Source organism: Helicoverpa armigera, chromosome 7, assembly GCF_030705265.1.
Source record: "Helicoverpa armigera isolate CAAS_96S chromosome 7, ASM3070526v1, whole genome shotgun sequence".
In the NCBI taxonomy this organism is placed as follows: Eukaryota; Metazoa; Arthropoda; class Insecta; order Lepidoptera; family Noctuidae; genus Helicoverpa; species Helicoverpa armigera.
The window spans coordinates 10,189,813-10,260,084 of NC_087126.1; the positions used below are offsets into that span (position 1 = coordinate 10,189,813).

The following is a 70,272-nucleotide window of genomic DNA, read 5'->3' on the forward strand; positions in this document are numbered from 1 at the left end:
AAATTGAAAAAGACACGCTTTTAAATAAAGAGGACAAAATAAATTGAGCACAGCCATAAATAAAATTTTGACTAACACATTTAATCAAAGCGTCCCAAATTCACTGTCCGCCAGACATTTTGCATAATAAATAAAAACAATGTTACTGCAACCACTTCGTGTACGAAAAACCGAGGAAAAATACACGGGGAATATGATAAAAAACATTATAAACCGACTTGGCAACTGGACCCAGTTTTTTTGCTAGCCAATTGACACGGTTCGCGAAAGTGGGATTGTCGGCCAAGCGTAGGCCGACACCACAACATGAAATTTAAAAATACATTTATCTATGACACTAGTCGTTTTCCCGCGGTTTTACCCGTGTCCCGTAGGAACTACTGCCCGTACTGGGATAAAATTTAGATTATGTTACTCGGGAAGAGTGCAGCTTTGTAATAGTGAAAGAATTTTTCAAATCGATTTAGTAGTTTCAAAGCCTTTAGGGTACAAACAAACAGAAAAACATAAAAATGATACCTCTTTTTATATTAGCATAGATTACGATAGACTGTCACGTATTGTCTGATGTATGGAGAATAACTCTTCGTTGGATTACTGTTTCAATTACGACTTTAAGAGATTTTTTTGCTATTGTTTGAGTAAAAATTTGTAGGTCATTCCGGCTGAATTATTGAATGTATCTTTGTAGTTTCTGCACAATTTGTTTTGTTTCGGAAAATATATTTACGCTGTCTTGTGAAAAAGGAGATGCATAGTAAGTCAAAACAATAACATTATATTAGAAAAAGGCTAGCCAGATTATGGTAATCATTCCTTTATCATGATTTTTCTTTCTACCTTTCGAGACTCAGGTACAAAAACACAATCACAACCATCCCATATGATAGGATGTTTTGCAAAAATCTAAAAGTTATCCGATAACGGATTCGATTTCCATCGAGAGTACATGCAGGGTACAAATAGGGTCCATGTGAACCTTCCCTGCATACAAACCGTTGGATTTTGGACCCCCAACTCGAAGTGAGTTGAGGTAATGACCTCCTGAATGTATGTTTGCAGATTTTTTTGGCAGGATTTTTGCTGTTCTGTTTTGAATGTTAGATTTTGACTGGATTTGGTAGTGATTTGCTGTTGTTTTTGTTCTTTTGTTATTATGAGAAACCTGCAAAGTTTTAGTGGGCTGAAAGTATGTTTGGACTCGTGAATCGGTATGGGGATGAATGTAGTACGCACATTATAAAGATCAGGTATTCAGCCGGTGTCAGACCATCTGAAAACTTTGATTGGAATTACGTTTTTCTTGTCAGCCGACTTTTTAGTCTTCAGTGTGCTCTTACAATTATGTAGGTACTTATGAGTGTTAAAAAAATAAATTCCCTCTTACTTTAACTATCGTTCTGTTATTTGAGACAAACTAAAAATATGTCGTTAACCTAAATAGAAAACGTCCAGATAGACGTTTTCTTCATAACTGAGAGTTGCCAAAGGCCTCTTCATTCATGGATTTGTGAAACACAAGAAACGAATTTGAATTTCTTAAAATATGACGTTTAAACTAAAGGGAAACGCTAACACTTGATATAACGATTTCTTAGCTCAAAAAGATCACTTTTATCCTAACCCATATTATTAATGCAAAGTAACTTGTATGTCAGTTGAATAGTCACACCAAAACTACTGAATCGATTCAAATGACCGTTGGTACACAGAGAGTCTAGAGACTGAGCGAGGCTGAGGATATAGGATACTTACTACTCGGTTGCAGAAAGTAGTTCTCCGGAGACGTGAGTAGCCGCAGGAAAAAATATTTCACATAATTCTTCCAATTTAAATTTCAAAGTTTAATAAAAGAAAATAAAGTGGTTGGTTTCTTATCCAGTATTTAACCAGTCCTTAGTCTTAAGAGCGTGTACGCTCGGCGCGCGATGTCAACTTTAGGTAATTCAACGCAAAAAACCGCGCAGACTAGCGTCGCGGCTGTGTGCGTGCCTATCATACTTCACGTATAGTCACACAAACCATTTTGATCCTTTCGAGTGAAATTGGTAGAACAAAAAATATATTATTTAGTAAATAGTTAATAGCGGGAAAATAGTGTAAGTCTATGGATGTCTAAAATATAAAAGCATGAAAATAAGTCGTTAATACTTACACTCTTTTGCAAAAAAATCGGGCACCTATGAAAACCTTGGTTTTGAGGACTTTCTGTATATTACATACAATTTTCAACAGTACTAAATAGTCGACTGATGATTAATGACAATGTTAAGAGTTTCTGTATTTTAACCGACTGCCTCGTTGGTCTAGCTGTCGCAAGTGCGGCTGCTGAGCACGAGGTCTCGGGTTCGATTCCCGAGTCGGGCCGAAATCGCTTTGTGGGTTTTAGAAGACTTTCACAAAGCAGCCCGGAGCCTGGAAGTTGGTGATTGATACACCCGTGCATCGGAGAGCACGTAAATGTCGGTCCTGCGCCTGATCTCTCTCCGGTCGTGTCGGATTTGCCGTCCCATCGGGTTATGAGAGTGAAGGAATAGGGAGTGCACCTGTGTCTGCGCAAATGCTTGTGCACTATAATATGTCCTGCGCAATTGGCTGATCTCCTTAAATGAGAACAGCCGCCGTAGCCGATAATCGGCTAGGAGGACATCATCATCATCATTTTAACCGATTTCAAAAAAAAAAGGAGGAGGTTTCAATTAGATTGTTTTGTGATTGTTCTCAATTTGATTGTTCTCGATTTCTCAAAGACGCCTGGACCGATTTGAAAAATTGATTGTTTATATGAATGGTCCAGTCCATCCAGACCGAAAAATTGTGGTCAAATAACAACAATTGCCGGAAAGCCAAATATTGGTGAAGAGCTTGGGTTTACCATCTATACATATAATAAAATGATAGGAAAGTCAAAACTGTACATTGAATATTTTTTTAAAAGAATACTTGGGGGGTGATCTATTATCGATTCTGAACCCAAATATATAGTTTTTAGAATTTTTGTCTGTATGTCTGTTTGTCTGTTTGTCTGTATGTTTGGTCTCACTGAACTCAAAAAGTACTGCATAGATTTAAATCAAATTTTGCATGAATATTACCTGGGAGCCGGTTCAACATATAGGATATATATTATCACGCTATCACCTACGGGGGATGAGCAATGAACGATAATTTCTGTTAACGTTTCTGTAACAGCGGGTGCAATAATGACACATATTTGAATGTTGAACTTTGTAAGTTTATCGGCCTATTATCAATCTTTACATAGAAAATAACGCTTTTATAAGTAACTTGAGCAAAAAACTGAATTTAAAGAAGTGATATCCTAAAATTATAGATGAAGAAAATCATGCAGAAACAGATGTGCCATAAAACTGGTAGTAGGTAAAATATCAATGAAAACAGACTTCACTTTGTCATGGTATGTTCTTACTTTCAAGAAAAAATTATATGACAACTTGTGTATTTCGCTACTCTAAAATCAGTACAAGAAATATCAGCGCATCATCAGGGACATTTTTATAATTCTTTCACCATTAGAAAGCTACATTATCTGCGAGTAACATAGGGTATATTTGATCCCGGTGCGGGCAGTAGTTCCCATGGGAAGCGGCACCCACGTCCCGAAGAAATTATGAACTTCCCCATAAAAAGTCTACATATGTTGTTCTGACATAATATAAGCTATACCTCTCATAAACATGAATATTCATTCATTTCATCCAATAACAAACATGCATCACACTGAAAGTGCATTGCGAGTCTAAGATTTTATTATTATAAAAATAACATTGTAATTAATATTCAAACATCCTTAAAAATAAGTTCCTGGTTTTGATATATTACATTATTTTGAATTCACTTACATATAAATAGAAGGTCCTTATTAATATACTTTTTGAGTAATAAAGAATGTAGGCAAAATACGACCGAAAACATTGTGTTACTTCTAAAATTAACATCAATGGGAATAACTACCTGTCACAATACGTCAACAAGATGTCAACAGAAGACAAGAGTTCGTTCGTTCTGAAAACGTACAAATTACGCGTCGCAGGCCAGAGACATACTTGCTTTCAACTTCTGATCACAAATCATCGAGCTAAGAATTATATCACAAATACACCGTTCACAATTACGAACAGTCACAGTCAGACCCACGGACTGAGTCTAAAAAAACACCTTTTATATAGCTACGTTTATATCATTTATATTATTCAGTTACAAAGACAGAATTACTATCAAACGTGTTTTCGCTAAACGTTCTATTAGTTTTTGCAAACATACATTCCCAACTCTGATCTCATGGAGGTGGCGCCCGGGTGTCACCACTGTGCGGACTGTGCGACCTATCGCACCCGGCCCCGGTTTAAACCATGATCTGGAGCGAGAAGAAATGGGATGACAAAGAATGAGGCGGCGGAGCGACTGAAAATTCCCAACTCTCATCCCAGCCACTGCGGTAAGACACCACGAAAGCCGGATGTCGAGAGACGACTCCCGGCCACCGTAGGCGTGAGCGATTAGTTTTGAGTGGGTCATCGACCTTCCGGCTTCTGGGAGATCCGTTATTTCACGCGCCCCTCGAGGAGATTCAGCAAACCCCTGTGAGGCCCACTAGGGCCAAACCCTGACACTCCCTCACACTGCTCAAACTGATGGCTGAGAATTACGTAACTTTCCAGGATGCCATGCAACGTGTTTCAAATGCCCAGGCCTTTGGGAGCTTGGTAATCCTTTTCTCCACCTTAACTTGAGTTTTGTGGTACATGAACAAATGAGAATAGTAATGAATTAGGTCATCTTCATCACGTATTTACCAACTCTTAATGTTCATCATGCACACCCGCTTCTCTAACTTTATTGAAGGATCACTAAAATTGTTTCAGTTAGTTTAACTACGCTACTATAGCCCGTTGTCAAACCTTTTAATATCAATTCTGTAGAAGTGTGAATATCGAATGTGTAGTATATCGATTTTCCGTTTGTGCATTGCACAAAAACCAACGTTATGATTTTCGAGAAGTCAAAAGAGTCGGCCGGCTAAGAATTATATTCATCGTTGGTTAATTGAATACATTTTCAGAAACCACAATAACAGTAGGAACCAAAGCGAATGATCGCTTCATAGAGCTCTGATTTTCTCGAGGCGATCAAGTCAGTTCTGGTCTGTTCGCTCATCAGATGTTTGAAAGCGGTTCGATGATAATATACTGTTGTCCTGTTTACCTACGTGTGACACATAATATGGTATTTAAAAGTCCTCCGCAAGAGAGCGCACGTTTGTGCTATTTATAAAGACGAAATTTTACCGTTGTGCAGTAGTGACGCACAGTATACACAGCACTTATGTTTCTTCTGATCTGCTGGCTCCACCAAGAAATGACAAATTGCGAGCGTACATTTTGAAAATCTTGGAAGAACTGCAGGCTTCAAGTGCCAACACACGAATTGAACTTACTCTCTCGGACGTATACTTTACCTGATCGTGAACTAATGCAAACATTTCGGTGGAATTCCAACATAACATAGTGAGTGAGTGCACAGAAAATCCCCGAAATACAAGTAGTGAAACTATGCGCTTGCCTGATGACTCAGTCATCATCCACCCAACTATTCCTCAATTGTGTGGGTGTTGGCTTCCAGTCAAACCGAATCTTTTTGAGTACCAATGTTTACTTGGAGTGCCTATCTGATCTCTTCAACTCAGTGAACTAGACACCGCGTTATCCATGGTAAGTAAAACTGTTTGACAGACTTTCTGGCTCCTGATTTGTCGCAGCTGCTGCAGAAAATGTACAAATGACAACTTTGTCAGACCTTTGTTTTATGTGAGAATTATGTAATAATTTTCCAAATCGGTTGACTAGATCCAGAGATTTCCTCAACGTCACAAACTTTACTTCTTTTGTTTAGATAAATAGTCACACACCGTCGACACCACCTTGATTGATCAACCCGTGCTGCTGCTAAGTGGTAATCCTAATTATATTGTTATGTAAATAAAAGAATACACCTACGCTACGGCATAAGTAGTATTTTGACAATTCCAAATTGCCCACGCAGACGAAGTCGCGGGCAACAGCTAGTTGCAAATAAAGTTTTAAGTTATCTATCCTATATGCTTCAAAAGTTATTCGAGATCAAAAGTCAAAATTTGGGTACATCCAAAATGAAAAAAAAAAAAATTATAGCTCGATTGGTAACAGACATCTGCAATAAGTGTTTTCTAGCCTAAGGAGTCCGCCATATTGGATTTAGACTCGCGACACATTTTTTTTCGAGTTATTCATAGCAAGCCCTTTCATTTGATACCCATATGGTAGGAATGCATTAAAAACATTTTTTTCTCCATCTTGGGTATACCGCCATATTGGATATAGAATCATACATTGTCATTAAAACTGAACATTCAAACAAAATTTCAACTCAATCGATAAAAAAAATATGCTTCAAAATTGAGCTTTAAATAAAATAGTAATGTATCAAGAGTTGTTGGTCGCGCTTGAAATGTACTCTATTCTCGGTATCCACGGCAGAGGTTATTCACCCTACGCGATGTGACGGAGCGACACGTCCTCTCTCTGTGAAGCCTTGCGGCGGTCTGGTTTGAGTTGACTCACGTGCAGCGTTTTATAGTAGTTTTTAAATGATTTATAAAAAAATAAAAACGAGAGATTAAATTATAATATAAAGTTTATGTTTTAAAGAAAGAGTTATATTACTATAGTAAATAATTGTTATATTAAATTAAGTAAGATAGATAGGTAAAAAAAGCATTTGAAATTCACAATTTTTCACATTGTTAATATATTTTTTTCTAAAAGATAGAGACCTAAATCAAAAAATGTTTTCAACTAACTATAGGCATGGGGATTTCGTCTATGAGTAAAAAAATAAATATGATTAGATTTGCCACTGTTTTCACATGAATTTAAGCTTCGAAATAGACGCTGAACGTGAATTTTATAAAACATCTGTTACGTTATAGGGGTTTTAAGTATTTAAACTACACAAATTGAAATTTATGTTCAATTAACTATATAGACAGTGAAATTACCTTGCGTTATTAAAAAATAACATAGTTATAGGATAAGTAGTTACTGAGAAACAGTGGTTTGAAAAGTACCATTTTAGGCCAGATGGCGCGCGGTTGACGTACACGCTCTTAAGCGATAGGATGGAACGTTCATTTGCTAATGATCGTTCATCTATATCTGGGTATAATTAGTCCGTATTCTAGGGTAAGAGATCTGGGATATCCTTTCGCAAACTGTCAGAGATATGTGCCATTAGCCATTAGTACCTATCTATCTACTACATACATCAATAAATAGATTAGGACTTGTATCAAATTACAGGGATATATAATATGTCAGTATCAGTAGTTTTAATTAAAATCTTACGTTGATTTGTCTGGATATAGTTGATGTATCTGGTTATATCTGGTTATGGGCAATGTATTCTTATGATCATGAGACTTTACTCTCATTTCGATAAAACATTTTCAGTATTTTGGTTAGGGCTATTTATGGCAATAAATAAAAAGTACACAAGTGGCGAAATGTGGGTGTAATAAAGACATAGCTTTTACCTACATTCCAAAATAGCTACCTTCAGCTAAATCAAGCAATAAATCACGATTACGAATGAACCACGTCACACTATCGCCAAAAATAGCCTTCAATAGAAATAGCACGTCATAAGTTCTAAAAATAAGTATAGACCCGTCTTTCACAGCCAACTTACTTGGACTAAAGAACTTAACTGTCATATCTTTGCCGTTTTATAAAAGCTATGTATGCTGACGTATTTTGTTATTTAATAATGTGGATATAAACACACACACACAATGTAACTATTGCAGATATTTGCACGATTGAATTTTATATAGCACAAAGTATAAAACCAAATAATCTTCGACCTTCCCCTGACCCGTAAATTCAGTATCATCTACATAATAACGCGGGACGAGAAACGAAAAAATCCTCCTTCAATAGAATCAGATTCGTAGAAAAAGGAATCACGAAAACTTTTATGTCACCTATTTATAGGAATCATATTGAAAATCGTCTTAAGTACAGTCAACTTCAGGTCAGTGGTAACAGTTTTATAGGAAAATCGTACTTACTACTATTAAGTTAAGGAGCATGACAGTTACCACTAATGTGCGGCTTACTGTACCTCGTTTTGACCATTCACTTGTGACTAATAGAAAATGAAGGATACGCCTTGAATGGACGTTTTTCTTGACATTCTCATAAATATTTCTTAAGATATCGCTCTGAAAGAAAATCTGTTGAATTCAGAACGGTTATTTTCTAGTGGTACACTTTAAAGAGAGGAAATAAATTACGAGATGAAATAAGTTTGAGATTTTGAAATATGTATTTTTCGCTTCTTTGGATCGAGAGTAATTTACGAGTACTAAGTGAACCTTGTTAAACATAAAAATTTAAGTAACTCTCCAATTTGGGTCTAGATCTAATTTGTAGAATTTGGTTTTTATCCTTAAACTGAACATAATTTTAACTGAGTAAACGCTGGCTTTCATAAACACACATGCACCCTGATGAAATTGACGTGATTGTTACATCAATTTCATAGAATTTTGCCAATCTCTATAAACACTGTCATCAAATTACACTAAGTAATAGAATTTCCCAAACATCCGATCCAATTCAAAGGCCATTCATTATACTGAATGCAGTCTCCAATATGTAAATTCCCAACATCATTATTGCTGTGTTATCAGCCATGGGAAGTAACCAGTGTATAGTTACCACTACGAAGTAAGGAATGAGCGGACATGCTATAGTGCAGATAGGTCAGGCACCTTCTTCTGGGTCAAATTCGTACGGCGGCCTTGACCAATACGATCAGTAACTATTGAATTAACGAAGCGTTTGGGTTCTTTGAGACATCTGTCAATGATTTTTGGTAGGTAGGTATTACAAAAATGGTCGGGTTAGCGTATAAGGGCGAAAAGAGTAACGTTATTGGCTACGCCTTCTTCTGAACCCACAATTTTTTGTAGACCAAATCACCAATCAATTACGACGAATTTTTGCCAAGTCTCAAGAAACCCGAACCATATGTTAGTTAGACTAGTACCTGTTCGTTTTGGTCGCGTTAACCGTACGTTCTTTCCGTAGAAGATAGCGCCTGACCTACCAACCTTATGGCATCTCCGCTCATCTTTCTATCTTCCGTATTCCCACGTAATGGAATACGTCATTAGTGATATAATCAATCTAATGAAAGGATATAATATATCATTTGGTAAGCTGTGTCTGACTGATTCATATACTTGATTATTATCCTCCCAGGATTAATTGGAAGTGTGGTTTCTGATGACCGATGGTTACTACAATTTTTTGATGTTAATGTATCTTAGTGATAGACAACATCTTTACTTGTTTTAAAATGATGTCAATGTAATATTTTTTAAATGGGCAATTTTCTCTTATCTTTTGTTCATCTTTACATGTCAATATAACTCTGTGTATCTGCGATGACTTCACGCTAAACTATTGAACCGATCTAAAATGATTAATACAAAGATAGTATAAGAAACGACATGGGCTATTTTTATCCAGGTGCGAAGAAGTTTCTACGGGAGATGGGTGGAACCGGTAGTTCAATAACGTGCTCTCAACTTACATTCATAGGTAGTGCTTTGTGATATAATATTACAGAAGTCCAGCTATGTAATAAGTTCTTCGCATCTGTATCAATATGTTGGTACACAATTGCCATAATTATATACTTTTATCTTCTTTTTATCTGTGAATAATAATAAAACTTAAGAATATATTAAAACTGATATATTTTTGGCTCCGTTTGTGACCGTCTCACGAAATAAATCTTTTTCTAAATCCAGTGTTGATCTCACAATATTTAATATAAATCCAGATTAAGGTCTAAATGTCAGATATCTTATTATAAAAATCGTGTCTGAAATATTTTACTTACACAATATTTCTCACTACATTTAATTTTGTGAAATTAAATATTTTATTTTGTTGTAGCCTTCTTTGTAGCCTTGATATTTATATTAATTCAAAACCTATTTCGAGTGGGTTTATGTAACTGAAATAAAATTGACGAAACCTATTCGAAGGTTCTCAAAGCGACCATAGTTCAAATTATTTTTTTTTTTTAAGAGACTGGAAGCCGACCCTAACATAGTTGGGAAAAAGGCTCGGGAGATAATGATATTTTTATTTAATTCGACTTTCAAAAGACTATTGTATAGTCGACTCAGAAATATGGTAATTATTCCAAAGAGTGAAACGGGAAAAATCAAACCTACTGAGAAAAATGGAAACATACAAATAATAAAAAAAAAAACATACAGTTTTATTGCAAAAAAGTTAAACCGATGTTCGATACTTGTTTAAATTACGTAATGGTTTAATCGGTACAAAATCAAGAGGTACCTAATTAATAGCACTCCAATTATCTTGAGCATGTTTAAATTTTCCTCTTGAAATACCTTCACCTTCAGGTGTAAAACGAGCGGATATTTTTAATTTGCATTTTGTTTTCTTCCGGGCTTTTACTCAAAGGAATTGCAACGGCATGCAAACAAAAAGATTAAATTTTTACCTTATTGAAAAATCATGTCTTCAAATTTTGTTATAATTTGTTGTGTCTTTAATCTCATATAAGATCTTTTTCTCTTTACAATTTGTCATAAGACTTAATTATTATCTCAAAATTATTTAAGTATGAGAAACCCCACTTAATAAGAAGCCTTTCTCCATAGACTACCTCTTCTAGGCCAGGTGGAGACGACACGGCTAAAACCATTGACGCAAGCAAGTTTTGAACATAAATCTATCAACAATGAATGCACAAGAACCCCAAATAAAATTGCAGCCCAAACCTTCTAGAACTCCATTTAAAAAGCGGTAGAGCTTGCCAATTACAGTCCGAATAAGTCCACCTCGAAAACTTTTAATCAATCTTTTGAACCTGCAACTTGGTGTATGTAAGTGAAAACGGATCCATATATCCACTCCCACTTCCACTTCCAAAATGGATTCCAAAAAGTTAGGCATTTAAAACTTGTTAGCAAGAACGCCTGCAACTTATTTTCACCCGTAAATCTTTTAAGCTGAAATTATGTTAAAGTTAAAGAAATTTCAATGTTTGCTGGCTACGTATTTCGCTGGATGTCGCCTTGTTGCAAACTGTGGTGCGAAAACTTTGATTTTTACGCCCCGAAATTGTTCGTGTGAATTTATGGAGTTTCGCACGGTTCGGTAGAAGTGTGAAAGGGAGTTTGAAGTTTTCTGAATTTAGAAGTCGGTTGATAAACATTTTATTTATTATTGTGGCCGGGTAGAAAGTTTTTGAACCTGCTGTTTTCGCTTAACGGTGCAAATGATTTCTTCGATGCTTGTTTTACTGAAGCTTTTTGATTGGTTTTGCAGATCTTCGGTCCCTCCATATCAAGAATATTCGTAATAACTTAAAGCGCTTGACTTGACAATACGAGGTAAACTTAGATAAAAGTATTGAATATTATCTTGAACACATTTTTCATTTACAATTCTGTAAAAGCCCTAAAATTCCCATTGTATTCAAACAAAAAACTATCAACACAGACCACTCGTCATGCTTACCCTAAATAAATCAAGCACATCCCGAACCAGAGCACGTTTTGTGCAACTTATTTGAAACTGCAAACGTCACCGAGTATAAATCATACGGCGCATTGTTTACGTCGACAGATGGCGTTGCTATATGTGTTAATATTCGAGCCGTGTCGACCTCTCGGAATGGCACAAATTAACAGTTTGCTGCGTACGTCAGAAAGGTAGATTTTGATAGCTGTCATGAATGTTTTTTTGGATAATGAAAATATAAGCACAATAATGTTATGTGCTTGCTCAGGTCACTATTAAGATAGCATAGAACATGCATTTTTGGAGTTTTGGCCTTAGCTGACTCACATGCGGCACTGCGCAGCGCTGCGGTAGGCGGTAAGGCGGATCTCATGTTGAACCACCCGACAGTTTGATTCTTCTCTTATTGAATCTCCACAATTACTCCCAAAACAGTCTAAAATGAAGCACACGGACAATTTGATTTACTTTCAATTTTTTTACCTATTTATTAAATTAATATTCCCCTTCGAACAAAATCGCATGTAACAACTAGTTTCAAAATAAACACGGCCCCACACCGCAGCGCTAATGTCAAGTGTCAAGCGCATATCTCACTCGCACGTCCGTGCGTCCGCGGCAATACGCGTCAAATGTATATCATTTTACTGTGCTGTCGTGTATGCTAATAAGTTTCGCGTTTTAATGTTTATTGTTTAATGTGTTACATTGAATGTGCTTTTTTGAAAAAAATAATGAGTTATTTAAACTAGGAAACCGGCTCTGCATAGATTGGTGGTTAAAATGGTATTTGTATAATTGAAGGTTTTTGCTACAAGCTACGGCGTAGCAAAATGCAGTGGTACGACTATCGTTTGAGACAATTTCGTCAATAGATTGCTTTGAAACTAGACTTACAGAATCCAGTCCTTACATACTTATATATAGACACCATGCATCTTTTACGTGACTTCACCAAAAATAAAAAATATAGTATCTAGACACACGGCAGTGTGTCCGCCAAGTTCGAGCAAAAAAAGCGACACACCGGCCGTGGGTTATATTACACGAACCATTTCGGGCCAAATTCGACCCCCCTATAACTCAAAATCTATTTTATTTACACATTTCAAATTTCTAGTATCTGTTGAGACCCACTCACTTATCTAAAATACAAAATTTCATTAATATACCTATTGTAGGTCTTGAGATATTGACGTCAGAAAATCGCTATTTTTACTATACACTCACTGACTGACTGATTCACTGACTCACTCATCAAAAACCTAGACCACTTCCAATGGTCGTATTGACTTGAAATTTGGCATGGAGGTAGGTCTTTATGTCAAGGTAAAGGAAAAAATCTGAAAATGGCCAAGTGTGAGTCGGTTTCAAAATAATGAAGGTGTAAAATACCCAGTGTAAACTTATACCCCTAAGGAACTAAAACGAACTAAATTTATCTATATTTATATAATATATTTTCGAATGGTCGTACCGATCTGAAATTCGTTACAAAGGTTTGTATTTAGTCAAAGTAAAAATCTGAAAACGGCCAAGTGTGAGTCACTTTCGAAAATAACGAATGTGTAACTTTGATCCACGAACATAATATATGATAACATGTCATGTCAGTCAGTTGGTAAATCTAGTCCATTTAGTTAATCTAGTTCATTTGTTTGTAAGAAGCATAGTGCATATTCAAAAATCTGAAAGATAGTATAAATTTTTTTTGACATTTCCTTAACTAACTTAATCATAAGAAAAAAATAAAATAAACAACCTTACAAAAATAAATGAAATCCCACCCAAAACAAAAATGTGAAAGGCTGCCAAGTTCGATAATATGGAAATCCTTCGCCTATAAAAGAAGTGAGATCCGAATAAGTACCAAGTTCCATACACATACCTCATTTAAAAATAGTTACTTTTTAATAATGTTACTTGGCAAGTTTTAATAGAAAATTAAATACTTGATTCATTGCATTTAGTAGGTTTATAAGAAGGTGTGTGAAAACTTGCCAAGTAACATCATTAAAAAGTAACTATTTTTAACTGAAGTATGTGTATGGAACTTGGTACTTATTCGGATCTCACTTCTTTTATAGGCGAAGGATTTCCATATTATCGAACTTGGCAGCCTTTCACATTTTTGTTTTGGGTGGGATTTATATTTACCATTTAATTAAAATAATAATAAACAAAATTCAATCTTTTTATATTTTCCTGCCATATTTTTAACAATGCTCAATCCTTCTCCGTGTGAGAGGAGGCCTGTGCCCAGCAGTGGGACGATAAATAGGCTGTAACTAACTAACTATTTTTAACAAAAAAATGCCTCCGTAAAGACACCATAAATAAACCAAAAAAAAAAAAAAACATCAAACGTTAATCCGAGCATCATTAAAACAGGTTGTAACGCAAAGGCGTTCTAATGAAGTGACTGCGGAAAGCGCGCAAAGGGCTCTCGCGGCCTCCCTTTGACTCTAGTGTGTTTTGCTTAATGCATGTAGTACTTAGACATGATAAGTTAGACATGAAACCGTGTAGGGGGAATAGAAATAGTGGGGATGTTGTTTTGGTGGCTTTTGAAGAGTATTTAACAGGCAATGAAGAAAACTTATAGGCAACTTGAGAACCCGAGAAGGTCTATACATATTTTTTTCTCTTCATCAGAACCAGATTAATCAAATCGGAACCTAATCTTCTTTATTAAATCGACTTTAGACTATTTGTGCGTACGATTTTTGGGAATAACCCTTATCGAGGGTCTCTGGCGTTAAGACTACCGCGGAAGGACACTAAATAAAATGCTATGTAATCATAGGAAAAATAATGTGTACAGCACTCCTTTATTTTATAACTTATATCTTTGAGATATCCTTCTTATGAGTAACAGAAAACATACATACATTAAACCTACGTTTTCAGGCAAGTCTTAGCCTAAATCCTGAGCCTAATTAATAAAACATAACAGAACAGCGGAGCGTTAATTAGTAAAGTAGCGTGTTTCTATGAGGAGCAACTTTTAAACATATTAATTCGGTATAATTCGCGTCTTGGTGCGTCAAACGAACCGGCTCGTGTGGGATGAGATTACACGCACGTTTTGTACAAGACAGAATATTTAGAAGTACCACTCCGTTTAACATAGGATAAGAAATATTTTGACGAAAGATTGTGCAGAAAAAAAAATATAAATATATTCTAAGGCAATGTAATCTCTAGTCGAGTTCGTCAATTCGAAATCTCGTAGATCAAGAACTATTAACTCGGGAGATAACAGTATTTTTGACACCTCTAATGTCAGATGTACTCTACAATGTATAAGAGGATGTCAAAATGGCCTCTGAGAATCAAGACTGGCTAGTACTAGCGAGTTTGAGTGAGCTATTATAAGCGTATCGAAAAGACTATGCCTTGCTCCCCAAAATCACAATAGACACCGCCACCATTTTTTATCTCATTAAAATCAAGATCTCGTTCAATTGCAAACATATTCTTCACAAAACTTCTACCCTTCTCTACACAACCACACCAACCAGAGCCAGGTGGCGTGCCGAATTAAAACGTGAACAAAAGCCTTTACACAATGAAGCAAGAATGAACGTACGAACATACGGCCTTCAGGACGTGCGTAATGAAATCTAACCGTGTGTACTGAGCTTTATACATGGAGAACAACATGACTAGCGGAGGTGCCTTAACGGACCTGTCGGAGCTGTGGGATTGTTCGAAAGAGCTACCGCAGGCCTGGTATATAAAAGGCTTAAGAAGAAACATGATGGGTTTTAGTCAGTAAGAGTCTGACTCTACCTCACGCTGCTAACCCACAGCGGGAGGGGTCATTTGATGATTTTCCATAAAAAATCTGCCACAACAGAGAAGCTGTTAAGAAAAAAGTGCTTAGAATCTCTTAAGAAAGTAGCGAGCCAATATGCGGGTGTGCGAGAGTCGAGGAACGTTACTAACTCTGCCCTTACAAGTCTTCTTTAGACCCTACCATTTTTTGTAATACCAAAAATCGTTGACAAATATCTCAAAGAACCCGAAGGAACTGGCACTTGTAACTGATCGTTTTGGTCATGCCCACCGTACGAATTTGACCTAGAAGAAGGCGACTGACCTACCTTCCTTATGGCATCTCCGCTATCTTTCCTTCCTCCGTAGTACTGAGCTTTATATTATGACGTAGTTTCGCGAAGGTATTTGAGCCCTGATTTTGTTCAGTTAAGGCTGGTTAAGGCTTTGTTAGTTAACGTTCACAGGCTTATTTGAATGCCTGTGAAATTATTTTGGAAATCCTTTTAGTTTGTCACATTTAATTATAAGGGATAATGAGGTTAGATAACTTTGGGTACTATTTATTTTTGTGTTATTGTTTAAAGTGTTTGCTGTGTTTTTTTTCTTGTATGATGAGCAACAAATAAATATGAAATTTTAGAAAAAAGTTAAAAAAAAACACAGTTCTTTCAGTTTTCGGTAGCTTATTTATAATTGCAATCAATTCTTATTGGTTTATATATTTATTGGAACTCCTAAATATTTTATGCCACAACTCAAAAAAAAAATACTTGAACGGTATACCTGAAAAAATCGTAATCTCAGCACCAGAATAAGATTTGAGCAGAATAATGAACAGGATGAGATTTAATGTCTTCACAACTTCTTCAACATTCACCTTTCATGCACTTCACTTAATCCAACAAAAAATACAAAAAGCAACATAAAATAAAACCCAAATAAACATGAAACAGTCTACACCAGATTTCCCTACAAAATATTCCCCACTTATTTACCCTTCCCCTAAATTCGGGGTAACAGACGAGATGCATAATTTTCGAGGGAGCAAATCGTCTGAAGCATTAAGCCTGTGCGCACACTCAAGACTAAAAAGTCGGCCTACTGTCGGCCCATTGGCAGGTTTTTTTTCTTTTTTAGAAAGTCGTAAATCCAATCACAGTTTTGAATATACTTGGCAGTTGCTACGGGTAGTCAGAAGCCAGTAAGTCTGACACCAGTCTAACCAAGGGGTGTTGGGTTGTTCGGGTTACTGGGTTGAGGAGGTCAGATAGGGCAGGTCCTCCTTGTAAAGCCCTGGTACACAGCTGGAACTGGTTAGATTGGAAGCCGACCCCAACATAGCTGGGAAGAAGGCTCGGTAGATAATGTAAATTCAATCAAAACTTTTAGTCAGTCTATGTATTTGACTGCAGATTAAAAAGTCGGCCCAGTGTCGGCCCATTGGCAGGTTTTTTTTTAGAAAGTCGTAAATTCAATCAAAGAGTTGAACATCCTTGGCAGTCGTTACGGCTAGTCAGAAGCCAGTAAGTCTGACACCAGTCTAACCAAGGGGTATTGGGTTGTTCGGGTTGATGAGGTCAGTAAAACACTGGTACACATGCAGCTGTGTACCAATTGGAAGCTGACCCCAACATAGTTGAGAAAAAGGCTCGGTAGATAATATAAATTCAATCAAAGTTTTTAGTCGTTCTGATATCGAACAAATACCTGATCGTTGTTACGTATGTACTTACATTCATCTTTATTATGATTTCTGAGACCAAATCAACTATCGGCCGACTAAAAGTTTGTAGTGTGTGCGTACTCGAAGTGGAGCTAAATTCGTATAAACAAAGCCACAGGTGTTCTAGCAAATTAAATACGAGGTGTATAAGACTGGCCTTTGTTTAAATTATTTGTCCTTTCATTTTAGTGTATATGCTGGAATTTTGGTGAATTAAAGGGTAACACATAAGCAGTTTAAGCTGCGATTATTGTTGATAATGTTTTTTTAGTAAGATTTAATTTTTGAAGTTGTTCATTTGGTGTTATTTTTTGTTGAAATTAGTGTGTACCTAAAATTGGTAATTAACGGTACTTCTTATTCGATTCTGTCGAAAGAATTAGCGCGTGCCTGGTACATAAAGGGCTTAAGAAGGAACATGGCGGGTTTTCGTCAGTAAGAGACTGACACTCCCTCACGCTGCACCCACAGTGGAAGGGGTAATTTGATGATTTCCCATCAAAAAGGAATCTCTGCAATTACAAAAATAATCCTATCATTATTCCATCAGCTAAATAAACATTATATAACTTTGTAATTAATCACAGCCAATATCGAACTAATAACGCTATTAAAATGTTGTGCCACTAATAGGACAATGCTATTACTAGCAATTACTGATTAATATTGGAAACGATGATAGTTGCCAACATAATGGAAAATCAAACAAGTTTATAATAGTATTTACATTCATATAATGTTACATACAATTTACAGTATTTATAAGTAATTTTATAAATGTACTGATGATAAAAAGTGGAAACTTATACTCATTACAAACACAATAACAAAAATACATACTTGTTCACTACATATAATGCTGGCTTCTATTATATGGAATTATATAGCATTATATGGAATTTCCCGCGGTTTCACAAACGTTCCGTGGGAGCTACTGCCCGCACCGGGATAAAATATAGCCTATGTTACTCGCAGATATTATAGCTTTCTAATGGTGAAGAATATTTAAAATCGGTCCAGTAGTTTTTGAGTGTATCCATTACAACCAAACAAACAAAGTTTTCCTCTTTATAATATTAGTATAGATTAAAGATAGGCATAATGAAATGGTTTAAAATAAATACAAAGGTCAAGTAAAATTAAAGCCTATTTTATGCCCTTGCAGACTAATAAAAAGTATAACGAGTTTTCGTTAACTTTTAATATAAATAAATTCCCTAGATCTACTTTTCATCTAAATTGATTTGGATAGACTTTGGTTTTATAGTGATGCAGTATTAAATAATAAATAGAGGTTTAGTTTTACCGACTGGATATTTCTATAGTATATTAAATATAAATAGAATCTTAAAGTTTATTATTAGTAAGGCTGTTTATACATTGGTGCTCAACAGGATATGAAAATTCAAAAAAGTATAAATGTATTTTTGTCTATTACATAAAAAAAATGGAAATTGTTTTGCAGTTTTGGGCAGAAAAGTATGTTTGTTTCTGAGTAGTCGAGTAGTAGTGCGAAATGTATCAAACGGTCAATCTTATCATTAAAAATTATGTTTTTTAATGACGTCAAATAGTGTAGTAGGTTAAATCTAAGAATAATTGACAGTAGCTAATATAGATGACGATAATCATGCATAAATGAGTTACATACTTATCTAAGGCAATTTTTTACAACTTACCCCACATCTTCATATCTTTCAACATACAGACAGAGACGTCTTATTACACATACATAGGTACTTATGTCTAGTGAACTAGTTCTTGTACCACTGCATCAATAATTAATAAGTTGGAGAGAGACATGGACCGACGCGGACATGTTGAGACGTTGTAGAATGTCTCGGTAGTTTCTGTGCTAATGCGTTGGTAAATAAGGTGCATTTGAGTAATGTGGACTGTACTCGAAAAGAAAATATTATATACGTCACAGTAATCTGGGTATTTTGATTAGGTAAGGCATTGACGGTCAATTTTGGTATGAAAATGAACGGTTGTTTTTTTCTCTTTCTCTGTTATTTCTTATTAAAGTATCTCTTATCACAATGTCACCCATATACTACCAACTTTCACTAAAAGTAAGCGGCCATTTACAATGCAAGCCAAAAAAAAAGTCCTATTATCATAATTCGAAATACAAATCTGAATCAAAGTATTATAAAAACAAAAACCAACTACCATAGTGGATCTGCCTAGTTTATCACCATTATGACATCAGCTTTACATTCTTGAATATCATAATTTTCGGCTCCATAGCTTTCAATATGATAATACGATCGTTGTTAAGGGCAATTTACATCAAATCGTGTGTAAACTCCTCCTGCCCGGCAGTTGGTGTCCAATGAATAGAAACTCGTGATAAGCTGATAGCAATGTTTTACGTGTATAGTGGTGGGGTAGCCCGGGATTTGTACGGGATTTTGTGATGGAAAGATATTTTAATTTCATTGTCATCATCATCATCTCCCGAGCCTTTTTCAACTTCTTGGGGTCGGCTTCCAGTCTAACCGGATTCAACTGAGTACCGTAGTAGAGTGTTAAACCTAACTTCATCACAACTAAGACTATAGGTAATTGAGTCTAATTTTGCCTTTAGGCAAAGTATAATTGGTATATTTTCTAGATAGAATAAACACTCATTGGTTCTCAGGATCTGTTTTATTACTGCAAGTTCTTTAAAGTCACTAAAAAAAATTACTTAAACCAAACATAAATTCAACCAACAAAAATAAATCCCGCATTTTACCCCAAAAATCCCGGCACCTCACATCACTAGCTTCACAAACCAAACCACTACCCACAGAGTATTTTATCGATATACTCTCATATCACAATTTATTGGAGAGTTCATTCTGAGGCAGATTAAGAGCATCCTTTACCTAGATTTTCCAGACCTGGCTATCTTTTGACCTAGATCCTTAGTTCCCGTGATCTACGTAGCATGGAGTCTACAAATTACTTTGTGAAAATCTTTTGGAATTCAGGTGGTAAATTTACTTGGAGTCGTCTTCAATCTTGAATTATTGGGGACATTTTTAGCTGTGGTTGGAGTTCTATTTTCAATATTATGGGTAAAATAAACTTTACCTTTTTGTTTTATGGCTTAAAAAGGCTTATATACTTACAGATATACAATATTTATTTTAAAATAAAAATATTAATTACACGTTTCAAAATACAAACAATAAAATCCTCCTAAGTCTGTCAAACACCATGCTGAAAATGCATCGAAATCAGTTCAGCAAAACGCGAGATAATCACGCACAAACCTCTTGTTTAAATTTTTGAAGTCGGTTAAAAAACATTATAACCACAAGTATTAAGCACAAACTACTGTACAGTAGATCTAAAATCCACATAATTCAGTTTATCATACAAAAATATATATTTAGCAAATCGCACCATTTAATAATTCATTTAGTATCAATTCAGCTACAGTACATTATATCTGTCTTGTCTGTCAACCGCAGCTAATGGAGTGGTTGATACACAATATTATAACTCTAATAGGTAACATTGTGTGGTATAAATAAATATTAGTATTTATTTGGTCACTGAATTATCGTAACTTGATACGAAACCCGTTTGAAAAGTGGTATCGTTTCTTCAGAATTTTATGGTACGATCGTACACGTAAGTCAGAAGTTTATAAATAACTTTTGCGGATATATTTAATGGAACTATGCAAGGAGTAAAATAAAATAAGTCTGACGCCAGTCAACCAAGGGGTATCGGGTTGCCCGGGTTGAGGAGGTCAGATAGGCTGCCGCTTCTTGTAAAGCACTGTTACTCAGCTGAATCCGGTTAGATTGGAAGCCGACCACAACAAAGTTGGGAAAAGGCTCGGGAGATGATGATGATGCAAGGATTAAAATCTCTTAATTTGCTTTTTTTATAATTTGAAGTTCCTGTCAAATTTTGTCTAAATTAACCAAATCTACACACAGATACATAGGTTATTGTTTGTAATAAGTAGTTGCTATAAATAGTTTTAATATGAATAATTATTATGATAAAGAAAACTATGCATCTTATTTCACCCTCTCTTAATCAGACAAACCACTCCATTTAAGACCGAATCTAATGATGTATGAAAACCAATGGTAACTGGACATCGACGCGGAAGAGATACAACGAGATTATTTACACCCAAACTTTGTCGACCGTACTATTAACGAATTAATGGTTTCCGATATTTTCCCGTAAAAATAATATTGGCTTAATTTTCTGAGTAAAAATCTGGCTTAACGTAGCGAATTTTGTGGCAATTTAACTCTGAAAATAGCATTTCCAGTTATATTTTCAATATTGTATATTCATATTGTTTTTTTTTTTTTAATTTCAGATCAATCAGATGCTGTTTATAAACGTAAGTTCTTTCCTTTTATTATTTTATTTGAATTTAATTTACAGAATAATATTAGCATTATGGTAAGACCACTCATGAATACCGATAAAAATTCAAATATTCAGTAAGAACTATCATTACCTTGTATCTATTTTAAAATCCATCACTACCACCTACTAGAACAAAAATTAGACTTTTATAAATGCGTGTTACCTCTTTTTGTCCCCCTTGTGCCTACAACATTATGCAATAATCAAATTAAAACTGAATAAAAGATTCAACAATTTTAATAACAAAGTTTCTAACAGATTCCGGTATGAACTTAGAAGTAACAATTAACATAATCACGAAACTTTTCTCAGATAATAATGTAGCTGGAATTTATAATTATTATTTTGAAATCTCTTGAGACACAAAAAGCAGTATTTTCTATATACTCGTACATAGTTAGATGAACGTCCGCTATCTCTTCGATCTCCTATTGCAAGCAGTCCATTTTCATATCAGAGTAACACCAAAAGAACTGAATTTAAAAATCGCAAAGGAACGGTAAACTATTGTTATTTGAAGTAGTTGGGTAAAAAACATTTATTGAGGACATTTCAAAATGCCTTAATTACAATTTTCCTAATTCTCCACAATTACAAAATCATTAAATATTTAAACAGAACGTAATTAACATCCTGTACGTTAACCTAACATTTTGAAACACATTACTCACTAATCCTGAATAGAAACTTCTAGACCAAAATTTACTCAGTCCTAACTCACACATCGAAACATACCACGGACTAAGGAAAGATGAGCGGAGATGCCATAATGCAGGTAGGTCAGGCGCCTTCTTCTAGGTCAAGTTCGTACGGTGGGCATGCCCAAAACGATCAGTTACGAGTGAAATAACAAAGCGTTTGGGTTCTTTGCGACCTCTGTCTACGATTTTTGGTAGGTAAAAAAAAAATGCTCGGGTCCAATGAAGGTATATAAGGGCGAAAACAGTAACGTTCCTCGTCCCCCGCAATTTGGCGCGCTACTTTCTTGGGCGATTTTCCGTTATGGCACCTCCGCTAGTCATTTAGTTCTCCATGAAACATACCCTTTGTGTACATAGGCTAATGTGGGGGTTAGTTTCATTCAACTACACGTAATTTAAGCACATCAAAGAACCTTTTGTCTTTGTGCTAAGTTCATGTAGGATGAAAGAATGAATAGTGGGCCAGGTGTTAATATTTTAACGGGTGTTATTTTTAGTTGGAGCTTATATTAACATCCCCTATTATGTAAGTGAGTATTCTGGTGAGCGTTGCATGCTAGATAAAGACTAATAACAGTACCAGCACACAGCAAACTTTGAGTCGGCAAATTAGTATGAAGATGAATGGTAGTACGCACATAACAAAGATCCGGTATTTAACCGGTATCAGACCGACTGAAAACTTTGGTTGAAATCAAGATTTTAATATTTTTTTGGCAACTATCGGGTCAGCTGTCGGCGGACTGTTTAGTCTTCAATGTACGGGTACTCTAAGCATTATTTAAAGCCGCACAAAAAAATGGATTTACCGACCAATAAATTGTTTATAAACTTCGACAAAACCCATCATCAAGCAACTAAATAAATCGGCAAAGATCTTAAAAGCCACCTCAAGAATTTCACCCTCGAGCTCCGATAACCAACAGCTGACACAAACATACACACATGCACGTGTTATCCCAATAAACGGTTCTATTTTAACCCAAAGGCTTTTAGTTAACCGTTGACTTGTTTATCTTCGGAGATAAGACGAAACTTAAGACAGGGTTAAACGAGGGTGCATCTATTTGTGTTTGTAATTAGAGAACTGTCGTCGGTAAGTTTATGGCTATTTTGTTATTGGTTTTGGTTGTAGAAGACATGGTAGGTATATTGGTTGAACTTCGGCTCTTAATGTATGATTGAAGAAAGTGTTCAAGGAATGATTGTGTACAAGATTATATAGCTGTAAATATTTTTTCCTGCAAGATAACGTCACATAGAAAAGTATAGAAGAAGACGTACTGCGTTGAGCCCAAATAAAATTGATATAAAGAGAATGGGTTATGCTGATGATTAAAAATATTCTTTAGCTGTTGTTTGGTTTCTCAGGACACAATGATAATTTATTAAATACCTATTATGCATATCTAATATCAGCATCACTAAAACTGAATAGAGTAAAAGTTAGTTTCAGCTGCGCCTTGTAGGTCTTGTAGCCTACCGAGATAAATGGGCTATCTAGTTCTGCAAGAATTTTACAATTCAGTCGTATAGTTCCATAGATTTGCACATTCAAGCCAACTCTTTAGGTTTAAAATATTAAAGTATAGACACAGAAAATGTGATTATTATCGGGTTTTTAGAACGACCTTACCCCAAGGACACTAAAACAAAATAAAAATCGTCCCCTACCCAATCAATGTAACATCAATATAAATACAGTCGCCACTTATATTCTCATTTGTTAAACTTAATCTATATAACATTAGGCTGAAAGAAATAATAAATCGTTTTCAGGCGCGGCTGCTGTAGGCAGATTGCAAAGGTTTTTGTAACGCACAATCCAAGATGTTGCGTTGACAACGTTTTGTAAATGATGTTTTTTGGGAGAATATAAAGTATGTTTTAAGTTCGTATAATATATTTTTAGAAGGCTTTACAGAATGGGATAATAATTGGCTATTTTTTGCTGGAGTTGAATAACTTTTGTTTACAAATTAAATTATTGTTTAATAGCCATTTCAAGCAGTTTCACTAGCGTGACTTGGACACTACTTGGCACCCTGATGAACTGTTGTATAATCGCTTCAGTCAGTGATTAACACTCAATCCTTCTCCGTGTGAGAGGAGGTCTGTACCCAGCAGTGGGACGATAAAATGGCTGTAACTAATCGCTTCAGTACTGCGGAGTATTTAGCTTAAAAACAAATAAATAAATAAACAAAGACAGGTAATTGTCTTTATAATTGTTCTGTTAAAAATAAATTGTTTACAAATTAAATTAGTTTATCAATTAAAAATAATTCATTAATGATAACTTAAAAAGAAAAGCGAAAACTGACAATTCGGTACTGGTTAAACTAGCTAAATGATAAAACAGTGACGCATTTTGTGTCCTTGTCGATACGTAAATAATTGCTTTTCAGTAATAATTACTTTACTTCGTTAAATATTTCCACTCCATATGTAAATATGTAATTTTATTGATCATTTCAATTATACATTTAAAGCTCTGAAACTACTGAATCGATTTGAAAAATTCTTTTACTATCGAAAAGGTACAGTCTTCCCGAGTAATGTACGTTATATCACAATACGAGCAGAAACCATGAGAAAACGGCTAGTCTATAATAATATAATAAAGAGAGATCATTTTTCCAAAAAGCTAAACTTTTTCAGAAACCGTTACATAGGCAATATTATTTATCCCGGTATGGGCAGAAGTTAATTCGAAACTGCCAGGAACAGCTAGTATTATTCAATAAGGACATTTTACTCAAAACAGCGACTAGGTACCTTAATATACCCTGCTCTTAGTATGACCACATCTCCGAAGGGGCTGACGTGTAAAAATGGATCTAATATTGATAGCCTAACACCTGATACGTGTATCGAAGCCGTGAATATGTGAGCAGGCGGTGAATAAGTGGCCTTATACGAAATTCATCGGTTACCTATATACGAACGAAATTAGCTTAGGAAATTCTGGAAGCAGTCTGATATTTGAGCTATTTATCTGCAGGTTTCTGAAAGTCTTGGGAAATAAAGGTAAAATATTTATAACCATTTTCAGGGATAAGAATTATAAAATCTGATTGTTCTAAAATTAACATCGCAAACAACTTATAAATCAAAATTATTTAGAAGCCTCTTTCTGCACCGATCGAAGTTAGCCAATATAACAATAGTCTCACGGATAATACTAAATACAGGACATGAACCTATACCTACATACATATTTGGATACCATGTTAGATAAATGATCCTAAACGAATATGTATGGAACTCGATAGAATATTGAGGAAAGACTAAATTATAGGTGCAATATTTCATTCGAAATGCGGGTGAAAACAGGGAGAGTATCTGATTAACTAAAATAACAGGATTGAGACCAAACATATACTTACTCAGTTTTAAATATGAAGAAAATCAAATCACGTGAAGACCGTGAAGACTGTTTGACCTTATTTCGTATCCTGCGGTTATATTGTCCAGTAAAATTCTCTCTCATAGAAACCTACTACGGTATACATGAACGTTATTCAAGGCATTGTATTCAAATAACATTACAGGCTGTGTAAATACCTTACAATATTCTATATAATGTTTATGAATACCTGGGGGTATTATTACAAGAACTGTGCCAAATTTTCTCAAAACGTATTGTTAAGCATAACGTTAGGGAATAAGTAAATATACACACACTAGAAATTTTTTATGAGGGAATATGACCGATATTAACATTAGCAAACAAATATTCATAAAATAACCTCCGTTTTTGAAGTCGGTTAATTATATGGCTCGCATTAAGAATATGCAACAAACCTCATCTACCTATACTTTTCCTCATTAATCTTAACTTGGTATGACAGTGATCCCATAAATCGTTCACAACTTTTATCGTTCGATCCGTGTGGCTGCTACTTAGCCATGAGCCCCTTCATTGAGAATCTTTCTCTTCTAAAAGTCCATGTAAAGATAAATAGCCACAAAACCTCTGACCCAAAAAGCACTAATTTCCTTATTCACCACAACACAACTTCTTTGTCACATAACCATTACTGCCTACTTCTTTTATAGTAGCGACCTCTATTGTCCTCAATCGCACTGACACAAAATGTATAGAACCAACAGAGGAAGTAAAGAAAGCGAAGATGCCATAAGACAGGTAGGTCAGGCGCCTACATGTAGGTCAAGCAACGTATGGTAGGCGTGATCAGTAATTACTATAACTAACGAGCGGTTCGGGTTCCTTGTCAAATCAAACCATGGAATTTCTGGTCCGTTTTTCTCCATGGGAAGCTAGTTTTGGAATGGTCAACTTATTTAAGAATCAAACTTATTTATATATTTTTGACGTTCATAAGTGCTTGTAAAGGCCTAAATGAAATAAATTATTTGACTTCGACTTCAAAACCAATCTGTCAAAGATTGGTACTGATTTTATTTCGAAAATAGATAGATAGATATTCTTTATAAGGTACACCAATTTCACATATTTGATCTTAATTAAAGCTATCTAAGTTAAAAAATAATAATGAATAAATAATGAAAATAAGGAATAAACAAATAATATTGAAAATAATGGTCGGGTTTCTCCCGCATTTTGGCAGCGCTACTTTCTTACAAGATTTTTGATTATGACATCTCCGTCAGTCATTTTGTTCTCCATGTCGCAGACACATGATGTGTAGGGACCATACGTTTGCATAAATAATGGCAGTATATGTGACCCGTAGAATGAGGGTGTTAAGTCACGAAGATATATCCTGTCTGTCATTTGTTTGGTCTTTGACGTTTGAAGGTCTCGGAAGGTTTTGTATGTTTGGGGAATTTTGTTTGTGTAGGTCAGTCTTTGTTGTATAGAAAGTAGTGTTATAAGGTGACAAAATACCTAGTTTTCATTAAGGTTACGTATTTTTTTATCTGTTTAGTGAAATTCGTTGTCATATTCCAGTCACTTAAAGTGTTCTAGCTGTGGCTTGTATTTACAGTATGTAAAACACGTTGAGGGTCTTGAAGTCACATAAAATACAGGTAGATATTTCTAGTTGATGAAAAAAGCTTCTAGAAGAATTAATTCAACGATGTTTTTTTTTTGAGATTTGTAAATGATTTCGTTTACAAAAGAGTAGGTACGTAACAGAAAATTACTTGAAAATTGGCACTACCTAAATAATAAATATAAACCATGTCTTTATCCTTCCCAAATTATTTTAGACTTAATCAAAACCCAATTTAATATTCATTACCTGTTACGTATTTATCGCGCTAACGGAAATCAGGAAGCATTAACATTATTACTAACACGTCTGCGTAAAATGGAAAATTTTCCCATAAGCGCGTGATACGTGTCAAGAAAACCTAATAACCATGCTTACTTGCGAACTTCGAGATATAAATTATTCATAATGACAAAGTTATAAATCGTGATACGGAAATCTTATCTCCTTGAGTTATAAGTGAGTGATAAAAGTGATGAATATTGATAGGATTTATTGGTGGTGAAAGTAAATACAAGGTATTAGTAGTAAATATCTTCTTTAACGTTATTATGTATGTCTCTGCAATGCATTCAAGACTATAGAGTCCAGGACTTTTGGAAGGCGAACGTGGGGCCGAAGCCAACATGCTGAAGCCCTATTGAGATAACTTTCATGATAGTAAAGGTGACACAAATGTTATTATTATTATCTAGTGTGTACCTACAGAATATGAAAAGCGGTTACACATAAAACAAAAAAGAATGATTTAATAAATTACTTTGTAAATTGTGGGTTGTATATGTTGTAATGTGATCCTTTAATAATTTTAGGGATGTTAAGGAAATGTTTGTTAATTTTTTTACGTCATATAATTTGGCTCCTCTTTTGGCCACAAAGTCACTACAACCAACTATTTCTCGAAATATCCAGTCTACAAGGGTTACAAAACAAATTGTTGACGGTACACTCGAAGTCAGATGTTTCTCGGAACCAGGCAAAGGCAAAGGTTCTCCAAAACATGTACTTTTATAGAATTCTCTAGAGAATGTGTTTGTAGGGACTCTACAAAGCACAGAGAGTTGTGTGAAGTACTATGTATGGAATAGTGAAATTCCGGTGTGACTGTGATGCACACAAATGTTTTCCTGATCTAGTTGCGGTAGCAAACAGTATCAATTTGCGTGCGAACATTTCTAAAGTATCTGGGCAATTGCAACTTTTGTGCGTGATCATTATGTTAACCGTGAACTCGGGCTGACGCGCATAGATATTTTGTTCGCGAACAATTCTGGTGGAAACTTGTCATAAAACACATTCAAAGTGGGCAATGCAGCGGGTTGGGCAATATTTTTTTCCGCCTTTTTATATAACATTATTTAATGACGGAGACTTCAAATAATTACTGACTACTAGGTCTGTATATTAAATTTACCGATTTTGCTTAGCGATTATTAAGAATTGCATGGGTCTGCCGGCCGAAGCAATAAACTTTTTAAGAATTCAGTGATTTCTTCAGTAATATCTCATCCCCTAACTGTATTTATTGCTGTAGATACCTACATACATACCTGCATAAGTACAGTTACCCAAAAAAAAGCAGTCACACGTTTCGAATCCCGAATCTACGAGCATTCGTTCGATCTCAATCGCGATAAGTGCGCCAAACGTTTTGTTGATGATTATACCTGCACGAGTTTGCTGTGTACAACTGTACATTCCTACTATTGGATAGCGAATGAGTTTAAGGTGAATGGTGAAAAAGAACTGCTAAGGTTCTTGTTTTTAAACAAATGCCTATAAATTTTATTTAGATTAGATCAGAGTATTGGCGTTTGAGCTCGACAGATAGAGCTACTTTCGTATTCATTCAGTTGTTGTAATATCAGATTTTTTACGCAGTATTGCGTTGGCGTGATAAACACAAACCATGGGAACCATGTATTTTCAAATAAAGTATTGCATTGTCATAGTCAAACTCAAATCATTTATTTCATTTAGGCCTTTACAAGCAAGAAACTCCATGGTTTGAAATTTAAATACTTAAGTTTGTTATGAAAAACTATCAAATGATTAAAATGATTATATTTCCTCCTTGTACCCAATCCGAAAAGAGATACTTTTCACCAAACAAAATCCACTTAAACTTACAGCCAACATCGATACAACTAATCTAATTACATTGGTACGTTTGTTCATTGCGCTTTGACGTAAACGCGAGTAGAACTGTTCTCAGTTGAATTCTCCACCGTTAGAAGTTTCTGTTTAGCTAAATTAACAAGGTAAATGTGATGCAAATAGATAACTATAGTAATGGGAATGGGAAATCTGTTGTGAACTTTTTCGGTTTTTATTTTAAGTTTACGACCTAATTTCTTATAGCAGTAACGAAAAAACTAGATTGGAGCTTATGAAAATAGAAATACACATTTGACATTAAATTCTACAGTAACATAATTCTTATTTCCTAACTATTACTACTACTACTCACAATTTAAATTCATCATCATCATAATTTATTACTAAACTATGTATATGCATTATTTTTTCAACCATATTAAACCTTTTTCTTATTTTCCAGATTCAATTCTTCGGTAGCAGAAACAAACGTAAGTAAACTATTTATTTATACTCTCATCTGACTTCCTCAACCAACTTACTTGGGAAACCTGATACCTACTCAAGACGTCTTTCTGGATTTTGGCTACCTCGTAACGACCGCCAAAGATGTTGAAACGACAACCACCAATATAGCGTGCCTTCCGAAACACGGAGAAACTCGTCAAAAGAAAATGCTCATCCATTGAAGCACCGACTTGACGCGTTCGGACATTGCTTACTCGTATGATGGATATATTTATATGGCTGTTATTTAGCCATTGTCTACTCCTTTATCAAAGGATACAAGAATAAATAAATATTATACTATAATATCCATAATATGACTAAAACAATACAAGTAAGAAGCCGATATCACAACGGATTCCCACCGGAGCACTCTGTCGTTTAGTTCGCGCACTTTGTGTTATTAGTTCGAAAACTTATACCAAGATACCGTTATTGTACACTACTTACTATATTTTTATGAAACTGTTAAGAACTTTGTTTATAGATAGTGACATATTATTGTGTGTTTTACTTAATATTTAAGGACAGAATAGAAGTTTGAATATGAATACTTGACTAATTTTTATATTTACGATAGTAGGTTCATAATAAGTTAGTAAGTGAGTAGAACATCAACACATGCCTAAAACCTTTTTCTACGTCCGAAAGATACTATATTAGATATAAAACTGCATAAAAGTCGTTTCCATAAAACATAAGATAAATCGCTCACAAACTTACTTACATACATAGGTACAGGTCAAACCGAGAACCTCCTTGTAACATAGTAATAATATATTAATTTATTCAAGTGAAAATGACTCATTTTGCTAGAAGATTGGTTTAAAAATATATTTAAAAAACACAAATACGTTTATTTACATCCAACTTATTTTCAATTCCGGCTACCATTGTACTCTTTGTCCCTCTTTTCATGCAACACAGTGTTTTATATTGCGACAAAACCAATTTATTTTTGTAATAAAATAAAAAAGTAATATCTTTTAATTCGTTTCCCGAAATCCACGTTTGAATCGCGTTGAATCGGATCTCCTCAAACGTAAAATTAAAAACCAAAAAGCATTGTAATGCGAATTCTTTGTGGTGTAAATGAGTTCACGAACCACATTTCTGAATTAAAGCTGGTTTCGGGTTTAGATGGGGATAGTCCATATTTTTTTTATTTTGACCAAGTAGAAAGGAGAATTCTCATTTTTTTACCACTATAAAAAAATATACGCACCCCCAATCTAATGAGAAGGAACATATCGTTCACAATAAAGTTTTGCTACCACAATCTACCTACAGTGTAACAAAGGTCGTATAAACGTAACTGCTTAAATAATTCAACTTAATACATAAGTAGATTTGCTTAAAGTAATTCTAAAATCTTTCTCGGACATTAAGCCCCTCTAACAACCAAGAAGATAAGACGAAGACAGAACGCCAACAATTTCCGTGACATTCAATTTAAATAACTCGGCTGCTTGCAAAATTGTCAACTGTCAAGTCGACGCGTGTGAACCCGACTTAAAATATCCGCACACTGCAAACTAAAAAGTTGGCCGACAGTTGGTAAAACAAATACGTTAAAGAAAATCGTTTCTCGAATCCGCTTTTAGTCGGCACGGCCAAATACCTGATCGTTGTTATGTGCATACTACCATTCATTTCTAAACTGATTTATGAGCCTGAACAAACTATCGGTAGAGGCTGTGTTTCGGAGGGCACATTGAACTGCAGGTCCCGGCTGTCATGGACCATCTTTGGTAGTCGTTAAGCGTAGTCAGAAGCCAGGAAGTCTAACAACCAGTCTTACCAAGGGGTAGGTATTGGGTTGCCCGGGTAACTGGATTGAGGAAGTCAGATAGGCAGCCGCTCCTTCTAAAACACTGGTACTCAGCTGCATCCTGTGAGACTTGAAGCTGACCCTAACATAGTTGTGAAAATGCTTAGAAGATGATAATGAAATTGTCGGGTGACAAAAAGTTTGCAGTGTGTTTGTACTCTTAAAGCTATTATTATGAAAAACGCAAAGCGTTTTTATTTTCACCTCAGTTGAGTCGGATTAAAATATTTGCCCTCATATTGTTGGTTAGTCGTGGTGGCCTAGTGGGCAAAGAACCAACCTCTCGAGTATGAGGGCGCGGGTTCGATTCCAGGTCAGGCAAGTACCAATGCAACTTTTCTAAGTTTGTATGTACTTTCTAAGTATCTAGACACACGGCAGTGTGTCCGCCAAGGTCGAGCAAAAAAAGCGACACACCGGCCGTGGGTTATATTACACGAACCATTTCGGGCGAAATTCGAACACCCTATAACTCAAAATCTATTTTATTTACGCTTATCAAATTTCAAGTATCTGTTGAGACCCCCTCACTTATCTAAAATACAAAATTTCATTAATATACCTATTGTAGGTCTTGAGATATTGACGTCAGAAAATCGCTATTTTTACTATACACTCACTGACTGACTGACTGACTGACTCACTCATCAAAAACCTAGACCACTTCCAATGGTCGTATTGACTTGAAATTTGGCATGGAGGTAGGTCTTTATGTCAAGGTAAAGGGAAAAATCTGAAAATGGTCAAGTGTGAGTCGGTATTAAAATAATGAAGGTGTTTTATACCCCTAAGGAACTAAAACGAACTAAATTTATCTATATTTATATAATATATCTTCGAATGGTCGTACCGATCTGAAATTCGTTACAAAGGTTTGTATTTAGTCAAAGTAAAGTAAAAATTTGAAAACGGCCAAGTGTGAGTCACTTTCGAAAATAACGAATGCGATAACAACTTTGGTCATCTAACACATATGAAAAAATAAAATAAACAAACAAAAATAAATGAAATCCCACCCAAAACAAAAATGTGAAAGACTGCCAAGTTCGATAATATGGGAACGCTTCGCTTATAAAAGAAGTGAGATCTGAATAAGTACCAAGTTTCATACACATACCTCAGTTAAAAATAGTTACTTTTTAATGATGTTACTTGGCAAGTTTTAATAGAAAATTAAATACTTGATTCATTGCATTTAGTAGGTTTATAACAAGGTGTGTGAAAACTTGCCAAGTAGCATCATTAAAAGTAACTTTTTTAACTGAGGTATGGTATGTGTATGGAACTTAAGCGAACGTTTATTCAGATCTCACTTGTTTTGGTGGGTATCTTAGACACCAATGACTGTGTTTCGGATGGCACGTTAAACTGTAGGTCCCGGCTGTCATTGAACATCTTTGGCAGTCGTTACGGGTAGTCAGAAGCCAGTAAGTCTGATACCAGTCTAATCAAGGGGTATCAGGTTGCCCGGGTAACTGGGTTGAGGAGGTCAGATAGGCAGTCGCTTCTTGTAAAGCACTGGTACTCAGCTGAGTCCGGTTAGACTGGAAGCCGACCCCAACATAGTTGGGAAAAAGGCTCGGAGGATGATATTGTTGGCGACCATTTTTTTGTGGCCACGATTGTAATTCAGGACGTAATTGAATTTTGAACCGTATTGCTTTTGCGAATGGTTTTTTCGGATTTATTCTGAGAAATAGTAAATAAAATGTGAAATATTGAATTTATGTCACTGAGTGTCTGTTAAAGTGGAAAATTATTTACATTTATAGTTTAATTACAATTAAAAGAATATTAAATTAATGCTTAGAGAACAACATATTAATTATAAAGTAATTATTTTAAATTAAATAATATGTAAAAATAATAGCTTTTGTTGCCATTTCAAGATGGTTTCTGCATTATTTCACAAATCCTTTGATTAATATGCTACACTATTTAATTTAAACAATTCACTAGCAAACATTATATTAAGCATAATTCAAATTTTTACATCCCTACCTATAAAAAAAAAAACAAACAAAAAAAATTAAACAAAAAAGCAACACGTAGCTATCATTGAAATTTATAGCCATCATTCATCAAGAAACGCAACACAACGGGAATTTTTAACAAATTGTCAACGTGTGTAATACCCTGAGAACAGCGATAAGCATGGCCACTCGTCATGGCGGGAAGCGGCCATATAAATAAAGAAATACTTCCTATTTAACGTTAAAAAATGTTCGTCATTGAACATGAGGGCTCAGGTTGTTTTTTTTTTGTAATACCCCGCAATTTTAGGTACTCTCGTCCTTTGTGAACCATTTTCTGCAAGAGGCAAAGAGAAGCCGACTCTAGACTATCTGTGTACCTTTAATAGTTCAGTAGTTTTGGCATAAAAGCCAGACAGTTTTACTTTCATATTTATTATTACGATATCGTGTGAGCACACACCATGAAAGTTCGCAACTTCCTAACTCTCACAAACAAATTGAAACCAATATTACAAGGAAATAGAAAACCACCCAGAAATAAATCAAACACATTTCATTGATCAGTTCTCAAACACCCAAACATACATTGACCCACAAATGTCATATATTAATAACTACAATTTCCATTCTCACATCTCACTCTCATCGCGGTACAATAGTAATGGCGAATGGCAGGCTTGTATGGGACTTTCGTACCGCTAATAAAATTTCGTGTTTTGGGATATTTTTTGTTTTAATTGATGGGTAATATGATAGACAAGCCCTTTGTAAATTCTTAGATTTTTAGAACTTGGGAAGTAAAAGTTATAACCAGTTTTGTTTTTTTAAGGTTATGTTCCACAGTATACCCATATAAGTTGTTTTAGCTAGGTACATAAACATTGTTATGGGTTATAATTGGTGGGTAATATGATAGGCAAGCCCTTTGTAAATTCTTAGATTTTTAGAACTTGGGAAGTAAAAGGTATAACCAGTTTTGTTTTTTAAGGTTATGTACTACAGTGTACCCATATAAGTTGTTTTAGCTAGGTACATAAACATTGTTATGGTAATGATAAAATAAATGTTCTACCTAGCTTGTCTCTTAATCTTGGGTGTGTTTTAGGTAGGTACGTACAATTAGGTAAATAGATAGATAGATAAGGATCGTACCCACTCAGTAGAGTGCATTTAGGAGATACCTGTCCAGCAGCGGACTGCAACAGTTTGATAATGGTCAAGTTCTCGGGTTTCGAGTGTGGTATAATAAAACAACTTTGTTTTTGTAGGAATACACATCTATTTAATTGTTCTTATAATTATTTAATCTATTCTTAGTATTATTTCATCAACATAGAAACTCATGTGCAGAAATACCCAGACCCAGAACAACTACTTGCAGATCATTCAAATATTTGTTCCGTGCGGCAAACATGGTCAGCAGAATCTGATGATGTTATCTGGAAAATATTTAAGTGATTTTGAGTATGATTCAACATTGCTTTAAATAACTATTTTAACAGTGTTACACAAACCAAGTAAGGCAAGTAAACAATACATGTAAGAGATCACTTATATGTTTGTTAATGTACAAACACAACAATGATCGTTTACAGGACAAACTGTAAATATTTTTACAACCACAACAATGTTTGTTATTTTTTCAAATAATGTTAAGATTAGTTTTAGGTACATTCATATTATTTTAGTATGAAATCGTGTAGTTTATATGGTGAGTCTACTTTTTAACACGTAAAAGTTCTCACATCGTAACTGGCACACTCGTACGCAAAATGTTATTTGAAAACTACTTACATCTCTAGGATATGTCCACAGCCGAATAGTATTGACGATATCTTCACTCTCATCGGATAAAGCGTGCCTTCGTATTCGCGACTAGCGAACGTTGCAATTGATGCATTGCAAACTCGTCATTTTAAAGCACGTACAACACAAGTAATAAAGCGTCCTTTCGCGAAAGTACTATCAACAGATAGAGTACGGAGGTGCACTTGCTTGACTCAACGTAAAAATGACCAGATAATTTGCTTAAATTGCTCAGATGCAGTAACAAACCACAATCCAAAACAACAGCAAAGAACTGAACAGACACTGACAGACAGAGACTAGACTCTGAAAGATATCCGTTACCTGTCAATAAAATAATTGCCAATACAAAATAAAAACATTGATGGTGAAAATAATTTATCTATTTAAATTGTTAATTATTAAGATAGTATGCAATAATTATTCATTTTAAGGTATAATATGTAATTGGTTAATTATATTTACTGTTATTTCTATGTTTAAATAATTATTTTTCATTTCGAGCCTCGTGATATTTTACAAATGGCAACTTCTAAAAACAGAACTACGTTTAGTTGCGTTTAGTTTAAGATTATATTACGTTTAATTACTTGAATCTTTTAATTGGTATAATTAATTAATCCGGAGTTCTAAAAATACTACACTAACATGGAAATAAATGACTTAGTTGCCTTAATAATTGGTACAAATTCTATAACTGAACAACGACAAAAATATGCGGTACGAAATCTGCCATTCTCCTTTTCTCTGAAATTCAAAGCCACTAGGCGACACGGATTTATGTATAGCACAAATCAAAATTTACGTTCACAAATACAAATTTATAATTCACGGTGTTAAACTTTAAATAAATGTTTTGGCACCTTTATTTTTAAGATCGTAAGGTCGAAATTTGCCTGGCTGTACATTTTTAGGCGTCGACGGAACTAAACTGTTTGCTTACCGGCGGGATACGAAATGGGCCTTCTATCACACCGGTATGTAACACAATATAATAAATTTTATTTTTATTACATTTTTGACAGATGTTTTAAATTCAGTCATGAAAGTGCTGCTGTTTTCTTTTATATTTTCCAATTTTACTTTTATGACTGATAACTTGTGATATGCATAGCTATGGTCATATCGTACGAAAGCCAATGACCTTTAAAGAAGGAACATTTTCATTGATCATTCCCTCCCGATTGGTCGTAGTAAAGCACGCGAAAAGTGCTTACCAGTTAATTAGTTAGTTAATAATAGCGTCATAGTGACGATGACATTCATCGATAAGCTGGGTACTCACTTAGAAGTGTAGCACGTAATGTATCAGATACGGTATCAACCTGCAAGTGGGTACGGCTCGTCCACGGTCCTCACGAAAACACTGCGAGCCGCCTTTGTGTTCGCAGCGAAACCACCACTCGGCGGGTCACTGCGAGCTTACAGCGCTCCACGCGCGAGCGGCTCGCAGCGGGCTCGTGCCTACGTACTCACTTGATACCGTATCTGATACGTTACGTGCTACACTGCTAAGTGAGTACCCAGCTGTAGGTTACATGAAGAGTGGCGCGGGAACTCATTGTACCGAATAATAACAACGACTGATTAAAGCAATCATTCACTATGAATATGAAACGTCCAAGGAGCTGACTGCCAACCTTCGCCAATCCGAGAGGCACTCTAGAAAGAAGCATAATGAACATGAGCCTTTTTCATGAGCCTTTTTCAAGATACATGATACTTAATGTGTATAAATATGAGTGTAGGTGCATTGAATTATGCAGAGTGTTACAAAAATAATACAAATATAAATTCAGCAAGCAGAGCAGGGGGGAGATATTCTTCAGATATAATACTGGAAAAAAATCGACCAGGTTTATCAATTTTTTCATGTTTGTCAAATTACACTTCGGTGTAAAGCTTATTGGAGCGCATCAAGCAGCCGGAGTGACGGCACGGAAGCCGCGGCGGAAGCGCGCGCGCCGGCTTCCTCTACTAACTACAGGCTTTATCAACTTAGATATTTTGTGAAAAAAAAATAAGAAGTTTTTTTATTTTCAAACATATTGAATCTCGTTTCTGACCTACTTTTTTTTTATGCGATATCGGGACACCATTTACGCACAGTTGGTTAGGCTCATAATAAGCTATTTATTAGCTTGTGTTATGGGTGCTAACACAACCGATAATAACATATAACTATACATATTTATTAATAGATACATATTATAATACCCACACCACAGTCAACATCCATACTCATCTCACAAATGTTGTTCGTACTGGGAATCGAACCCGGGACCATTAGTTCGACAGTCCGGGATGGTGACCATCGTGTAAGCTTTACGTAGTTTTTCAGTTGTGTTAGCACTTATAACACAAGCTAATAAATAGTTTACCATGGGGCTACCGGCTAACCCAATATGTGTGAACGTATTGCAATATTTATTTACTAAACATTTTTAATACATTATTTATGCCCACTTACTCATCGTTGCACAAATTGATCCACAAAAATACATTCATATACAGGGTTACTGGTAAGTAGACCGCATCCTTTCAGGAGGTGATAGTATAGGTCAATACGGACAAATTTGACCCTGGGATATACTGGGCAAAAGTTAACCCGTTTCAAGAAAATCGAATTTCAAGATCAGTCGTCTAGGTACACGTATAAATTTTCATTATTAGTCAAAACTCTCGTTTTTGTGGATTTTTGTGTGTTTTTGGATAGAAGATGAATCATTTCATAATAACAAACCATAAAACTGTACAAATCACAGAGGAAATTATAGCGAACAGCAATTACTTTTTTAGTAGATATTTTCTCAAAAATATTACTCTTCATTTTTTTGTGCAGAATACTTAAAAAACATCTACATTTATCTAGCTATCCAAAAAGCCACAAAACACACAACAATCCGCAAAAACGAGACTTTTAACTAGTAATAAAAATGTATACGTGTACCTAGACGACTTGTAAAGAAAAGATCTTAAAATTCGATTATCTTGAAACGGGTTAACTTTTGCCCAGTGTATCCCAGGGTCAAATTTGTCCGTATTGACCTATACTATCACCTCCTGAAAGGATGCGGTCTACTTACCAGTAACCCTGTATAACTCCAGCAGTTATTTATATCCCAGTTAAAATAACCATCACACTTCAATTGACTACGGAAACGCATTCGTTCATCTCTTCGTTAAGTACAATAAAACTTGAGAGTTCATTACCGCTGGTATTTGCGTCCGTGTATTTTCAGAACGGAAATGACGAGAACATCCGTTCGCAGGGGGTCTATTTGACTGTTTAGCGTTTGCACTGTTAAGATGTGTCTTGTTTGTTTGTTTGTTTGTAGGACTTTGTTTAGTGTTTGAAGTTTGTTTTATAGTATCACAGCAAAGTATTGCAAAAAAAAAAAAACAGATAAGTAAGTGTCAAAAATGCGATAAAACATTTGCGATGAAATGATGAAAAGTAACTGCGTTAAGTTATTACAATTACAAATACAGATTTTTAATCACATGTGAAACCGACGAAAAACAAATATTTGGCTTATTCATATTTTAAAATATTCCCGTACTCAACTCAATAGCAATATAACTAATAACTGAAAGCAATAGCACCTCTTGAATTATCGAAAATGCATGCTGGTATATTAACTTTCAGTACTATTAACGGAAAACAAATAAAGTTATTTTGTTTGGTATACTGAGCTTTTATTATGGGAAATCTAAAAGTTAAAAAATTACTGCGTGAAATAAACTACTTATTAACAAACTGTACGAAAGTAGATTTAAGTTTTTTTCGCAAAGTCAAAAGAGTTTTAGGTTGACGTGGCCTTGTTTCGAAATGAAAACTTTATTTCATTTCATCTTTAAAAACAGTTCATTATCAAACATCTAAACAAAGGACATTTCTATAAAAAATATTCACCCTTATCCTGATCAAAACAACTTTCAACAACCATCAACAAAAAAAAGATTAAAAAAAAAACACCTTCAGATTATCCTGGCTTCGATTTCCTCGCCTGAACTTCCAACGCTTAAGTTAAGGCGTTCGAAATGTTGTTGAGGTATCAAAAAAGTACAAAAAAAAAACGTATTTCAAAAGAATCGAAAAGTTGGGAAAAATTCCCCAGCAAGGATTTTGTGTCGTCGCCAGTTGACAGTTTTGCAGTAAGCCGAGTGCCAGTAGAAAATCATTGTTATTACGTGCTTTGATAGCAATCAGTTGATTTAGGGACGCTAATGCTATTACGTGAAGTCGTGAATTATCTTTATAAGGGATTCTCTCTTCTATATGAGATATTTTTTTTAATCATGAGAATTTATTACGCCTGTGAGTTATAATTTAAATACCTCTTTTATGATAAATTTTTTTTATAAACTTTAATCTAAATAACCACATACCTAATATTGTGCAATAGCTTCACACAGTCGGTTTGATTATAGAAAAGGCAGATGCCTTTTAAATATAGAAAATTAACAATGAAATAAAAACATGTTCAATTTAAGCATTCCTGTAAACCCACTGTGCCAAAATTATGTATCGTCTACTCCGGGCTAGGTATTTGCGTTACGCCAAAGGCAATCGCTATGAAATGACATTTCAAATTGCTATCACACGTAATACAGTTAAAGAACTTTTACCAACGCTCGCCAATAATCCTTTTGTAACAAACCAGTTTGACAGATGAGAATTCTATTGTTGGAATTTTTCTCGATTTATCACGTCCCTGCTTTGAATAATGGCGGGTGTTATAAATTTCCGAATTAATCCAGTCATGTGAAAACATATATATTATATTTATTGTGCAATATGAGAATGGTCCTGATCGAAGAAAGATGAAGATTTAAAGACAAAGTTTCTTTATACTTTTTACATTTTCTTTTCAAAAGGTGGAAATATCTACCAGTAACCAGCAAATCTTGTGACTTTTTAAATCGTAGGTAAATTATAAAACTGACTAAAATACCTTAATCTAAAGAAAGCTTGTGAAAGAAGTAAAAATAGACGTCAAAAAAGTATTTACGTAAAAGATTTTCAAATTATTTTTAAACCATTTTCCACTTTCATTAAATACTAACGAAAAGCTCACCAAACAGACAGCTGACCTTTCCTAACCCGTCAAGATAAAACGTGTCTAAACGCCCTCATTTCAGCCGAAATAAAAATAATTTCACGGCGCGCCTCCGAAAACGAGTTAATTTTTACATCGCCCAAGATTTCTCGAAGCGAAAGTTGATTCTGATGTTATTTATTTGAGATACATCCGAGGAAATTATGCGAAGATGGCTGCGAGCGTGATGGAGAGTCTGTCGAGGGCATTACTATGTCGAATCAATTCCGTCGCCCCTACTAAAGAATTCTATTAAGGGGATAAATGGTTTTAAAATAGTTGTGAGCTAAAAATGGTGACGAGATTTAAGTCATTGGTAGCGTCTGCGTTTGATGCTTATAAGGAATAGACTTGATGTTGCTTCAAATAGCTTATTGCATAATTTGTGAGCACTATACATTTTTAGGCATTTTCTTTTGCAGCAAAGTATCAGCAGACAATATTTCAGTAAGTCGCTCGTCATTATATAAAACGCGTCACCTAGATGCGGTAACTCTTCAATTACTAAAAACTCTTAATCCTTTTCTACTGTTTTAAAAAGTCATATATGCAAGTATTTGAAAGTAAATACATAGGTATAGTAACAGCCAAAGCAGAAGCCGTGACTTATCAACACAAATAATTTCCTATTACCACCATACACTAAGCCCTTCTTCCAATTTTCTTAAATAAACATTCGCTCGCTGCACGTTTTCGTTTAAAGATGAGCCCCATATAGGGTGGAATGCGATTTTAAATAATAATGTTCGACCACCCACCCCTGTATGATAGGTATGTTCGCATTTTCGGGTGATTAGAAGTAGATATATAGGAAAAATTAATGCTTTAAACCTTAAGAACAATTTACAAATAAAATAGAAATACAAAAGGTATGTCAGTATAATTATGCTAAAATTTAACTTTTTCGGAAGGATATTAACCAATGAAATAAATCTTCATATTCAGATGTCATTGCAATTTGAATTATCGCACTAACGGTTTCTTTCTCCGAGTCTGGCCTTTTTCTGTTAATAATTCGTGAATTGGCAGTATCCAGAAGGACAGGAAGTAAAATATGACAAAAGCTCGGTTACAAAAATTATTTTTTATCGATCTAAAGGTCCTTATAATTTACAGCTTTAGAATGCAGTGTCGCCATCGCCATATTTACTTGGACGGAACCCTTATCTTTGTCATAATAGCAACAGAGGCTAATAATAACAAGCAGACTTGCGACGACCGAAATAATTCCGGAAATAGCTGACGGAATATCTAAATCATGGCATGCCTCACAATCTTAGGGATAAGGGTGGGTAGGTGCTCTTTTTATCGACTATCGATTTTTTATATTTTTCTTCGATAAATAGTTTATTATTAATTTTCATCGAAGTAACACATAAGGCCGTTAGAAACATAGGGGAAACAATTCTCTTTAATAATATAATCTAGGTATGGAGATTATTAAAGAGATAATTTGAATTCCATTTATTATATAGTTCGGCCGCTCAGAGAATGCGTTTCTGACACATCGCGATTGAACTGACGACGTAACTTTATAATGGCGTTGCAGTACGATAAAAATATTTTTGCTGGTTGTTTATCGTTTTAACAATTGTTGAGCATTAAAACAACATTATTATATCAATAATAATCAATGAATGTTGTAATTTTGTGCCAAATTGAGTGTCAAATAACTTGGTAAACAATATTTTTCTAAATCTATACTGCGCTATTACAAGGTTATGTCAGCGCTTTATATTTGTAGTGCTGTGCTAAAAATAACAGGCAAGTATCGTAATCTGTTCTGGTTGATGGTTCTTATACAGTTATACTTATAATATAAAATAATACGTTTTGTTTTTCTTTTTAAGAATTTGAAAATAATGGACTATAGGATAACTTTTATGAAATATAAAAATAAAACTATGATCAAACTGAACGCGCGAAAGAAAGTAGCATTTTTATTTTTAGGTTGAAAATGGTAACCCCAAATGGCATCATGGGCCGTCATTTTGTGACGCTAAATAGTCATTTGTTGTCGTTTCGTGCGCTAAGACTAAGTGCCCTGCCTCATTAGGACGCCAATGGCGACGTCGCCGGCTACGTATCCAAGCAGTTAGTATTGAAATGTATGGAACCTAACTCACTTGGCGACGGTTTGGTAACGTCGCCAAATTGAAGGCGTGGCCACGAGCTACAGTTCCCTATGTGGCTTCTGGCTACCGTGGCAACTTGGCGACGTGGCCACAGTAGCCACTATAATGTACACGATAAAGCGCACCTCCCTCACACAGTCGCCAATGTGGTCGCCAGTCAGCTTGCAATTTCTTGAGCGACGACGTAAACAATTGACTGTCGAGACGCCATGGCCACTCGACTTGGCGACATTTGGATGCCAGAAGTAGCCAGACCTGTGCCGCTGGCGACGTCGCCATGGCGTCCCAGTGAGGTAGAGCTCTAAAAACCTGATTTTGGAAGATTTTGACCGAGATATCAGGATTGATTCTGTTATTGATAATACCTAATATACACGTAATATACACGTAGGCGAAGATGATGATGAAGACACCACCTCCTCAAGCGAATCGGAGTCTGATTAACATTCTGTACGCACATTCAATTCAATGTACTTACTTTATTGCATAGAAATACAGATTGTAACTTTGTAACAAAGAATAAATAAAACGATTTTATTATATGAATATTACCTTTTTTTGGTTTCCACTTAAATAACTAAAATATAAATTTTAAATGATTCCGCCAATTTAAAACGAAAATAATCTTAAAATAATGCGGCGGTTTATTTTGGGGGAACGGTAACGAACTCAGTGTTATGTTGTGCCCATCACTAGTCCTGACTAACTGATAGGTGTCAGGAACGCATTCTCTGAACGGCCGAACTATAATCTTTTTAAAGAATGGTTAAGTAAAAAAATATACTAATTTAATTAGCATCCTTTTTATTTCCCATTTTGATAGTCAAAGGAAAGGCACCTTTACCAATCGCCATTAATATTACTACTACTACCTACCTTGTTTTCCTACTTTATAGTAGAAACTCGAGCTGCAAAAGTCTTTTAGTAATATTACTTTTGTGAAAGTTAGACAAGTAGCAAACTGTTATCTTCAACAATTTTGCTATCGATATTTTCTTACTTTTGCAGTCAGATATACATTAAAGTATCGATTTACACTCAAAACAGTAATTCACACTTACGTAGTTCATGTCACGATACCGAAAATCCTTTTGATTTAAAAACTGATAACACTTGTATACTTTAGTGAAATCTAAAAACTTATAACCACAAGAGCAAAACAAATTAATTATTAAAACTCACATTCTGACGAAATCCTTTATTCTAAATTATTGCAAATTTACATTTCGATAAATAAAATATCGACAAAAGAACTTGCAGACAGCATTTTCCCATCCCTATTTCCAACGTCGTTTACTTTAACAGCCTCGTTTGGCCCGAATAGACAATTTCCTTATACTTAGCGTTACTTAGCCGCCGGTATAAACGATTAATCATTTTTTGTTTAGCCTAACAATGTGATGAATAAAAATTGACAATTGTTTATTTGGGTATTTTGCATTCATTCTTGTTTATGGAGATCGTTTTAGATTTTGTTGGTGAAGACTGAAAATAAACTTATCGACTGTACAATTATGGAGAGATGTAGGTATGGTATGCATTACGTTTCTAAGCATTAATTCATAGAAAAGTGTTTTGGTACGAAAATAGTATGAAATTGGAAAGTAGACGACTAAAGTCATGTTTGCTATTTACTTTATTCATTGAAGAAGTGGTTGACACAAAATTATTGAATAATGCACAGTTAATGTAAGTTTACTTAAGTATGGGAATCATTTACTGTCTCCCTATGAAATGCTTTAGAAACCTTCATAGAACCATCATGGTTCTCACAAATTATATGCCTACGTAAAAAAAACGAGATTTTGTACGAATTCAGTTCTTTATTTACTTTGGATAACAACACGAAAAAGTAATCTACGCAGGCTTCACAAGTCCAATTCTACGAGCGTTCAACACAACATTTAATTTCCGAGGGGAAAATTTGCGAATTCCCAAAGAAAATTCCATTTCTAAACCGTAAATAAATAACGTCTTCAATCTGTTATAAGTTAATTTTTCAAATCTCGAAGGTAATCGAATTTATTGGATTTATGAGCGAAACCGTTTATTTTGTAACGGCTATTGGTAGAATTGATTTATTGATGGGCTGCGAAGATTGCTGGGAATAGATTGTTTATTAAGAGATTTATTTTTATTTAAATAATTGTGTCACCAGTCTTACCTAGGGGTTGCCAAGGTAACTGGGTTGTGGAAGTTAGACAGTCGCTGCTTTTAAAGCACTTATATACTTATATTATTTATACTTTTTAGAAGAAACACACAGAACATCAATAATTTTAACTACCGAAAATTGAAGGAAGAAAAGAAAAAGAAAAGCTTTGGAAATTATGAATTAAATTAGACCAGGACTAATTCTTGTAAAAACAAAATTCGTGTCAGCTTTCTTACCATGGGACTGCCTCAAGTGAGCTCACATCATGACAACTGTTAGCGACATATAGAAAAACGATAAACAATAGAACTGGTTTAACCTGCAAAGACGTCATTACATACTTAATTATTCACTAAGATTGTAAAAGTCACATTTCGTTAAAAGTTAAACAAGCTGTTTACCGCTGTTTCACATGCTTTACAAAGTGTCATCTTTATGTCATATTTATATAAAGTTTTTATATAAAAATAAAATCAATTACAGAAATAAAATCAAATTTTGATTGTTTGCTAATTTCCAAACAGTTTTTTTTTTCTATAATTCTTGTAGAAGTTTCATCGTATCTTGAGGAAAAATCTTGAAGACCCTGAAAAATATTTAGGGCTCAGTTTCCCCAAAACGTCCAAATAAATATAAGTCCAATCCTTTACATATTCGTTTAGTCGAAAAACCTTAACAAACAAACTCATTTTCCGTTGAAATTGATATAAGTAATAGACTTTTAAAAACGGTTCTAATCTTTGTAGGTTAAGTTTATTCTAGTTAAATTTTGTGAAATAATTAAAAATAACAGTAGGTAAAATAACCTATATTTTTCGACTATAAAACAAGAGACTTTCGACTCTTTTTCACAGTCAGTCTTCACATCCATAAGAGAGCAATTACTTCATCAAATAGTTAACCATGGGTCGTTTCATTGAATTACTTTTGGTAAGTTTACATTTCAACATTATAAATTATTTAGGTCTTAACAAATAAATAACTACAGTGATGTATGGATGAAATCAATTGCGGGTTTTTTCAATGTTACTTATGACCTTTTTGTTTTTTTCTAAACAATATCCTAAACTGCCTTTGCTAGTTTGGATCGCTATACTCTTAATTTTGTCAATTGAGTAATAATCATTGCTTGATTGAGAGCTGCAGCAAGATAAACGTTAAAACGTTTTCAGCAATATGCATTTTTTACTAACGAGCTAGTCAGGCCCTAAATTAACTGTTACAATTTTTGGAGTACCTAAATATGATTTATCATTGACATAATTATTGTAAAATGCCTCTTTCAGCCAATGCTATGCTTGGTAGCAGTGATATACATGACAGTCGATGCCAAGCCGAGTGCATCGATTGTGAGAAGTCAATCGAGTGAGACAAGCGACTCGGGTTCGGAAGAATTCGAACCTGCATTTGATTCTGATGTAGAAGGTAACAAAACTAGCTTTAAGAGTCCACTACAAACTTTTAATCGGCCGATAGTTTGTTTGAGCTCATGATAATGTCCTCCTAGCTGATTATCGGCTACGGCGCGACGGCTTCTCATATGAGGAAATCAGCCAACAGCGCAGGACATATTAAAGTGCAAAAACATTTGCGCAGACACAGGTGCACTCTCTATTTCTTCACTCCCTTAGCCCGATGGGACGGCAATCCGACACGACTGGAGAGAGATCAGGAGCAGGACCGAAAAAGTACTCATTGCTGCACGGGTTTATCAATCACCAATGTCCAGGCTCCGGGCTACTCTGTGGAAGTTTCGAAAACCCACAAAGTGATTTCGGCCCGTCCCGGGAATCGAACCCGAGACATCGTATGTGCTCAACAGTCGGTAGCGCTGCTGCTGATCATGCTTGCTGGCCGTGGTCTGGGATGTTATAATATGTATTATGTAGTTTAACAGTTTTACACCCAAAACAGATGTTAATGAATAACATACCATGGGGCTAACCGACCGTGTGTGAAAAGGTGTCCTAACATAACCTATTATTGGGTTTTACACAGATGAGAACGCTGAGCCTGACCAGCCATCTCGGCCTGCCAGGGTAACTCATCCGGACTGCGCGCACTGGACGTGGGAAAACCGCACACTACTCTGCTAAGTGTATTCATACTTTGTCCAGGATATAAAAATAAATAGTAGATTTTTTTGTCAATAAGTAAATAAAAATAATTATATTGATATCGTGATTTTCATTTATTTACCTGGATATTCGCAACACCTTTGTAAAATAAGTGTTCATGATCATTGATCACACAAAAAATTTACTACATACTAAAACTAAAAATCGGCATGTGTTAGTGTGCAATGTGTTTTTCATTTTACCTAACCTTAAAGAATCAAGTTTGATTCAAATTCAACAAAAGGAACTTTTTTTAAATCTACATATTTATGGGTCTTTAATCCCCAAGATACTAGGTTTTTAGAATGTCAAGATACAAGTTTATAAATATAAATTTAGTCAAACTCTAGATAAATTAAAAAAAGGTAGCTTTCAGATTCCGATGAACATACGAAAATGACTCGACTAATACCTATTGAAGAGTAAGATAGTTATTCTATGTATATGGGTACGTGACATGATCCACCCTAAATATAAATGAAAAAAAAAACATAACTTCAATTTACTGGCATATTTATTTTTATTTTTCCAACATGTCTCAATTTTCAAAAACATATAACGTGAACATCACTTCAGTAGTTCGCATTCTATTCTTCTTCACTTTCTTCTGAAGACTGGTGACCACACGAAGAACTAGATCCACCACCGCCGGAAGACCACGAAGAATTATGACTCGTTGCTTCAGTCACTTCACTAACTGACGAAGTATTTGGCCACCAAGACGAAGAATCATTTTCAGACCATGAGGATTTAGAATCTGCCCCAGATGCAGTGGAAGTTGGCCACCATGCAATTGCTGCAGTACTGGACCAGGTTGATCCTTCTTTAGACTTATCTCCATATCCACTTCCTTCTTTAGACTTATGTCCATCTCCAGTCTTGATATCTAAGTATGATTGTGCAACTGCTTTTTGCGCAGAAGTTATTTCTACGGGTTTAGCATCAACCTCTATATGTATGAGGGCTACAATCATTGATGTTAACTGTAAGAAAAATATACGATTTGATATGTTATTTTTAAAGATATATTAATTTAGGATGACGACAACAGTCTAGTCTATTTAATGTAAGATTTTTGAAATCTGCCGTATAACAGATAATTTTTATAGATATTAATAGATCCGGCTGTCATTTGAACATCTTTAATAGTCGATAAGGGTAGTTAGAAGTCAGAGTCTGACAACCAGTCTTACCAAGGAGTATGGGGTACACACATACGTAGCTTTTTGAGAAGATCAGAGGAAGTCGATACGTGTAAAACATTGGTAGTCAGCTGCATCCAGTTAGACTGGAAGCCGATCCCAACATAGGGAAAAATCTAGGAAAAGGGTTTTTCAATTGGGATAAAAGAGTTTATAATACTAAGAAATACTTACCAAAAGAAGAATGCTAACAACTCCCATTTTTGAATTAGACAAAATGGCTGTCGATAAATGACTGTGCGGGACTGACTAAAAACTTTTATTTTATACTGAAGGACAACTATTTTTAGGCTACACTAACTGATAAAATACTCGAAAATTAAGTCTAGTTTTTTTCTTATTCTTTAATTCAAATGGGTATGGTTGCGTAATTTTCTTTTTCGGTAATTTTAAATACTAATAAAGTAGGTATTGTTAAAGATTGTTTTGGTTTAATTTTTTGTGTTATTTTGGTTATTACATTAATATTAGGTATTCTTTTGTTTCAGATCCACTCCGATACCATAAGAAACGTAAGTTAACATTTTAGTTTATTATTTTGTATAACTTTATAACTGAAATATTTTTTTCAAAATGATAAAACATGAAATATATGTAGTTTGATACAATTTAACTCGATGACTTATACTAAAAGTCCCAACCCTACATAATCATTATGAGATATATAAGCAAATTAAAACAACAATGCATTTAAATGTAGATTTAGGGGGAAAAACTGGTTTTTATATCAAATGCTTAGTATTTCTAATATTCCAATTGCACTTACATTTAATTTAATTTGTTATCATCAAAATTGTTTTTTAAAGAAACAAAAAAATACAGATATAATTTGACAGATGACATTATCTGTCAAATCGTTTATGACATAGACGAAACAATGTTCCATTTTCACCATGTTCATTTTGAACATGAAGTATTTATGTTTTTCAGATTTTTCTGAGAAAATAGAAAAAAATTTAAACGTACGTACAATTCCAATTTTTTTAAATTGAATTAACATTTACCATTCAAGCACTATGTGTATCACACAACAAAAACATACGCATATTTTGGTACAAAACAAAAAAGGCGTTTTCCCCTTTTACGTTAAATTCCTTGTTTATTCCTCTAACAAGTATGGAGAACAGCCATTTAGAAACTTCGTGGGGCAAAATATCCATAACATAGTTGTATTAAGAGATATGACCGCATTTGAGCACGAACGCACTTTGGTGAAGCACCGTGATTTATTTAAGCAAGCTAAAAGCACTCAGAAAGGTATGAATAACAAGGGTAAATAGGTATATAGATGACAGCTTCATATTTTTGTACTTTAGAGTATGTGGCTTAACGGTGCGTCCTATGTGAGCCTTCGGGATGGAAGCGTCAAAAAGCACGGCGCGAGAAGGAAGCAACAAAAAAAATCATTTGTTTTAAAAATAATAAAAATACCTTTAATGTAGCCTAACAATAAAGGCATTTTGATTGTTCGATTTGAGAGGTGCAAACAGTCTATTTTTGTTTAAAAAAAAAAACCTTTAATGTGTAGACTCATAATATAGGCATATTGGTTTTTCGATTTAAAAGGATATCTTTCGTGACGTGACGTAGCGCAGCGGCCATATTTGATTTCGCTTCGGATCGCTTCGCTACGCGTTCGCATTGATTCGCCCATACAGGACGCACCCTTAGTGATATACTTAATAACAATATGTTTTATAACTTTATTCCACTAAGCCAAGGTTGCAAAAAGGGTTGTGACAGCGATAATTTATATTGCCATCTTCTCTTACAAATTGGTAGAGGGTAATATATTTTAGTAAAAGTCTGAATGATAGATTGTATTATTATGGTACTAAGCATGAGGTGCAGAATGGTCTATCCCCGAGATTATTAACAGAATGTATACCTACTAATCATATAACATTATAAAGCTGAACGGTTTGTTTGAACGCGCTAACCTCAAGAATTTCCGGAGCGACTTAAAAGTTTTATCAGTATTTTTAATAGTCCCCTTCTCAAGGAAAGCTATAGGTCACTTTTTTGCGGGTATTTGTAATACATAGTTACCAAGTAAAACTTTCTATGAGTGTGCTATCCTTGAAGGAAGCTACTCCTTGTCTATTAAATATACCTTCTTCAAAAAAATATCTCAGTTTTGAAAAGCTACACTATCTCCAAGTAACATAGGTAATAGTTTGTCTGGGTTCCACAAGTTCCCCGGGATACGAGTAAACTTAATGGCACACGCTAGTCTGTCATATTTATAACAATACATAAAGATGAATGTAGGCTAGACACGAACAGACTGCAACTCAAGCTGCTGATTCAACATGCAGTAGTGAAATGTCGCAGGTGATGTAATATTCACGTGTAGACTGTCCGGGAAGCATGCCGAATTATTGAACGTCTTGTTCTATGCATTATTACACTGTGTAATACAATATTAGTTTGATGTAGTTTTGTATGTATAAATATATTGATGGAATTTCTTCTCCCGCATCCGGATAAAAACATCTTCAAGGTACAAACATAGTTATTTTCTCTGATGTCATCATCGCCTGTTTTAAACGACTTGAAAAAAAGAGGTTCTCGGTTTGACTAGTACGTATTAATGTTTGTGCGCGATTATCTCTCATTTAGCTGACCAATTTTGATGTAGTTTTCAGCATACTCTTATTACTGGAGAAGGTTTTACATATATTAATCAAGTCCGTTTACAGTGGCTTTGCAATTATAGTGGCCAAGATATTTCTAAAAATAATATATTTTTGTAACGTTCAATGTTATTTTAGGTCATTATCTCTACTCTGCTTCAAAAGGTCATCTTTCAAATTCAGTCGTAAATTAGGTACTGGAATAAAGTTTATATCAGCAAAGTCTAAGGTTATAATAATTTCAGTCTATCTAGGCACTACTATATAAAGCCGCTAAACCGACAAAATTTACTAAAGGTCTTTAGCTAATTGCGGTCTAACCTATTCAGTTAGGGTTAGACCTAGATTCTGTTCAATGTTGCTGAAGACATTAAATTAACTGTTCCTAACATATTTTTGGGTCTATATACTAGCTCAAATTCTATAGAAAACTTTAATAATGATTTCACTGTATACAAAACTAGCCAATATACACAGATTAATCCATGACCCGGAGAACTTCTCACACATAAATAAAATTAGCCTTTATACATTCTATACATACACTATGTTATTTTTAAGTAGGTATAAGCAACACCAAAATAATGCAAACAAAAAAGTTTCATCAAAATCCATTCAGTAGTTTTACGTGAAAGATTTGCAAATATATATCCTTACAAACTTCTTTAACAAGAGCATGTGGATGCAACGTTTACACTATAACCATAATATACAAATGATTTAACACAATCAACACCTAATTATTAATTAAAGACAATCAGTTAATCAATCTACAATATTAATGCTTAATATGGCAATGACTAATTAAGATACTTATTGTTATGTCACTAATAGGACAATCAATTTGAAGCCTAATTAGCGGTGACGATAATTATATGTCTAACACATGATAACATACAGAAATGCATCTTATGTGATTAAGATAACTACCTGTGTGAAAAATCGAATTTATTAGAACTAAGCCTAATTTTAAACAAAGAAAATTATAAGTATGTAAATTACAAATAATATTTTTGAACTATGTCTAGAGTATATTTGTAATATTAATTTCAAATCAGGCCTCCAATTACTCCGGAGCTGCGGGATTGTTCGAAAGAGTTACCGCGGCCCTGGTACATAAAAGGCCTACGACGGAACACGACGGTTTTTCGTCAGTAAGAGTCTGACACTCCCTCACCGCTGCTAACCCACAGCGGGAGGGGTCATATTACGATTTTTGACGTCGTTAAAAAGAAGACCTCCAATTCCTGAGATTAGTCGATTCAAACAAACAGACCCCTCAGCTTTATATATTTTATACAGTAAGTATATATAAAGAAAAACTAATATCAGTGTATCTAGATAGTTTTTCTGAAACGAGCTTCCAATATAATTTTATTGGAATAATATTGTTCTAAAGCTCACAATAGTTTGTTGTTTTGTGCAAAGTTGCTATGTAATAAAATTTTATGTTCTACTACAGTATTGTTAGGAATTTAATCGCAAAAATTGTGAACACTGCCTTTAGTTTTGTGTTTATTTTTAACAATAAACTTTGTAGCTTGAAGTAAGATCTCAATGTGTCTCAGAATAGTTTTGTCTTGTCCTAGTTTAGAAGAATTAATTCACTTCATTTATTTTCTGTATTCATGCAGGTATGAATAAGTTCCCGTGGTCGTGAGTGAAGGGTATGGCCAAAGAAAACAGCTATTGGGATTATTTTATTTTATTCTTGAGAGAGCACACAACACAATTTACACAATGACAAAACGTCCGTCATGCTAGATAACCTCACAGAGAACGTTTACATAATCCAACCAAAAGATGGCGCTGCTCGCGTCCTTCGCATTTCGTAACACCTCCCCTCGAAGTCGTGAGCAGTGCTAATATAATATACAATTTTATAATTAAATTCAATCATCAGCAAACATACCTAAATTACGTACACATTCAAGATGCTTTGATCCATTCAAACCTTTGGTCAACACATCAGCAGGCATTTTATCAGTACTCATATATCTTAGTTCAATCACACCTTGTTCACATTTATCCCGAATGAAATGATGCCGCACATCAATGTGCTTAGTGCGAGGATGAAAGTTCTTGCTTTGAGCAAGTTTGATCGCACCCTGATTATCGTTAAAAAGTGTCACACACTCACACTGCACGCCAATTCTATTTAGTATCTCACGCAAATACATGGCTTCTTTCGTGCATTCTGATATAGCCAAATATTCTGCTTCGGTACTAGACAAAGCAATAGTTCGTTGCTTCCTCGCTTCCCAGCTAACTGGAGCGCCTGCAAGGATAAATGCAAAACCTGAATAAGACCTACGATCAACTGTGTTTCCTGCCCAGTCTGCATCTACTACACCAAACAGAGGCAAGCCTGTTCTTTCATAAACAAGTCCATAATTTGACGTACCTTTCAAATATCTCAATACACGCTTAGCAGCCTTCCAATGCGCAATATCATAGTTTGTATTAAATTGACTTAAATAATTAACAGCGTATGCAACGTCTGGCCTCGTTGACACTGCTAAATGCATTAAAGCTCCTATCAAATTCTGATAAGGATAATCTCTCATAACATCATTATTAATACACTCAGGCTTCTCCAATCTCACATTCACATCTATAGGCGTAATTGCAGCTTTACACTCACTCATACCAAAGCGTTCTAACACTTTATCAATATAAGATTTTTGATTTAAATACACTCTACCTTCATCATCACGGCTAAACTCAATACCTAAACAACTAGATATCTTACCCATATCTTTCATCTCAAATTCACTTCCTAACTGCTTCTTTACATGTTCCATCCATGCATTATCGTTAGTTGCTAAAATCATATCATCGACATATATACCAATTATCATTATTCGTTCACCCTTACGTGCAACAAATAGACAAGGTTCTTGTGGCAAAGATTCAAAACCAATATCAATAAAAAATCCCGATAACCTTTTATACCATTGTAAACCAGACTGTCGCAAGCCATACAAAGATTTCTTTAGCAAACACACACTATCCTCACATTCACGAATCATTTCATACCAACGTTTAGCCGTCTGTAGTATATCTGTGTCTGTTACTATATTCTTCTGTGAACCAATCTCTTCTTTGGCAATAATTCTCTTTAGAGTGTTGCTTAACTCTTCTGGAATCTCCATATATATCTCCTCATCTAGGTAACCGTTTAGGTATGCTGTGACTACATCCATTTGATGGATTTTCAAACCCATTTCAGCTGCCAAAGCAGCTATAATTCTTATTGATGAGGATCTCACAACGGGCGAAGAAATCTCGTGGAAATCCTCCCCTGGCCGTTGTGAGCATCCTTTTGCGACGAGGCGCACCTTCTTTCCAGTATTCTTGGTGGTAAAAACAAATCTGCTACCGATTACCTTGCGTTGTTTCGGTCTTTTTACAATTTCCCAGGTTTTATTTTTGATTTGGGACAAATATTCGTTTTCCATGGCAGATCTCCACAAATGCACATCACTACCTTTTTGTATATCTTTCCACGTTACTTGTTCTACTGTTGCTATTCCAGCACTCAACCATTCATCTGATTCCTTATCCGTCTCCTCTACTGTATGATATTCTTTCCGTGGTCTACCCGCTTGACCAGTACGTATCATGCGAGGTCTTCCTCTTCCTCTTTTAGGTTCTATTAAGTGTTCCCATGATATAGTAGACTTCACCGAACGTGGTGGACTTTTATCGTCATCTTCTTCAGATTCATCACTTTTATCATATGAACTTCCTGGAGTAGCATCATTTTTCCTTTTATTGTTCGTATTCAATTCTATTTGCACTTCTTCTTCATCAATACCTTCTTCTTCGTCAAGGATTTCTTTGTATTCATGTCTGAATGCTGTCTCATTCATGAATTTCACATCTCTAGTTATAATAATTTTCTTGGTTGTAGGATCATGTATCCTATATGCTTTGGACTGTATGTCATAGCCCACAAATATTCCTAGCTTCGAACGTGAGTCAAACTTTCCTTTAGGTTTTCCCTTTTCTTTATAATATACCTTCGAACCGAACACGTGCATGTATATTACCGTAGGTTTCTTGCCTTTCCATAGTGTAAACGGTATCTCACCATTTAAGGCTGTGGTTGGGCATCTATTTCTTATGTAATTGGCGGTATTTATAGCTTCAGCCCAAAATGTGGGAGGGCTCTCAGCTTGTCGCATCATGCACCGTGCCATTTCAACCAATGTCCTATTCTTTCTTTCGGCTACACCATTCTGTTGAGGTGTATATGGTGCCGTCAACCTTCTCCTTATGCCAGCATTCTGTAAATAGTCATTAAATTCATTATTCACATACTCCCTACCATTGTCGGACTGAAGGTTTTTTATTTTCTTCCCTGTTAAGTTCTCAGCATAGGCTTTATAAATTTTAAACACGCTAAGTACATCACTCTTATTCGCAATGAAATAAACTTCGCACCATCTCGACTTATCGTCAATAAATGTGACAAAATATCTTTTACCGCTGTATGATTTATGATTCATAGGGCCACAAACATCACTATGAACTATTTCTAGTAGTGGTGCTGCTTTCTCTTTTCTTAGGAAAAGGTGTGCAAGTTGCTTCTCGCTAATACAAACCTCACATTGAGATAACTTTTCGCCATCCTTAAATGTTATTCCATGTACTAACCCATTGTTTACCATACTTTTAAGGTCTCGTTCATTTAGGTGCCCGAGCCTTTGATGCCACATGTCCATTGAATTATTCACGGTTTCAATATTACACACATAATTATCACTCATCCGAACATGATACAGATTTCCTATTCTATCTGCACGCATATGAATTTTGTTATTTTCGTCAACGACAATTGCGTCATTTTTTCTAAACCGAACTTCAAAACCATGATCTGTCATGATGGCAACTGACATTAAGTTCGTTCTTAAATCAGGAACATAAAATACTTTTTCAATATTTATTTTTCGTTCTTCACTGCCAGTATCCACGGAGAGCTTAACCTTTCCGGTACCTGTAATTTGAGTTCTTTCGCTATTTGCTAAGTTTAGCTCTGAATTTACTTCTGTAAAATCTTGTATGAATTTTCTTTCATTACACATATGAGCCGTGCATCCACTGTCAATGCACCAAATAGCATTATTTTTTCTTCCCAATAAAGCCTCTTCGGTCAATAATGTTGTTGATTCTCTGTCCTCTCCTCTATTTTCTATATTCTGTGCACTCTGTCTATGTTTTATAAACTTGGTTTTGGTTCTGCAGTCTTTTGCGAGGTGTCCACGACGCCCGCAACGATGACAATCTACACTTGATACAATATTATTTCTCTGACTATGAGTGTGGGTTGTTTGTTCATTGTTCTTCACATTGAAACGTCTATAATTTTTGTTGATGCGTTTTACGAACATAGCTCCCTCATCAGTCGTAGTCTTTGATTTATGAGCCTCATAGTCTTCAATAATTTTAACCTTTAGGGTTTCTGTAGACGGTAAATCATCTCGTGATTCCATTGCTGTTCTGAACATGGCGAATGAATCGGGTAGACTATACAGCAATAATATAGCTAGTAATTCATCTATCACTATCAATCCGATTTCTTTCAATTTCTTGACTGCATCAAAAAAATCTGCGATGTGTTTCTTCAAATCATCGTCTTCCTGCATACGGGTCAATACCAGTCTCTTCAACAGCGATGCTTTTCTAGCCGGACCACTCGATTGGTACATCGACTTGAGTTTATCCCATATAGCTTTGGAACTTTCTAGACCATCCAATGCGGCCAATTCGCTTGGACTTACCGCTAACAATATGTCGGCTTCTGCCTTTTTATCCAATTTCGACCATTCTGCATATTTGGAATCACTTATCGGCGGTTTGGGCGACGATCCCGAAACAAAATCCCATAAATCATTCTTGATTAGTATGGCACGCATGTGGATTTTCCAGGTATCGTAATTATCGCCAGTGAGACGATCAATTTTGATAGTAGCCATGGCGAAGTTTTTTCAACTTCTCGAAGCCTCGAACAAACTTCAAAATTTTTCCGTTTGACAATTTTATTGTTTTTCAAATAACTGCATTGTGCATTTATATTACGAGTTTTTCACTCACTGACTACGTGACTCTATCTGGGCCCATAACCTGAAGGGTATGGCCAAAGAAAACAGCTATTGGGATTATTTTATTTTATTCTTGAGAGAGCACACAACACAATTTACACAATGACAAAACGTCCGTCATGCTAGATAACCTCACAGAGAACGTTTACATAATCCAACCAAAAGATGGCGCTGCTCGCGTCCTTCGCATTTCGTAACAGTGAGAATAATATTAGTCAATAATCTAGCTAAAGAGGTTCTTCAGAATTCTTCCAGTGTTACTGTTAATTTTGCCAGCCTTTCACTTGAAAAATATTACGACAAATTACGCTCAACATTTTATTAAATACACAAAGAATTAGAAAAACTAAACATAAGTATTTGTCCCTCTCTCCCAGCACACAATTTGCAGGTCATTTTTTAGAACATTGGAAACTTCCATGCACCTCCCATATAGGAGAATTACAGCGCTTCTCATTACCGGTGTGCTTAAAGAAACTCAAAGAAGAACGTAAAACGCTTTCAATTCGTAAAAATACAAATCTTAGTCCATTGAAGGAGGAAGGCTTTAGGCTACTATAATCACAAGAATATAACGACGAATTAAAACGAACATTTATTTAAAATACACAAGAAACTAGAAAAACTCAATATGTACTTACATCTAAAACGTCTACGTACAATGTTCAATTCCTTTTCCAGAACATTCGAAACTTCCATGCACTCCCATATAGTAGAATTACAGCGCTTCTCATTACCTGTGTGCTCAAAGAAACGTAGAGAGGAACGTAAAACGTTTTCAATTCACAAAAATACAAATCTATTGGAAATTTAGTTGCTTTGATAAAGTTCGTGGGTGTTAGGAAGTTTGTGCGCTCTAAAAGGTTCCGTATACGGTTTTCAATGTGGAAAATGAAAATGAAGATATATTTGTTGGTACTTGTATGTGGTATTTTCAGAGAAGGGCACCGATGTTAACGATGCATTGGTAGATATTGTAATATATGAAGAAACTTACCTGTGGGAAATAATTTTCCCGAAAATGTAGGTATCAGATTCAGACCGCGCTCCGCCGCGGTTGCCGGTGAAACAGATCTCATATTGTTCTATGAAAACGGATCGACCCTTTCACTCGAAAACTGTCTGAATATAGGGCTTGACACATTATGTTATCTTTATTGTCGGTATAATTTTGCACGCAAAATGAGAATTGTGCGTAGAGTCGACGAAATCCCACAAAAAAAGAACAGTAAAAAATATCCAGATCGAAAAACCATCTCTTTTGATGATAAAAATATTGATATAAAAACTCTTCAACATTTGATTCTTATAGATTTTAACCATGTACAAAAAAAAAACATTTTGTATTCTTATTCAAATTCAAATTAACAAACAAATTCTAAATAAAACATTTGAAATATTCGCGGAACTCTAAACACACATGCAGCTTCCCTCCATCTGCTTTCACAAACTCTTTGCCACAAGACCCAACTATTTCTCATTGGCTAAACGCCTGTTTCCGCTTCCTGTTTGTATGGCTGTGGCTTAAACGAACCTTAAAGCTCGTTCGATTTATTAAATTTTTGGAGGAAACCAATCGAATCGTTTGAGTTCATGCTATGTTAGCACAAGCTTTGAAAGTATTATTGGCTATATGCTGTTGATTGTAACTAATCAAAATCTGACTTTTAATTACATTAGGTTTTGACTGTCTTCTCATAATAATATCTCCTTCAGTTATTTGCACGCAATTATGGATATTAGGATAATCATGGAGGTTTTTCAAGGACTGCATTTTATGTACTAAAAATAGAGGATGAATTTGAATTCTAGGTGATAAAAGGTACTAGATCTTGACTTTAGGAAGATTGTCCTGCAATAACGTTTGACTACAAACCAGTAATTCATTATGCACCAGTATAAACACTTCCAAGATCAGCGATTCAGAAATGTTCTGTCAAAACTTATCTTAATTTATGTCTCACAATAAGTCAGGGGCTACCAAACTTTTCGGGTTGCCACTTCATTATTTGGCTTGCTTTTAATTTATAGAAGTTTCCAATTTAAGCTTAGATAATTTACCTAACTGTACACGTCATTGCTGAGTGTTTCTTGGCTCGTGTGTGTCAAGTTTATGCTTTTTTGGTGGGTAAATGGTCCCTCCCGCTAGAAGTGCAGAGCGTGAGCAGTGTCAGACTCTTATTAACTAAAACTCTTCATATTTCTTCTTAAGCCCTTTATGTACCAGGGCCGTAGTAACTCTTTCAAACAATCCTGCAGCCCCGGCAGGTTTCAGTCCTAAGGGGCCCCGCTGAGCTACTCATGTTCATGCCTGTGTTTCACAATTTCATTGTGTCCGTGCTTAACGTGTGATCAAAAGTGTATGAGTTGGCTATGACTCTTTGTTGAGATGTCTCGTTTTCAAGGTTAATGTGCAATCGTTGTTGAAATAGTGGTTCCCTCTCATTGCAGTTCCAGTTGGTTAATTGTTCTTTGAATTCAAGCGTACTACCTGAAGGGGTTGATTTATTTCGTTGGGTTTCGTGAATTTTATTATTATCGTTGTTTCGTTTTTGGTATTGTAATTCAAGGGGCTTAATTTTGTTAATGTATGTGGGAGTAATTGTTTATTGTGCTTTTATTTGGGTAGACTAATTAATGAGCCTTCTACAATAGTTTGTATGCATATGAAAAGTTTTTTTTTGGTTTAGTGTCAGATAGGTTCTGTATTAGTAATTAAGTTCATTCTGTAGAAATACAGGTGCAAATACTTATTTTAAAATATTTCAATTGAAATTGCTTTTTATTGAAAGTCAGTAAAAAAAAAAAAAACTTTTTCTTATTTATACATATTTAGAAATTTTCCACAAACAACAAAATTGAATTCAACACAAAACTCCCTTCAAAATTAATCCTTCCTTCCAAAAATATAAATTAACCAAATTAAACTCAGTACCACAAAAGGTTGAAATTCTAATGAGTATGTCTAATTTCCATGAGTTGCCATGGCAACCAGTTTCTATTGTTTTGAGTTGTCGAAAAGGCTTTGACGGTGAGCCCGCATGTAGTGACTGCTTTCAGTACCTGCCTAGGTTGTGACGTCGCTATTACGTAGTAGGTAGATGGGAAAATTCGTGGAAAAATTTCGTTTGTACAACCCACGTTGGGCAAAGCGTTCTCTTTGTTGGGATTTCAAAAAAAATCATTTTTTTTAAAGTAATTTTTTTTAAGTAGTAAAGTTCAGTGCGGTTATTCTGGCGTCGTCGTTTAATTTGTTTACAATACGTTGATGCCACAGAGTTTCTGAAACTAGTAGACACGACTAGACATTCATGTAAGAACATATTTACTGACATGGATCTTATCATTTCAGTAGCTTCTTATGACGAATTCAGGTAAACAAACTTTCAGTATAACATAAGAACCACACATAACCATAGAACTATCCTATCCAGTAGAAAGGACAATTTCTACTTACACAATATTGTCTTATCTTTCCTTTCCTTTTTTTCGGAAGGTCAGCACAGAAGTGACGATTAAGTTAATTGTTTAATCAAGTGGAAAGTGATACGTCATCCTAACTGTTGTCGTAAATGGACTCTTGCTGAGCTCGGAGTAAGGGCGAGGTTATATAGCTAGCGGTCGCAAGTTGTGCTAAAAATAGCTGCTTTAGATATGTATATGTTGCAAAGACACTGCTTCTCGCATCTGTATAAAAAAACAGTACAAAGTAACTCACTTGGATCAGGATATACCTATGTAACCTGTGGCAATAACAGATTCCATCTCAACCGCTTTAGCGGACTAGAGTTATTAAGTATTTGTAAGCTAAAAAGCAAAACGCTTTAACTATTTAAAATGAATGTTAGATGCCTTTTGATATACTTAATTTAAATTCTAGTATGAATATAATTATGGTTTATTGCAAATTGACACAGGAAACTTAAGCAAAATTATTAAAAAATCTCAAAACAAAAGAAAAAAAAACTAAATTCTCGCTAACAAGACAACCAATCCCAATTCCCATAGTCACGTCGCTACAGAGTTACGAGTACGACAGAGGTTCCCCACAGCTAACTGTCAATCGAGATAACACGGACAGTTTGCTTGTACTTAACCTATTTACCTCTGACCCCTGTCTGTGGGCGATTGTGGTCTTGTCATTCAGGGGGTTAAAATATTTGGGACTTTCTATGTTGATATATATTTTTTTGCTGTGGCAACATTATGAGCAGGTCGTGAAAAAACGGCTCTGCAGATAAATTTTATTCTAAAAATATAAATCTAGTGCTAATTTAAGTTAATTGTGCATTTAAAATAGATAAAACTATCAAATTATTGTTAAACTTAGTTTTGTTCTCGTGTTCGTGACGACGTTTGCAATTTCAAACAAGTTTATAATCAGCTGTTCAATGTGCCGGCTGTCAAAAGGATAAAGTTTGAATATTACTTCAAACCCGGGGAGTATAGTGTTTTTATTTTAATTACATTGTAGTGTACACAACATTACACCAACAATACACGCAACCCAACGCAATACACGGCTCATTGTTATGAGCTACTGTCATTGCATTGCACACCGGCATAGTTAGTGTCTCATTCTGCCTTCAACTTGTGAAAACAGAATTGAAGACGATAACGCTCGCCTACAACACACAATAACATTACAAATTACTCTGCCACCAATCAATTTTTCTGTAAAACATTGACATTGCTGACCTACAAGATTGTACTATTTGATTGACCTATTTACAAATTCCCAACTTTGTATATGTTGTTTGCCACACTTATGTTTTAGCCTAGCATTTTGCATAAATGTGTAATCAATATCTAATTGTTGCGAACCTTCCATATCTCATACTTTCCACTTTCTTTATTTAAAATAAATAAAAACTTACCCTCCATTTTGATAAAAAAAATATAATCTTATAGTCCACTTCTATATTTTACAAATTTCATAAATCCCTATCCCTTTACAGTCTACTTCCTTTGTTCACTAACACACTCATCAACATCTTTAAAGCTATTTTTTCACTTTTTAGATACTAACAATACAACAATTAGAGATGATGACGCGCAGAGCCACAGTCAAAGACATGGAAGAAAAACTCAGAGCTACACTGAGGGAACTCGAGTCAACTAAAACCTTGTGCAAGCAGTTACTCCAAGAGAGGGATGACAGTGAAGTCGAAGTGAAGAATATAATCGACAAAAATACCTCCCTCAAGAGTGAGTTGGCCGAGCTGCACATACAGTACATGGATGTGCTCGACCAGCACACTCAGCTTCAACAAGAGATGTCCTCGTTCCATCAGTGCAGTGACACCCATGAAGTGGCTTTACAGCGCATCACAGAATTAGAACAGGAGTTATGTAATGCCCATAAGGCTATATCTGTACTAGAATGTGGTAAGATTAGTGAACAGGTTACTAACACTTGCAACCTTTTTGATGAGTTAGTTGCCTGTAGGTCAAACAAGTTGCCTTGTAAGTTAGCTGAAACTATTGATTTGACTGGTGATGATACCATTCCAATATGTCCTGTAGTTATGAGTCATAATAAATTAAAAAAATATATTAAAATCAACAAGTTTATTAGACGGTCAAAGAGATATTTGAAAAAACAAAATCTCTTAAAATTAAACATTTTACTTAGAAAGGACCGTGTTAGCTTAACAAAGACACTAAGTTCCTGTACTGCTGAATTAGAATATTGTAAATCTATGTATGAGATGGAAACTCAGCAGCTTCAACAAGATTTAAAATACAAGGAGTCTTTGCTAAAGGATATTTTTAGTAAATATGAGTCTTCTCAAGAACAACTAAGCAAGCGGTTATTTGAGGCAGTGGAGCTGATGGACCTGGTGAAGTCCAACACGGAGAGGTATGAGTCTCTGACAAATAGCCTTTCATGTGATGTTGCAAGCCAACCATCACCTTCAATACCATTGTCTGAAATATCTGTGCCTACACCTGCTATAGAGAATATTCATATACAAAAATTTAATACTTTGCTTTTCACAGATGCATTGGGTGCTGGCTTTGGAAAAATTTTACACAATTACCTTAGCCATCACTTTACCAATCACAGTTACCATGACATAACTTTTAAGCAAATTGTTGAGAAAATTGGCAGTACAAAATTAGATAGTAATTCTATAATAGTTCTGTTGTTAGGTAGTAGTTCTGGAACAACAAAGAGGACATTGTGAAGGGTATTGACACCTTACTTAGTTTAAACATTGGAAAGTTAATGTTATGTGCTTTCCCTTATTCTGATAGTTTTTCAGAATACCAAAATAAGTGTATATTTAATTTAAATAATACATTACACATGTTGACATGTTGTCATAGTGACAAACTTTTATTTTTTGATACTAATAAGTTTATTAGTGATTTTACTTTGATTAAGGGAGCTGTATCTGTTCCTGGTAGTTGTAGACATACTATTGCTATGTTGATAGCATATAATATTGACAATATTATATCTAATATAATGAAATGTAGGTTAGGGGACGAGGGTATGCTGTATAGTTATACTAACAGCACACTGATAGATTGTTGTATGATGACGTCATGTACGAAGGGGGGTCCACAAATACTATCTACCACCACTACCACCACCACCACCAATATGTTAGAACATTCTAATCATATTGAACGCGCCGGTGGCATAGATTCTTCTATGCAAGTTATATCATTTGTGGAGAAAACTCCTGATATAAATAATTTAAACTAATTATTAAGACAACAGAAGATATTCCAGTATTTAATAATTTTAAAGATAGAAGCAAGTTATCTTCTGGCGACTTAGTTAATTACAAAAATCACAGGAATGAGCAACATATTTTAAAACTTTTCAATCAAAATATTCAGAGTTGCTCTTCTAAACTTCTTGAAATAGAATTAGTATTAGAACAAACCAAGTTTGATGTAATTTGTATTACAGAACATTGGCTGAAAGATTATCAAGTAGAATCTATAAATTTTGAGAATTATTGTGTAGCTAGTTACTTTAGCCGGAAATCCATGATACATGGTGGCTCCTTAATATTAGTCAAAAATCATATTAAATATAAAGTAAGAAAAGATATAGTTGATATGTCAGTGGAACATAATATTGAATTGTCCTGTGTTGAGCTAGATAAGCATGTGATAGTGTGTGTCTACAGACCACCGCAACACCAGAATCTTTGTGTATTTGACTCTGTCATGGATGATGTCTTGAAAAAAGTCAGTAGCAGTAGTAAGTCAGTCATCATATGTGGTGATTTCAATATTAATATTTTAGAAGATAATATTATAAGTTCGAGTTTTTTAAATCTTTTCAAATCATTTAATTTGCATAACGTTTTTGAAGAACCTACTAGGGTAACACCAACTACTGCTACTTGTATAGACAATATTTTTTGCAGCTGTGAGTACCTGCATAAGTCCATAGTGAATTACTTGCCATCTGATCACAGTGGACAAGTGATCACTTTCCACACTTACTCTCCACCAGAGAAAACAAAAATTAATTTTAGAGAATATACTTCAAAAAAAATCGATAAACTAAATCAGACTCTAGCTGATAAACTGTGTGTACATAGCTTCAATCTTAAAAATCCAAGTGATATTTATGCCGATTTTTTCTCTGTATTAAACGACCAATTCAACTTAGCTTTTCCAGTTAAAACTAAAATTATTAAATCTAAGTTCTTATTTAGTGACTGGGCAACCCGGTATTCGTAAAAGTAGAGAAAAGCTGTTTGAACTTTATGGTTTAAAGCCTTATAACGCCGATCCAAGTTTCCGTGACCACGTCTCAAAATATTCAAAAATATTTAAAACCGTTTGTAAACAGGCAAAATCTATTCATATTAGAAATAAAATAAAATATGCTGATGATAAAATAAAAACTACTTGGACAGTAATTAACAACGAAACAGGGAGACGAAAAGTTCGAAAAACTGATTTAAGTCTAGAAACTGATAAAGGTCCCATCAGCAGTAACCTTGAAGTAGCTCAAGAGTTTGAAGCATTCTTCACTAAAATACCTTTCGAGACGACAAAAGCACTAAATTCTTCCACCACCGTGTCTATCGATCTACTCAAAAAACATGTTAAACCATGCTCTTTACTATTTAAATTTCAACATACCAGCCCCGAGGCTATTATTAAAGCCTTTAAAGATCTTAAAATAAAATCAACAGAAGATCTATGGGGTATGTCTGTCAAGGTATGTAGGTCAATTATTGAAACAATTGCACCTTATTTAACTTACATATTTAATGTTAGCGTAGACCAAGGCGTGTTTCCTGACTTAATGAAACACAGCAAAGTAGTTCCTTTATTCAAATCGGGAAATAGTAAGGAATCGAATAACTACAGACCCGTTTCTGTCTTGCCGGTTCTCAGCAAGGTATTTGAAAAGTTGATGCTTGAACAGATGTTGCGCCATTTCAATAAAAACTCCATCTTTCACAAAGAACAATACGGTTTCACTAAAGGTCGCTGTACAACCGATGCTGGTGTAACTTTGATCAAGCACATCTTTAAGGCTTGGGAGGAAGCTGAAGACTCTATTGGAATCTTCTGCGATCTCTCAAAAGCGTTTGACTGTGTAAATCACGAAACGCTTTTGCGAAAGCTAGAACATTACGGAATAAGAGATACTTCTCTCCAGCTGTTAAAATCATATCTAAATGGTCGGCAACTTAAAGTTCAAGTAAACGGCGTAAATTCACGAGGTTCAGTGATGGCAATGGGCGTACCACAAGGTTCTATATTAGGTCCGTTCCTCTTTTTAGTTTACATAAATGATTTGCCCTACTTATTTGATAATCAACCTAAAATGGTGTTGTTTGCCGATGACACTTCTCTTATTTTTAATATTGATCGACGTAGACGTACCTTAGACGACGTAAACAATTCCATTATCCAGGTTCAAAATTGGTTCAACGCAAATAACTTGGCTCTTAATGAAAAAAAAACAAAATGCATTCGATTTTCATTGCCAAATGTAAAAGTAGTGAATGTGACATTATACTTAATAGTGAAAACTAGAATTTATAAATCAAACAGTTTTCCTGGGAATCACTCTTGACAAAAACTACAGTGGGGACCCACATTACATCTCTTGCGGGTCGTCTTAGCTCGGCCGCCTATGCTATTAGAAAGATGAGGCAGCTAGCGGACGTAGAAACAGCTAGACTGGTATATTTTAGTTACTTCCACAGCATCATGTCGTACGGCATTCTGCTTTGGGGACGAGCTGCTGACATTGAATGCATATTTATCTTGCAAAAGCGAGCTGTCAGAGCTATGTACAACTTACGTAGTCGTGAATCTCTTAGGGAACTGTTTAAAAAAATTAATATCATGACCGTACCTTGCCAATTTATTTATGAAAATATCATGTATGTTAGGAAAAACTTACATTTGTTTGAAAAAATATGTGATAGACATAATTATAATACTAGAAATAAAAATAAGATAGCTATCCCGCAGTTTAGATTATCTAAAGTACATACATCTTTCATGGGATATTGTGTCAAATGTTATAATAAAATACCAGACAACATTCTGGAACTAAATGACATGCGGTTTAAAACTCATATAAAAGCCACACTTTGTAAGCAAGCATATTATAAATTAGAAGATTACATTCAAGATAAAAATGCTTGGAAACATGCTGGTCCTGCTCCATAGGACATACTGACAATATCTAATTAATTAACAAATTAAAATTACACCAGCAAATAAAATTGTATTCATCTTTTGATTATTTGTTTGTAACTTTGTACCAAAATATAAACCAATTTGTAAATGTGAACACCATGTAGCATTTTAATTGTCACTTTATCCTCATTTGTCTTTGCGATTCTACATGATCTTCGCATGCTTTTACTGTATGTATCAATACATACAAATTGTAATACTATATTATTTTTAAAAAGAGTAACCATGGAGTTTCTTGCCCGTTCTTCTCCATAGGAAGCTACTTTTGGAATGGGCAACTAGAATCAAACTTAGTTATAATTTTGACGTTCATAAGTGCTTGTAAAGGCCTAAATGAAATAAATGATTTGACTTTGACTTTGACTTTGATATTGGAGATGTAGAATTTGGGAGGTGTAATTTATGGGGTGGTTAAATTGATTGAAAAAGTTTTTTTTTTCAAATTGATAGTAATTACAATCTAGATGTGTACACAATGGGCGTAAGAAAAAACATGATTGGTTTTAGTCAGTAAGAGTCTTACACTTCCTCACGCTCTACCTACAGTGGGAGGCGTTATTTGATGATTTCTCAAAAAAACAATGATGTAAATAACATTACCTGAAACACATAATAACAAAATTAGTAAATACTATCCAATAATACCATGACAGTGATTGGTGACATGATTTTTGTCTTCCAAAATTCCGTTAAGAATCTACCAATACTCTCAACGTAACTTACATTTTAAAAGCTTATAATATCCCAAAGGAAACCAAGTCATAACCCACCAGAATAGCCAACGTGTGAAGTAATCACGAAGCCACAACCATGCCAAAATGTTCCAGAACTTTCGAGCAAAACTCACTGGACACAGACATACATCTGGGGAATTAATTTCAAATAGGGATGCACAACTAAAGTACAGTTTAAGCTAGCACTTAGAGACTAAGTTAGAACTTAACAGTGGTGGAGTTGTGACAGGATACTTAAGTGACGCTTAGCAATGATTTATGTTTGAGATGTAGCTTTTGAGGTGGTCTAGGTAGATAGCAGATTCTTAGTGCCTATGGAATACCGGCTTTTGTTCACTTATGTAAGCTTTAAGGCATCAATTTTTTAGACTTTTCTAACATTTTGGACAAGTTAGTTTTCCCTTCTCTCTTTTGTGGGACATCACTTTTTGATTTTATACCTTACCATGAGATCTCAAGACGTCACTGAACTGTAAAGCCAAACTCCTTGAATGAGGTATACCTCATATCTTATATCAATTTGATTTACAAAGATTTGATTAAACCCCAAAGAAATCTTTGGGTCCTTGTCCCACACTTTGTCTCCCAAAAAACTATCTACCAACATCGTTTATGCATCTCTTCAAAATAAGTCCCCATTTCTAAAGGGTGGCAGACTATCGCCATAAATAGCCCCTTCATAGCCGGGCGGAATAATTTTAACTAAAACCGAGCTAACGACTTTAGGCGCCACTGTTTTTATGAAGTTTATCTAGGAAACTTTAATAGACATTGTCAGCTGTTTATTGTTGGCACGATTTATTTATATTTCTGGATTCATTTGGAGTGCATTTCAATATTTATATGCTGTTGTTAGCATCATTATTTGATACTTAATTCTGCCCGGTGACATAGCTTTTCAGATGTAATATAAAAGTACATGATCAAATACGTAAGGAAGTATATAAGAGAGTACATAAACTAAGTACATGGGAACAAACATATGACATGACGGACAATGTAATAGAGGCATGGTTGGACGTACACCTGAATGTTATAATTACACAAAACGTTCACAAAAGCCGAAATATCATCAAGTTTAACGTGTTTCTACATCCAATTTAACATCGCTGCAACTTTCAACGAAATCGCAGGTAAAATTAATTAACTCATACCCAGCTTTAAACTCTAACTTATCAAACTAACACACAAACAAATAACATTCACCAGAATGAACTCTCAAACAAACTGAAGTTATTCGGAACCTCTTAAATTTTAACGCAGCACGGAGGAAGGAAAGATAGCGGAGATGCCATGAGGACAAGCGTCTTCTTGTAGGTCAAGCAACGTAAGGAAGGCGTGATCAGTTATTAGATAGTTCGTTAAGACGAGACATTGGGGTACCTTGTAATCAAAACCAGTCTGTCAAACATTGGTCTTGATCGAGTGGTAATAAATTATGTTGAAAATAAAGGGCGGGTTTCATAGTATGCGTGTAAAGATGGAACTAGTAGCGTTCCTCATCCCGCGAGTATTTTGTCGCGCTACTTTCTTAGGAGATTTTGCGTTATGACATCTCCGCTAGTAATTTTGTTCCCCGTATCACACAGTCACAAACATTTGGCCGTATTATACCGGGTTAAGCTTCAAAGTGTCCATCATTCGTTCGCTGCAGTAGTAATTAAGTTAAACTTAGTGCCAAGTTCACTATTGCACTGTTGGATGCAAAAAGTACTTTTTTCTAGTTTTTCAAACACGCTCGGATTTTGTTGGACCTAATTTAGGTCTTGCTTAATAGACTTGTGGATTTAAAAGTTTTGGAAAGGAAAAGTTTGTGCTAACTTAGTGTGACAGTGTTGGGTATTTACGTAATTTTTATGGGTTTGCTCTACGTCTGTCTGTTTTGTTTGTGCTTAATACAAAGTATGTGAAAGTTGGTTGGTGTATTTTAAGGCTTACGTCAAGACATTCCGATCTGATAATAATTAACCTATTATATGTATTGTATTAAAATCTACTACTTATGAATAGAATAGCATACTATTATTAAACTCATGATATTCACGATGAATGATTTACTACAATCAACGATACTTACGGAAAATCATTACCTTCAAACGCAACCCATTTCAACACACCTAAACGCACCCAAATATTTTCCTGCCATATTTAAATAACAGATCTAGGAGTTCATGACAAAACTTCGGCGCGGTTTAAAGAAGATGAGTGACAAGGGTTGAAAAAGGTCAGCTACAGTACTCCAGTCATGTGGAAACCATGTGTGAAAGGCGATTAACCAAAAAGGATTTACACCATAATATGTTGCGACGTGGTGAAGGCGTGACCGTGTGGCTATGTTTATGAAAAGGTTGGGCATGTCTATTTGTTGTTAAGTCTGGTTAGTGGTTTAGTGATGAATTATTTTTCGTACTATGGTATGTCATGACTGTTTGAATGGTAAGGTAGCTAACCAGGTATTAATATAATGTTGGCCTTCGCTGTCTCTACCTACCTAAATGTTGACTGTCTCATTCCGCTAGTGGTAGCAAGCGCGACTGCTGTTTTATTTTATTTTATTTATTTTATTATATTCGGAAAACATACAGTATTAACAACTAACAAAAACAACAAATTATGCAACTATTAACCAATAACATGTTTTCGCATTTCTGTGCTCGAGGTTTCGGGTTCGATTCCCTAGGCGGGTCAAAATTGCTATGTGGGTTTTTGAAGTTGATCTCCTTTATGAGAACAGCTGCCGTGGCCGAAATCGGCCTTGGACACCATCAACATAATCTCATAATTTCACCAGTAGTTAATATACCATAGGTATACAACTGAATAAACATAACACTCAGCAGCTTTAAGTATACCACCGCCTTTTAAAATCTGCACATGAATTTACAAGCATATTTTAAAGAACCTTAACAGTATTCCAGATAGCATTATCCTCCAAGCTTCTTTTA

General features: G+C 35.0%; 1 protein-coding gene and 1 long non-coding RNA gene across 2 annotated transcripts; both read right to left on the minus strand.

The window, feature by feature from the left end:
* Positions 1 to 34,886: 34,886 nt before the first annotated feature.
* On the minus strand, positions 34,887 to 36,176 carry LOC126055948 (uncharacterized). The gene is made up of 2 exons (XR_007511729.2): positions 35,426 to 36,176; positions 34,887 to 35,070 (listed from the first exon to the last, which is right to left on the minus strand). It is a non-coding gene; the product is annotated as an uncharacterized LOC126055948 (long non-coding RNA).
* An 11,266-nt stretch (positions 36,177 to 47,442) lies between these two features.
* Positions 47,443 to 48,462, minus strand: LOC110372966 (uncharacterized). Its single transcript, XM_021330021.3, has 2 exons — positions 48,323 to 48,462; positions 47,443 to 47,929 (listed from the first exon to the last, which is right to left on the minus strand). The coding sequence occupies exons 1-2, from the start codon at positions 48,347 to 48,349 to the stop codon at positions 47,534 to 47,536; spliced, it is 423 nt and encodes a 140-aa protein (XP_021185696.3). The 5' UTR covers positions 48,350 to 48,462; the 3' UTR covers positions 47,443 to 47,533.
* Between the last annotated feature and the right edge of the window lie 21,810 nt (positions 48,463 to 70,272).

Excerpts from the sequence above, each read along its gene's own strand:
- LOC110372966 (XM_021330021.3), bottom strand. The coding sequence starts at position 48,349 with ATGGGAGTTGTTAGCATTCTTCTTTTG. Across the intron at positions 47,930-48,322 it reads TTGTTAGCATTCTTCTTTTG|TTAACATCAATGATTGTAGC; the intron begins GTAAGTATTTCT and ends TTTTTCTTACAG.